The 64,447-nt window shown below is 38.8% G+C and overlaps 1 protein-coding gene across 1 annotated transcript; it reads left to right on the top strand.

The window, feature by feature from the left end:
* The first annotated feature begins 5,407 nt into the window (after positions 1 to 5,407).
* On the top strand, positions 5,408 to 58,014 carry itga1 (integrin, alpha 1). Its single transcript, XM_084104601.1, has 30 exons — positions 5,408 to 5,699; positions 23,567 to 23,687; positions 26,037 to 26,149; positions 28,541 to 28,632; positions 29,194 to 29,308; positions 33,067 to 33,188; positions 34,895 to 35,043; positions 35,424 to 35,574; positions 35,720 to 35,894; positions 36,284 to 36,357; positions 42,611 to 42,755; positions 44,337 to 44,479; positions 46,330 to 46,473; positions 47,124 to 47,384; positions 48,352 to 48,482; positions 49,119 to 49,282; positions 49,364 to 49,500; positions 50,958 to 51,068; positions 53,559 to 53,635; positions 54,012 to 54,138; positions 54,281 to 54,361; positions 54,437 to 54,513; positions 54,642 to 54,731; positions 54,905 to 55,013; positions 56,003 to 56,116; positions 56,198 to 56,302; positions 56,385 to 56,495; positions 56,600 to 56,695; positions 57,613 to 57,726; positions 57,847 to 58,014. Exons 1-30 carry the CDS (start codon positions 5,657 to 5,659, stop codon positions 57,907 to 57,909), a joined length of 3,555 nt encoding a protein of 1,184 aa, XP_083960727.1. The 5' UTR covers positions 5,408 to 5,656; the 3' UTR covers positions 57,910 to 58,014.
* Positions 58,015 to 64,447: the final 6,433 nt, after the last annotated feature.

Genomic DNA, 64,447 nt, shown 5'->3' with positions numbered 1-64,447 from the left:
GAGGAGCTCTTTGTCTGTTTTGGGGACTGTTTGTCTGTCCATGAGGAGTGTTGCATCCTCTTGGGCTTTAGCCAACGCTGCCTCTCTAACAGAAATCTGCAGAATGGTTGCTGGGCCACAATATCCGTCTTGTGTTGTCAGGTACGAGCAGGTAAGCTGCGAGCCTCCCTGAGGCAATAATGTGTGCTTTTTTTTTTTTTTTGTCAATTTGAGTTCCTTAGACTGGCGAATCCTGGACATATCTTACCTTCAGCACCCCGCGGCAGCTGAATTCAGTGGTCTCCGTAGTGTGCGAATTCCACTCGCCAATTCTAACTGGCCTTTTCTAAAGTATCAGAGGTGTTAGGGCTCCCAAGTACAACCCCTTGTGTCAGTCTTGACACAACACCTCTTTCCCTCCGTTAGAGAGCGGAGGTTACGATAGTAACCAAGACTATATCACTGTATGCAGACAATGCTCTTCTATATCTTAAAAATATAGAATTTTTTTTAGGAAAAAGATTAATTTGAATAAATGACTTACCTAACTCAACCCGAGCTAATGAGTCTTAGCCATTTTCAAGAATTGACTGAAGAAGCATATTTTTCGTCAACACTTGACCTATTAATACTAACACTCACTATTCTATATGTGTATATCTATTTTTTTAAAACTACGCTACGTGTACTGTGCTAGACTAACTGGCACTTGTCACAGCATTTGTATATTGTTGCCCTATTGTTGGTTTGTTTGCTTCTATTGTTCTCCTGATTTAAGTCGCCTTGGATAAAAGCATCTGCTAAATGATGATTAAATGTAAAATGTAAATGTATATATGTTTGTGCATGTGTTTTTTTTTATTTATTATTTACAGGATTAACACCGGTTCACCTTCACAGAATACTCCCCAATACTTCAACAATTATTTTTCAATTATTATTATTGCGCACAGAGACCCAGAGAGATGCGCAGTCAGGTCAGTGGTTTCCTTCCTGCAGGAGAGGTTGGAGGCCTGGCTGTCCACTTCCACCTTGAGGGCCCTATCTTGCACCCAGCGCAATTGACTTTGTACACCAACGCATGTATCATTCCTATTTTGCACCCGCGCACAGCAGACTTTTCCCCCCACAGACGCACACCGGTAAACTAGAGAATGAACTTGCGCTCCCGGGGGCGGTTCAGCGAAAAGAGGAGGCGTGTTTCGGCGCAAACGTTCCCTGATGCTATTTTGCAGGTTTAGAAAACAATTCCGCCACTGACCAGGAAAAACCTAGTCTAAATGCTAATTTAAGGGCGCATGCTTGGCCATAATCAATGTAGCATCTGCACAATGCGCATACACTTTGATTCTCTCATCTACACAGAAGCAGCAGTTTTCATTTTTTGCAAATCATACATTATTACAAGGAAAAATATTAACACACGAGGGAAATCATTGTTGTGTCCATGAAGATGTGAAAAAATAGGCATAAATCTAGCTTACACATTTACCCAAATTATTATATGCCTGTTTAACTGAAGCTAATTTGGGTGGGTTTCTCCCATCCCCATACAATGTCACTTCTCTGTCTTTTACGGCCCTGACGAGAACATCAGTCTCCTCGGCTGTGAACCACTCCAGGCGTGCGCCTGGCAAATCCGCCGTTTTAGTACCAATCCGCCATGGAACAAGCACGCCTGATCTTAAAGGGCATGTGAGATGTCGCTCTGATTGGTTTATCTCACGTTACGCCCAAACCACACCTATGAATAATGAAGCTACTTCAGACCAACCCATTTTAGATTTGCGTCGGGCGCAAGAGTCATTTATCCCGCCGGTATAATAGCAACAGCGCCCAAGACCCGCCCACAAAGTTACTTGCGTTTCGCGCTTGATACTTGCATTTCAGATCATTAAAATAGGACCCTGAAAGTGTATGTGGCCACCACAGTGGCACATCACGACACACTGGAAGGTTAAGTCTTTAGGGAACCATGACCTGATCATCAAGTTCCTCAGAGGAAAATAATAATAATAATTTTGTCTTGAAGTCATGATTTGTATTGATTTTTTAATAATAATAAATAATAATTAGTAATTGCATTTTCTTTACAAATCATTAGTTATGTTTTGATCTGAAATGCCCCATACTAATTATTATCTGACCTTTTGGCAAAATATTTGTCAGTCAAACCTGCCTCATTTCCTTCAGTCAGGGGGATTTGTTTGGGATATACATACCTATAATCTGCTTGTGGGATATGTCCTACATGCATAGGATGTGTAAGATCTCTTCTGTGACAGGCTGTGTCTGCTCCTTCAGAGGAGGCCTTCCAGACGGGCGTGGTGTAGGAAATTGATTAAAAAAAGACACAGACAAAAAAACAAAAAAACAAAAACAAAACGCTAATCAGTGTTTTCCTGAAACGTGATTATGGGAGAACAGAGGAAGCTGGAATAATGTAAACTGTCCTTTTATCCAGAGATTCTTGAGATTCAATGTATGTGACCGCTTGTCATCTGAAAATTGTATTATTGCAGGAAGATTTCTCCAGAATCCCCTTGGTGCTGCTTTAGTCTTTGATGAAATAAGTGTACATCTTTGGTGTATAACTAATGACTAGTAAGATTTGCTTTAATAGGCAGTGCTTGGTATCTAGCACTGATGGCATTGTAGCAATGTAAAAACAGCATTTCTGAGAACAGAAGTGACTTAGCAAGATTTTGAGAATAAGAAACAGACACAGCTGCAGCAGTGTTCACTAAACGCGTCGGGCCATTTAGTGAAGCTGACTGCTGTACCATATATATCTGACGACAGATGAAAGAAAACCGTAAATCTTCATTATGAGTCCTAATCATAAATACAGTGCATGCTCTAACTTCTAACTTCAGATTAGCGAATTTCCTTTCACTGTCATTCACAAAATCAGGAATCTTTGGCTGGGCGGCAGCATGCAAAGGGCGGTGAGGCACCAAGTATTCTGGTTGCTTCAGTGGCTGGCTCAATGGCTGTAGAGAAGTGCCTGTAAGAGCAGGAATGTTCATGGCAGGACCTGAAGCACTGTGCAGGGTTTGAGGCATTGACGCGACTGGAGGCATTGTAGTATAGTGCGGAACTGAAAAACTGAATGCAGGTGGAGGCGCGACAGGTTGTCATGGAGAAGGTGCCACTGTTGTATAGTTGTAAGGCACTCTGGGATGCTGGTAGGTTGGCGTGGGAGCTACTTGCTGAGGCTGCACCCGAGACTGAACGGCAGTTCCAGCATTGTCATAAGGGCAAAACTGTGTATTAAGCAGTAGTGGCACAGTCTCTGCTCTTGTAGCATGTTGGTGTTGGCGCACGGTGGCGGGTAACATACCAGACGAAATTGGTGAGTACAAAGGGAGTGAAGTGACTGGCTGTATTGGTACGAAGCCAGGGTTAAAGTGCTCTGCCTCTGCAGTAGGTGTGCTTACATTTATTTGTGTGGCACTCACATGTCATTGTCCTTTGGTATGTAACTCAATGTCATGTGACTGTGATGAATAGGAAGAATGACTTGATGGATGAGGTGAGTTTTCTGGAGGTGATCTCTTCGGTGGTGTGGCAGTCTTTACACTTTGCTCCTCCGCCTCGTCCCCTTCTTCCCTCAGGAATGATGTGATATGTTCCATAAGCTCCTGACGCCGAAGCTGTCGTTTTTTCACACTGCTTGGGTTTGCTCTGAAGTGCAGCCATATCAGCAGCCTCATCTCTTTCCTTCTCGGAGATAGACTTCATTAATTCCCTCATTGAACTCATACTTAATAAGTCTGTGGAGCTTGTGGCTGGATGCTCACCCTGGCTGGAGGCTGGTCGTGATTGACTGAGTCCGTACGTGCTGAGAACGCTGCACTACGTTATTTGCGTACAACACAACTTAAAACGTCACACACGTAGCCAACTTTTCGGCTTTCGAGCGCGCGTACAGTTTTAGTGAGGATCCTAAGCACAGTTTTATAAACGAGACCCCAGGTTAAACCATGCAGCTAGTGACCAATTTAGACCAGCTAATCACCAGCTTAAACCAGCTAATGACTAAACTGCCTAATGAGTAGTTTAGACCAGATGTTGACTGCCAGCTATCTGAACTGATGTTGAAAAGACATCAAATTGATGTCAAAATCAACGTCAAAAAACAGGTCAAATATGCAAATCAATGACGTCAAAACCAATCCATGACATTGATTTGATGTAAACTGAATGTCAAACATATTGACCTGCATATACATAAACCAATTTCAGTGTTGATATTAACTTTCTCTTTTTACCTAATTACCACTGGAAGACATTGCCTTTCAAACTGACCTTAAAATGATATGCAGTACCTTGATCAAGTCTTGACTAACTTTTGACGTCAAATTGATATCAAGGTGCCCCGCTGGGCTTGCTGCTACTTTAGTCTTTGATGAAGAGCTAGGTAATGAATATGAAGCACACTAGTGACAGAATAACTGTGTTGAGACAGAATGGCAGTGTTTGGTATCTAGCACTGATGGCATTGTTGCAACGTATGAACAGCATTTCTGAGTACAGACTAAGCAAGATTGCGAGAATAAGGAACAGACACAACAACAGCGTTTACTAAGGGTATGTTTAAACGACAACATTTTACTAAAAACTGAAAAAATATATTTGTGTTTTTAGCGTAAAGACGTTGTCAAAATTGTCAAAAAGATCGTCATTCACATGGATCCGCGAAAAAAAAAACGGTGTATTATTGATCCCAGGCAAGTGGTTGGCGATGTCACTTTGTAAAGAAACACAGAGCCTATAGACTGAACACGTAATAAACATGTGCATGACGTCACAGTTTTCACAAATTCACGTTTTTTTGTGGTTTACACGGAGACAATAACGGTTATCATTTTAAAACACATTCAATTTGAAAGACGCTTTCAAGTCTTTGCCTTTTCAGGCCCCAAAGACATCATTGACGTGTAAACAAATGACAAAAACGTATTAAAAGTTTTTTGTTTCTAGTTGAAAACAGAGTCATGTAAACGGCCCCTATTAACATAGACCGGCTAATAAACTGGCTAATGACCAGCGAATTATCAGGTTGGATCAGCTAATGACCAACTTAGACCAGCTAATGGCTAGTTCAGACTATCTAATGACTACTTTAGACCATCTTAAATCAGCTAATAACTAGTTTAGACCAGTTAATGTCCACCTCAGACCAGCTAATGACCAGTTTAGACCAGTCAGATATACACAGTTGTAACTATAATAATAAATATAAATCATTGTTTTTATTTTTATTTATTGATATTTTTGAATTGTGTATACGTTTGTAAAAATGCACATAGGCTAGCTATATAATATTACTAATGCCTAAAACTGTTTTCTTCTATACTAATTCAGCTACTTCTGAGTAAGGAAGAATCCTCCCCTCTAATGCCCAGCTAAACCCTCCCTCGACACTCACCGTCACCCATCATGCTCTCAAATACGCATTGCAAACTCAAACAAGAAGTTAAGACATAAGGTGTGATATCTGTAGACTTGCACTGAGACATTGGCTTTGCAGCAGAGGAAATGCCCTCTAGCTCACTCTGAGAGTAATTGAATCGAGTCTTTGCCTCCAGAGAGTCAGTCTGCTGCTCAGTTGAGTGTTTGCGCTTCCAAGGGAAGGAGCCTCGTATCCAGACTCTGACAGGGAACCGGGAAGATGCTTTCTGGAGTCTATCATTTCACGCTTGCGGCGCTTCTGGGTAAGTTTTTCTTTTATTGTGTCCTATTTGATGTGGTTACTGTTACATGAGTGGTATTGTGTGAAAAACCCGAGAGCGAAACTGTGCGCGTTATTTATTCGGTGCATCATTCCATATTCTGAGGACCATAGGCATACATCATCTATTATTGACGATCTGGTTTAAGCCTATATCGACTTTTCCCTAATACGGTCTGTTAAGATATTCTGAACATAATTCATTGTTATGTATTTTGTAGACGTATATAACGTTACTTAAGTGCTTATTTACGCGGCGTTTTTGCGCTTCACACCACGTCCATGCTTGTACAGTGTGTATAAAATATTTCCCTCACAATGCACTTTTAGTCTCACGTTTAAAGCAAGTGGACATATCTCTTGGTTAATGACATTTTGATATTGCTTTTCTATATTATTATCACCATTACACTGACATACTGCATTCTGAGTTACAGTGAATTTTAAAGGTGCACTCTGTATTTTTTTGCTAGTTAAAAAATGTGTAATCACTAAGAAATGAATATAATAAAAAAATAAATAAAAAAATAAAAAAAAATCTCACATAAAGACTCATCAGTCTTCTATAAAAAGCTGTTTTATTCTATAAAGCAGGTTTATGCCAGCTGCCCTGTTGGGATCACACCTGCTGTCTTGTGCAATTAAAGAAGTTATTAGTTATTATTTTATAACAACAACATTATTATGTTTAATTTATATGGCACTTTCAGCCAGAGTGTAAACAAACTTCATACATCCAAGTCAATAGGTGTCAGTATAAAGTCCATTCAACTATTGGAATGAATTAAAGCCATCTAAACAAAAAATAAAAACTTACCGAGGGGACCTTTTAATATAAATCAACATTTTGGCTGTTGTTCATGAAGCTTGCATATTGACAACTTTTAAATCACCTTTCCTGTAAAATGTAATTAATGTTATTAAATGGCAACTTTTTATGAGGAATAGTAGTCAATGTTCCCTCACTGTTTAACCAAATGAAGAGAGCTCCTCAGATGTGTCCTTGGGTTCAGTCTTAGGAATGCATGTGATGCAGGCGCATGACGTGCGTTAAGGAATTAAGTTGTGGATGCAGCTGCAGATAGAGGTTCACATTGACTCACATTAGGTGCATGCTCATCACACACTGTTGTTTCATTCATACACTTAACTCTAGTCAAGTCTCTATATTGGTTAGCACACTTGGTGGTCCCTACCTGTATAAACAACATTGAAAATGCTTAGATGGTACTGTGAAGCATTCAGTAATTCACCATGATACCTTTTGGTGGTCTTATGTTAGTATACTGTAGGTCTTGTCCTTCACCTGCGCTTAGATCCTGCTAGTTTACAGATCAGCACCCTTGTGGACAACAGGGAAAATCCATGTTCGGCTATGAGAGCGTCTCTTCCAGATCCCCAAAGACCCAGATGTGGTTATTGCTGTGGCGACATTTAATCCGTGTGAATTCCTAATGGAGATGAACGTGCAAGTGTTTTTGGTTTGAGACCAGAAAATTCATCTGTTTTCAGTCAGCAGTGTATATGGATGTGTGGGACATCAAAGACATACATATCACATACATGTCTAAAGGGTGTGGAACATGGTATAAAAAGCTGTATTGTGTATATAGATTGGGTAATTATGACCGCCGCTAGCGTAGCTAGCGAAAGCGGTCATATAGGGATTGTCAAAGTTTTTTTTTTTTTTTTTTTTTCGTCATCTACTGAATTTTTCGTCAACGATACCAGGGACACCGAAACACCGGGGAACATGAAATTTGGTGGGCATGTAGCCCCACTAGACTTTTACGGAAAAATTTCGTTTGGTCCCCGGGGGCCACTCCCCCCCCCCCGCGCTGGGCCCCCCCAAACCCAAAAAATGCAGTTTTTCCTAAATAACTACCTGAACTGTGGCACCGAGGATTAAGAAATTTTTATGGTATGTTGGTCTTAAGGGCCCACATCAACCTAGCCCATAATCACTCATTTGTGATTTGCGCCCCTCCCATAAAAAATGAAAATGCAATATTATTCTGCTTTAATCGCCCCTATCTTCAGTTGAGATGTTCAGAACTGCACCATATTTCATGTGTATGATTAACTTGACATCCTCTGGGGGTATGCTAAGTTTCGTAGAATTTCATCCATGGGGGGGTATAAAATAAATTCATTTATGTGCACATTTAGTGACTGTACACTCATCGGCCTGTAGATGGTGGTGTTGAGCGAAGGGTTGCTGGTTTAGGATGATACTGTCACACACACACATGCAGGAATACAAACAAACGCAAGCATGCACACACACTGACATCCACACGCACAGACACACACCCATACACACACATACAAATCCACATGCACAGACACACACACACAAACACATACGCGCACACACATGTACGCACGCATACATACACGCACAGACACACACACACACAGACACACACATACACACACACATACACACCCGCACAGACAGACATGCACATACTACTACTTTTTTTAGGTATATACATAAACACGCAATACAGCCAAATTGCTCCACGTCATTTATTTTTGTGGAAAGCCAGTGCAGGCCTGAGCGGCGGTCATATTTTGTTCCGCCATGCGGTACATCTAGTTTCTTTATAAATAATTTTTTCACAATATCTTTAGGTGTGGCTGTTAAGTCAGTGGAGATATATTTTATTATATTTGTTATAATTAGCTTGCTTACAGTACTGTTTTCTAAATTGGATAAGTACATAAAATTTAATAAACAAAAAACGTAAAATTTAAAAACAGTTTTTTGTTTGTATTTTTAGATCATGACTTTTCTGTAATATTATGTTGATAAATGGTGCATACAATGACTTAAAACTCCCTTAAAATTCTAAAATATATATATTTTTCTAATATTTATTACAATAGCCTACTGTGGATGTATATACCGCCTATATTTTACAACTAATGTTTGTATATTTTACTTATATTACTAATATTTACTATATTGTAGACTAATGCATACATTAAAGTTCATTTTGTGAATGCTGAGATTTTTTTCCATGGATTAGCGGTGTGTCCAGTTTATCTCCAGGCTTTGATAGGAATGCATTCCTTCTGCGTGCGCTTTATGTACAAAATGCCTGCACTGTCTCAGATAAATAATGAATTCATCGAATGCTTAAAGGACAAATCCAGTGAAAAATGAACCTAGGGGTAATTAACACATGGTTACCGAGTCGATCGTTCCCTGCGATGCGTTTTCATGAAAATCGAATGTATAGAGTTTTATCTTTAAAAACAGATTAGCTCATAACAGTAGTATATGGGGCACAGAGTAAGTAAAAGTAAATCGAAAAAAAAGTAAAACGCTGTTCGTGGCTCGATTAGTCGAGACTGTTTTCCAAGATGGCTCCTGCATGTAAACGCTTAATGTACTGTCTTTATAAAGTATCTTCTTATTAAACTGTCTGTACACTTACAAAGTTCTCAATGCTTCGGTTTGCATGTAGGGACCCTCATTATGCTACCGTGTTAGTGTGAGGCTATTTTGAGCCTTGTTAGTGGTATTAACTAGCGATTTACTTTTACTTACTCTGTGCCCCATATACTACTGCTATGAGCTAATCTGTTTTTATAGATAAAACTCTATACATTCGATTTTCATGAAAACGCATCGCAGGGAACGATCGACTCGGTAACCATGTGTTAATTACCCCTAGGTTCATTTTTCACTGGATTTGTCCTTTAACAGATTCATAACAACGGAACGGTTTGTTTATGAATTTAAAGACATAGTTCAACCCAATATGAAAATGTCATCATTTACTCACCCTCATTTCTTTCTTCCGTGTAACACAAAATAAGATATTTTGAAAAATGTGAAACTTTGTTTTGGACCCCATTGACTTTTACTGTAAGGACAAAAACATTTATAAAAATATATTATTTTATGTTTCGCAGAATAAAGAAATGAGGGCAGAATTTTATTATTTTTGGATCAACTATCCCTTAACACATCTTCAGCGCAGACTCATTAACCTCGTTTCACTTCATTGAGTGATTTGTTTTTTGGCCTGCGCATCTAAAATGACTAACTGTAGATTCATTTCAGCCTTTTTCATCTAATTTAATAATGTGCACCAAAAATAGAGTCATTAGGAGATGAATGGTCAAGTGTAGAGTGAGGCGGGCTGAAGTTAGCCATCTACCACTCCCCTCTCGCTGGCATTAAGAAGATCTCCACAGTTATAAATCTAGAGGACTTACTGGCAAGGGCTTCAAATCTCCCAGAAGACCTTGCTTTGAACTGTCTTCTTCCATACTTGGAAACATCGAAATGGCATTCCATTACATGCAGACAAGCCCCAGTCCCCTCAAAGGAAACACTCTGACTCATAATTATAGCAGAAGATGGTTGTCGACAGTGGACATGGTTCATACTGCACTGCTCCTAAGAGAAATAATATCCAGACCTGGCAAATTTGGAGTTGATGGTACCCAAAGAGGAGTTCATGAGCAGGTTGTTCATGGAAAATATCATAGTGGCATCAATAAAGTTTGGCAAACCGCTTAGTTTTTCTGAGAACTGGCACAGAATGGGCAGTTCAGTTTAAATGATTATAATATAATTACTGCTTTGGTGAGCCTCCAACTTAAACAACTATTCAAACAGCTACTGTGAAAACATTCACATTGAATATGATACATGACTACGCGATCTGGAACGTTTCTTATTGTTGAGATAAGGCTCGTTTTCTTGCTATTATGACATGATCACAGGAAGTATTCCGTGTTCCAGGGTATTTTAAACATTCTTGCTTGCTGGGAAAACTGCTCCTGTCATCTGCTTTGTGCCAGTAGGCTGTCAAGAGCTGGAAAAGTACTGCTTGGTTGTTTGGGCGAGTGAACCGGAGGCTGGCACATCTCTCTCTCTGCTGCTCCATTCCTCTGATCCATCAGATATGCCAGTGACTGAAGTTTCTAATCCCATCTGCACATACTTAGCTTCCAGAGCTTCAAAAACATCTCCAAATTTGATCTACAAGTGACTTTGAAAGGAAAATCATGTCTTTCGTTTCTAGTTGGTCAAAAAACAAATGCGCTTATAGAATGACATAAGGTTAGTTATCTTCAATTAGGGGTAGTTCACCAAAAAAAATACAAAGTCCTGAAACTCTAGATGGCACAGTGGGCTGATAGGTCCTTAACTCAATCTGTTTGCAATCACATCATTCTCTATAGGGCACAGCTGATTGGTTCCTGCTGTATCAGTAGCCAATGAGCTGTTCAACCTTTAAATGGTCAGCATTTGCTGTAGCAGTTGCAGCGCGCTTTCAGAAACCCTCCACCTTCCCCAGCTCCACCTGTATAGATCTGCTACTGGTAATTCATGTATACTATTGTTAAACAGCAGCAGCATGTCTTATTTGCTCACAACAGCATGCCATGTGTGTATTAGCAGTAGCAAGTCCCGTACTTGATCTGCAGCAGCAGCAATAACCAACAGCAGCAGCAGCGTAGCAGATCTATTCCACCAAGACCAAACACATCAGTACTGTCATATCCATTACCATGCCACACACTCCAAGAGTTGTCAAGACAGAAATAAAAATTCTGTCATAATTTACTCACCCTTATGTCGTTTCAAACCTGTATGACTTTCTTTCAAACAAATGTATTTTGAAGAATGTTGTATGTGATTTTGTCCATACAATGAAAGTCAATGGGGTCCAAAACAACACAGGACTCCATTGATGTTAATTGTAACACTTTATTTTGATGGTCCCTTTTGAACATTCTGTTGACTATAAGTAGCTTTGCAACTACATGTCAACTAACTTTCATTAGAGTATTAGTAGACTGTCTGCTTAATGTCTACTAACTCTTTATTGTGATGCTCCTCCAACAGACACTCTACTGACTATAAGTAACTTTGCAACTACATGTCAACTTATTCTAACCCTAACCCTACCAGTCTACGAATACTCTACTAACACTCTAATGAGAGTTAGTAGACATGTAGGTGTGACGCTACTTATAGTCAACAGAATGTGTTAAAGGGACCATCAAAATAAAGTGAAACCCTGGTTTTTTTTTTTTGGTTTTTTTTTTCAACAGAAGAAAGTCATAATGGTTTGGAACGACATGAACTGAACTTTTCTTATGAATAGTGCATCTGCTCAGTTTCTTATTTGAGAGTTTCTTACATGTTTGAAACACACAACTGGGATCTCAAACACTTACTTTAACTTCAAAAAAAGATACATAGGAAGTGACACTTCTGAGACCGGAAGACTATCATTGTTAGCATTTAAATCTGCTGAGATCTTTGCACGTCTTTGTAAGAATTACAGTTTGAAAGGAAACTCTGCAGTAGATCTCATTTTCCTGTTCTGCTTTCTGCTAGTGCAAAATTAATGCAATTGCTTAGAAACATTTTACTGAAATTCATATAGTTTCTCAAAACTGTAACCACAAAATCAAAAGTACAAAACTCAAATGTTTATGAAAAAAACTTAAAAATGATCATAAACATCATAAAATAACACTCATTACACACTGTCAGATTTATTAAAAAATAATATGACTATGGCCTCTTACTACTTTTACAGAGCAGCCTCAAGATATGATAAACCTGTCAACATAATACTACAGTAATCTACACAAATTATATTTATGCTAGTAAATTGAAGACTATCAAATTTTTTAAACAATTCTTTAAAATAGTTTTTTTTTTAAGCTTACATTACTGGGTAAATTAAGCATCATTTAATGAAAAGTAGCTTTGCAACTATCAGTTTGTAGTGCATGAACGTCACAACTTCCTGAATGTTACATTAATGTGATGAAAACTGTAAAAAAGCACATTTTTGAAACAAAATACTGTAAATTATATTTCTTAAATAGTATGAGACACAGTTTATATGACAAATATGCAATTACGTTTATTTTGAATCAGCATATTGTCTCTTGCCAGGAGACAAGTTGCTGTACTGCATCTCTCTTGTTTCTGTCATATTCTAGCTTTCCATAGAAAAGGTCAACTACAGTAGCACAGATCACATCAGACACAAATGTTTGGGTGTTACATACCAGGAAGGAGCCAGACAGTTAGAGGGTTGGGGGTGAGAAGTGAGAGGGATTTGTGATGTCAGATCTGTGATGCCGTTTCTTGTTCTTTTTAAAGCAGCATTCCTCAAAATGAGTTCTGTAGTAATGAAACATTACAGGGTAAACCCCTGTTCTCCCATTAAATGTTCAACATAACCAGACAGACATTTTGAAGCATCTTTAAAACATAACCCGAGGGACACAACCTGGTGACCTCACTCTCAAAGGCCATAAACCTCACAGCATAAAAATAATAAGAGGGAACTGATTCTATACAGGCGCTATTTCACCCATGTGTCGCTGTTTATGAGCTGGCTGGGAAACTGTGAACATCGTAGTATAGGAGTATCAGATTCAGGACAGTTGACAGAACTGTCAAATTCCATGTTGGGTGTTTTTGCTGTCACTACGACTTGCATTTTTTTATCATGTTTTCATGCAAATGTAAACTTTTGTTTTTCTGTTATGTTTTGAACACCACTATTTATTGATTGATTTTTGTTTTTTTCAATGTAAATAAGCAGTGAAACATAATTTAGCTGATATAGTGTGTGGGATTTCCCAGCGTCTCTTTCTGCAGGTTAGTTCGTTATGCCAGTAGGTGGCGACAAGTTACTATAAGTGAGTCATTGAATCATTCATTCAACCGATTCGTTAAAAACTCCTGATTCATGGTTGGCTGCATCCGAATGCTCATACATTACGTACTATAAAAAACAGTAATTAATAGAATTCATAAAACAGTTTGTGAAAAGTAAATGACCTATTACTTCCGGAGAAATTCTGAAGCGCGTATGATAGACACTTTACTATCCTATGAGGCCACGGGAGAAGAGTTGTGAAGTAGCAGTGAAGTAACGCAACTAATGTAGGTCAGATGACAGTGACAACATTCATACTACACACCTTTATACTATATAGAATATACTTTTTTAATGTTCATGAAGGAATTACTTTTATTAATTATTCAAAAGAAGTACATATTTGAAAGCAATGCCGTTTCGGACGCAGTTTTTAAGAATAAGTCATTGAATCATTCATTCAACCAGTTTGTTCAAAACCACTGATTCATTCTGTATTCATTCACTACTGTGTCACTCTTTCACTATAGCTGCTGTTTGGAATTGCTTTTGTTGGCAGACAAAGTAACTCTCAATATTGTGTCTAAAATCAAAATGTAAGTAACTCAATGTTAACTTCTTGTTTATTGAACTGATGAAAAAAGAGAAAAAGAGAATCCAGATACTTATTCCCTAATTCCCTAATAATTCACGTGTATTTCCCCTTTAAATAACATGAAAAAAATATTTGTTTATATATATATATATATATATATATATCTTTTTATATAACTATACGTAACTAATATAAAATATAGTGGGCTGTATTTAGGACGACAGTGCAAGAGAAAGCTAAACAATGTTCATCTTTATGAGCCTTTTTTATCTGTCATGTGATTGAACTTCACAGGGTGTTTGCGAAGAAAAGGCAAGAATGCCCCTATTATGATCACATTATCTGAAATATAAGTGCTAGAACAAATAGCATATCTCTTCTATACGCATAAAAGTAAATCTTTTAGCCTATTAATAATGTTGACGTGCTGCACGACAACACAGAGCTCTTGTTTTATCAAGCCTCTAAGGCGCACTAAATAGAAACATCATCATTTATCTTGCCATATCAATGGTTGTTGCTACTGTGTCTGTATAATGATATCTGAAATGTGTGCTTACCATATATTTGCATTTGCTGCCAGTCTATAAAATACTGCAGTTTTTTTTCCCCATCTCACCATAATATTTAGCTTGAACTTTGCCCTCAGAGACTTCATCCCCAAACTCACATGAATCAAGTACCATCCGGGACAACTAGGCAAGCTTTGAGTTGAACGGCCACTCCAGCTGTGAGACATAAGTCAGTCCATGTACATGATGTAGGACTGTTAATTTCAGCAGCATGTAAAACGGCAGTCTCAGGGAATGTTGGCATTCAGCACAGCTCCAGGAAGTGAACTGGATAATGTCTGCTGCAGTGAATCGAACTCCCCTCCAGCGGGACAGCAGAACAAGCTAACTGTTTCCAGAGCCGTGCTATAGCACATGTGACATTCTGTGATTAGCCACGGGGATGTTTCAATTTAATCTGATGCTGCAGATAGACAGACTAACCTTTTCCTTTTGGAAGGAGGGCAGCGCTATTTATTTGACCTAATTTGCAATAATTGCTAAAACATCTATTTTGTCGCTAATGTTGCTTTCTGATTGGAGGGGATCTCAGAATCTGAATATGTCAATGTCCTGGATAATCAAACACAGATTTTTTTTGTCTGGTCAGAAAATATATTTATTTATATAGTTGTTCAGTCTAGAAAAGAGGGTGCAGGGCAGGCTAATAGGCCCTTTACATGCCATCTGCACGAAATTACATCATTACCGCATGACACAAGCTGATTGGCCTCTGGTGATCCTGCAGCCAATGAGATTGCTTCCTCAACATTTAAATTGTCTGGTTCATTGTTTGCTGTAAGCTAGCGCTGCAGCACTCAGAAGTCCTCTGACACCTTCCACCTCCCCCAGCTCCACCTGTCTAGATCTGCTACGGGATTTACAGTATGGATGTCTATTTATGCAGCGGCAGCATATCTTACATGCTCACAGAAGTGTGTCTGTGTATCTATTAGCAGAAGCAAGTCCATATTTGTTTTGTAGCAGATATAATCCACCAAGAGCAAATACATTAACATTGCCATATACAATAACAAGCTAAAACTAGAAAAAAAAAGTTTGTTGAGACAAACTTTAAGTTGGCTTGAGAAAGCCGGACCAGAGAGTTTGAAGACGTTAAAAGTAGTTAGAAGTTTAAAGTAGTTAGGAGTTTTAAGTAGTTTGAAGTTTAAAGTAGTGTAAATTTTGATTGATAAATTAGTTAGAAAGAAAGAATAGTTAGAAAGAAAGAAAAAAGATTAGTTAGAAAGAAAAAGAAAGAAAGATTAGTTAGAAAGACATATTAGAAAGAAAGATTAGTTAGAAAGAAAGAAAAAAGATTAGTTAGAAAGAAAAAGATAATTTAAAAAGAAAGATTAGTTAGAAAGATAGATTAGAAAGAAAGATTAGTTAGAAAGAAAGAAAGAATGAAAGAAATAAAGAAAGATAGATTTAGTTAGAAAGAAAGAAAGAAAGAAAGGAAGGAAGGAAGGAAGGAAGGAAGGAAGGAAGGAAGGAAGGAAGGAAGGAAGGAAGGAAGGAAGGAAGAAAGAAAGAAAGAAAGAAAGAAAGAAAGAAAGAAAGAAAGAAAGAAAGAAAGAAAGAAAGAAAGAAAGAAAGAAAGAAAGAAAGAAAGAAAGAAAGAAAGAAAAAGAAAGATGGATTAGTTAAAAATAAAGAAAGATGGATTAGTTAGAAAGAAAGAAAGATGGATTAGTTAAAAAGAAAGAAGGAAAAATAGATTAGTTAGAATGAAAGAAGGATAGATGGATTAGTTAGAAAGAAAGAAAGATGGATTAGTTAGTTAAAAAGAAAGATTAGTTAATTAAAAAAGAAAGATAGATTAGTTAGAACGAAAGATGGATTAGTTAGAGAAATATAGATTAGATAGAAGGATAAATAGATAGATTAGTTAGAAAGATAGATTAGTTAGAAAGAAAGAATGAAAGAAAGATAGATTAGTTAGAAAGAAAGATAGATTAGATAGATAGATTAGTTAGAAAGAAATAAAGATGGATTAGTTAAAAAGAAAGAAAGATAGATTAGTTAGAAAGATAGATTAGTTAGAAAGTTAGAAAGAAAGAAAGAAAGAAAGAAATATTAGTTAGAAAGAAAGAAAGATGGATTAGTTAAAAAGAAAGAAAGATAGATTAGTTAGAAAGAAAGAAAGATAGATTAGTTAGAAAGAAAGATAGATTAGATAGATTAGTTAGAAATAAATAAAGATGGATTAGTTAAAAAGAAAGAAAGATAGATTAGTTAGAAAGTTAGAAAGAAAGAAAGAAAGAAAGAAATATTAGTTAGAAAGAAAGATGGATTAGTTAGAAAGAAAGAAAGATGGATTAGTTAGTTAAAAATAAAGAAAGATGGATTAGTTAGTTAAAAAGAAAGATTAGTTAATTAAAAAAGAAAGATAGATTAGTTAGAACGAAAGATGGATTAGTTAGAGAAATATAGATTAGATAGAAGGATAAATAGATAGATTAGTTAGAAAGATAGATTAGTTAGAAAGAAAGAATGAAAGAAAGATAGATTAGTTAGAATGATAGATAGATAGATAGATAGATAGATAGATAGATAGATAGATAGATAGATAGATAGATAGATAGATAGATAGATAGATAGAATGGTAGTTTAATTGAGTCTAGGGCTTCAGGGATTTTAGATTTGAGTTTTTGGCTTGTGCACTAATGGGACACCGTAGTCAATTTGAGCACTTTGCAATGAAAGTCAATGGGATTTTTATGATGTTTAATATTAATTTTTAAGAAAACTGAAAGTCAAATCAGTCTGAAAAGATATAGCACACCAAGTCAGAACAGTCTGAAGGTCTGACCCGAGTTTGGAGTTTGTAGAGTTAAAGCTCTAGGAGGAGATAGTGTCCCAAATTTCTGAGTAAGAAGAATAATAATAAGTTTAAATACAATATCAGTAAGTTGGCTTTCTCAGGCCAACTTAACTTTTCTGAAAGTTGTCAAGATTGAATAAACAAATGTAAATATATGTATTTATGCAAATATATTTTAAACTTAGCAATACATTTTATATTTGATACATTTTATATTAGCAATATATTTGGCCCATTATTTGTATATTATATATATATTGTCATATGGGATGTCATAACATCAATTGGTTACCTTAAATTGTTTCCTGACTGTATGTGATATTGATAGTAGTCTCTGGCCGTTATTTTTTTTTTGGTTGAGATGCAGGAAGTGACCCGCTTCGCCCCACGATGTGTATTTTTAGTCTCGAAACATTTCTGTGTGATGTTTGAGCAAGCCTGGGTTCCTGGCCCATCTGTGCTCCGTGTGGCTGGACTGTGTGTGGGAACCACAGTTTTCGGGGAGTGTCTGGGTGTGTTTGTGTGTGAGTGTTTGCACAGGGTGGGCGTTTGACAGAACATGATCAGGGGTCTCTCTCCCTGCTAGTGTGGAGGAGACTGGAATAAAAGCTTCTGTAATCAGCAGGGAGCATTATGTCATTCTGTGGGCGTACTTTTTCATGGCCAGTAAAACGCTGGTCCTCCAGAGGACACATCTGAAGGCAGAGTATTCAGGAACAGTATATTGGGCCTGTGTGGTGAATTCACTAAAGAGTTCTGCCACTTTCACATGCGACATTTCAGGCGTATTTACTAATCCCCCGCAATATGTTAAATATTTTATGTTATTCCACATTTCACCCAATGTTGTCCTTCAAACAATGCGCAAATAACAAAGATAGTAAATGTATACATGTAGGCATGCTTTACATTATGTGCAAAAAAAACACCCAATCATTTTTTCCAATCATAGTAACACATTCAAGGTGCATTGTGTAATATTTAGGAGGATCTGTTCACAGAAGTGCAATATCATATACATAACTATGTTTTCAGTGCGTATAAAGACCTTACTTAATTAACCGTTATGTTTTTATTACCTTAGAATGAGCCATTTCTATCTACATACACCACAGGTCCCCTTACATTGAAATGCGCCGACATGTTTCTACAGTAGCCCTAAATGGACAAACACGTTTCGTCACTATGTTGTTCTTCGGGCAAAGAAGCTAGCTAAAGTCAGCGAATAAAACACTGACACAATGATGAACAAGTAACAATAATTATCGCAATAACATCGTTTTAATGAATAATGAAGTAAACCTAATTTCTTAACTTATCTTTGTAAAGAAACCTCTTGCTTAACTGGCTACTCTCTGCTCTCTCAGACGACGACATCTTTCCTGTCGGCCACCGTAACTTCTGTTGGTTGCAATTCGCAACCTCACCACTAGATGCCGCTAAAAATTACACAGTGCACCTTTAATGTCATATGTTTATCTATTGAATGTACTTTTTTCGACTGTGCTTTAGTTGTTGATCTATCATCTAGCATGAACACCCTCAAACCATCCAGAATACCCTCGAAACCACATAGCAACACCCTAGCAACTCGCCCGAGTACCTCAGAAACCACATAGCAACACCCTATACCACACGGAATACCCTAGCAACCGCATATGACAATTTGTCTGAGAGACTTAAAACCTTAAAACTTAAAGCTTTTCAAATTGATTCAAACTTAAAACTACTTCACCAGGGGTTTGCAAACACACGTTTGGGAAACCCTAATTTAAACAAAATATACAATTAATCAATTAATTAGCACATTTGTAATAGCCAGATTTTGTTGACATACTATAATACATACTGGTTATAATATAAATAGTTATTAATGTCTTTTTATTCTATATTGTCGTTTTAGTGAACTTAATAAACCAAGGAAGTGTATCCTACATTGTGTGCATGTCAGTACTCCGATTCATTCAGATATATCAGCCCTTTTGGCCAGCAAAGAAAGCGACAAGGAGTGTGTGCATGAGGACACATTTACTTGATTATCTTGAGATCTGCTTTGTCATGAAAGAGCATGTGTGAGCCAAACAAGGCCTCGACCCAGGCCTCGTTTCTCAATCACACGGCTCTCCTGCTGCCAAATGGGCTGATTTAAAAGTCTTAACAGATAAATCCAACACATTGCCAGCATTGGATGACTACATTTTACAGCATTATACAATTAATCACATTTTGGCACTAAACATATGACACATGATCAAACCTGAAGGGGTAAGACAGCACCATTTAACGTGCTTTGACCTTGTCTGCAATATAAGCTTGGAGCTGTACCACTTTAAAGAGCTTGTAGCGATCCAAAATGTGTTCCCAGTTTTCTTGTCACATCTCCACGGATACCAAGGCTTGCACCATAAACATTTGGGCGTGATGATAATATTGTGATGATGTCACTATGATGTCATTGTGAAGTGTCATTAGTAATAATAGTTTGGCAAAGTTTTCAGAAATGAAAGCATAAAAGGTCATGCATGCTTTCTGAAAACGTTGGAAGAATAGAAAGATCAAAACATGCCTATGATTCTTTAGTATTGTCTGCATATTGTTTTTGTCCATTTGTGGATGTGTGCAGGCTACCTTTTTTTTTTTTTTTTCACACTTTAGCCCCGCATGTAAAGGATGTCCTGTTAAATAGAAATGCAAATGAAACATTTAGCAGATGCTCAGTTGTGACTTGAAGGAAGTGCTTTTGATTTGATACATATCAAGACAAAAAAAGATGCATACACAGAAGAGTTGCTTTCTGTATTGAATATGAATAATAAAAAAGACTGTGTACTAAAAATAATGGCAGGAAATGTGTTTCTGTTGAGTTGTCCTTACAAGCTGCACGCAGAAACATACAATGCAGCCAATGTAATCAAAAGCAAATTTAAATATATACCCAAATTAATTGGAATTGATATTGTGACAGTTTTTCTGAGATGTTTAATATTCAGTTCATTCTTGTAATATTCAGTCTGTGGTTTGGAGGGATTCTGAAATTCTTTCTAAAGAAGCCATATTATGCCCTTTTACAAAGTCTTGATTTAGTTTTTGGGGTCTAGTAGAATAGGTTTTCATGCTTGAATGTTAAAAAACACTTGATTTTTCACATATTTGACTTTGTTGCAGCACCTCTCTTCCCAGTCTGGCAGTAATGCTCTGTTTAGTTCCTTTCTCTATGAAGCCCCTCCTATTGAAAAGCTCAATGTGCTCTGATTGGTCGGCTGGACCAGTGTGTTGTGATTGGTCAAACACTTTGCATATTTGGGAAATGTCCCACCCCTTAACCATAACTGCGAGTTTCAATACACTACTAACTAACTCAACCACGCCCCGTTTTTATTTATATTTTGCTGATGCCTTGGGTGGGAATTATTTAAATGAGGAATATTGTGATTTTCATTCCTGGAAGAAAACTCCAGACTACAATGGAGGCGTTTCAGGGATTTCAGAAACAATGTACACTTACATTTGTGCTTTGTAACTTTGCAGACCTTTTTCATTTCTTTTCAAAGTGCAACATTACACACTAAAGAAAGTTGAAAATGTATAAAAATGCATAAGTCCTCTTTAAGAGTGAGACGGCTGAATCTTGACTGCAAATATTGATGTTGTAGAGCCGTGATCCATGCGTCTGGGCATCTCTTCTCCATTTGTGATCAATGCAAAGGGCCTCTTTGGCTGGTGGCCATCTTGAATCACTTAATTGACTTAGTATTTTCTCTATACTGTAGCGGGTTGAAATCAATCAACTCTATTGAGAGAATGGATTAAACTTTTCCATTCACCATTATCATGAATCCAGCAAAAATTACTGAAATCTAATGCAAGAGTGTTTTTAAGGGTGTATTCCCAAGGTTTCAGAGATTTGTGTGTGTCGTTGTGTTTGCATAAGCGCTGTGTGTGTATGATTTGTAGCGCGTTTGCAAAGCACTAGCTCACTGTGTGCTGCGAGCGCGTCCTGCATTAAACCTCAGCACAAAGTCTTGCCTTTTCCTTTCGTTACACATTGCAAACACCCACTTCATTAAGAGAGAGGTCTATATTCTCCTGGTTTAGAGGATGGTGTGTTCATCTGTGAGGAGATAGACGTAGTCGAGGAGGAAACCAGCTGTCCGGTTGCCTTTGGCTCTCTATGTCTTTGTTTACAGAGTCAGTGGATTGCAGAGGAAATTCATTCTGTTTATCTAACTTGCAAATCCGACCCAAAACAAAACAGCTGCCCCTCAGGATAAGAAAGGCCCATGTGCTGGCACATATCTTCTTCTTCTTCCTGTTCTGCTGCTTCTTCTTCAGTTTCGTCTCTGTCTGTCTTCTTCTTCTGTCTCTTTGTCATACTTTTGTTGCTCTTCTTGCTTTTCCAAAAACATGCTTGAGGACATTTGTTGTTTATCTAACTTGTGAATGTTCTTCTTCAGGTTCTTCATTGTGTTTTTCTTTAGATTTTCCATTGAGGCTTTTGCAGCTTCTTCTTTTTTCATCATCATCAACATCATCTTCCAAATTCTTTTTCTTCTTAATTCAACTTCTTCCTCTTATTATTCTTTGTAGGCTATTCATCATCTTTTTCATGTTTCATTGTCTTCATCTACTTCAGCTTCCTCTTTGCCTTCTTCACCGTCATCTTTCTGTTCTTCTTTTACCAAACACATTGATTAGTGTGCAAAAGAAATTTGTTCTGTTGCACATTTTCTTCAGATTCTTCAGTGTTTTTTATGTTCTCCTTGTGTATCTTATTTGTCATTATCTTTTCCAGATTCTTCTTGGCCTACTTGAGCTTCAACAGCTTCTTTTAAGAGTTCCTTTTCAAATTCTTCTTCATTCTTTTCGTTTTACATCTTTTTTATCGGCTTTTATCAGCTTTGTCTTCATATTCAGATTGTTCTTAGTCTTCAGCTTCATCATGTTCATCAGCTCTGTGTTAGTCTTCTACACCTTCATATTCTTTAGTATCTTCATGTTTATCTTCAGCTTTAATAAAACACATTAGGTCTAGATTGCAGAGGAAATCCATTCTGCTTATCTAACTTGCAAATCTCACTAAAAACAAAGCGGCAGTTCCTCAGGCCAAGAAAGAGTCAGCGCGTCTCAAATGAACATGTTTCTTCTTTAACAGCTTATTTTTATTCTACTTGCTTTTCCAGAAACACTCTGGTTTTGTCTTGCTCATCATATGTATAAATGGTCTTTGGTCTGGTTTTTCAGATGTTCACCCATCATGCACATCCTCCTCAGAAGTAAGACTCAATGGAAACCGGGTTTGGAGGCATAGCTGGAAATCTTAATTCCTGTTGAGTGGACATTCACATGAAGCGTGCCCACGGACATACACTGCCTCTCTGTTCCCTCACTGAGTCATGCATTAGCAGTGAGCCCAAAGTACCAAAGCCCTACATATTATTCAACATTCATTAGCTCAGAACATGACTGTTATCAACAACAGACATTAGGGAATACGTACAACTGGCTTTCTGTCTCTTCGTGTTCTCACCCAGATCCAGGAACCTACTCAACACCACAGTGATTTGTTAATCTTCACAATTCCTTTCCAAATCCAGGAATTGAATAAATCATGACAGGAATTTCATGTCACACAACATGTGAAAAGGCTCTCTGTGGCCTCTGCACAATGAAGCATTTAAACACTATATTTAGCTCTCCTTTTATATACAGTACTAAAAGACAGATTTTGGTTGTCTTCATGAAGAGGACATTGTCCAAGAGGTCAGGACGGCCACGCCACATTGCTCTGTGAAATTCCTCTGCCTACTGTGCGTGTATTGCTCCCTGTAGAATTCGCATGTTTCATTCCCACACAAGTGGGACCATTTTCTCTCTCTCTAAACAAAAAAAGGGAAATGGAAAGTTTTTGTGTTTATTTATTGATGTAAATTATTATTCATAATAAATATTTAGCAATTAATAAACAGCTGAATAATTGCATTCACTTACTGTGTTCCATTCGTCTTGTTTTGGCAATGGAACAAATTTGGAACTGGAGACTTCCGAACAGAGATTACGTTAGTTATCAAATAAACACTATCATTATTAGGGCCTTTATCTGCTCATTGGAAATACTTCTTTAAATGGACAAACTCGTCTTTAGTCTGTAGAAGATAAAGTGAGATACATTACTGTATGTTATATGTTGTCTTGTATGTTTATTGTGTCTTTTCTTGATAGTTCTCCTGCCGTGGTTGTCATGTTTCAACGTGGACGAGAAGAACAGGATGTCATTCAGTGGACCAGTGGAGGACTTGTTCGGATACACCATCCAACAATTCGAGAACAGTGAGGGAAAGTGGTAAGCTACATATTATTTCTATAAATGCTTACACCATGTCTACACCGGACGTGACTGTTGATGTGTCGCATTGTGCCGCGCTGCAACAGCTAGAAGCTGTCTACATTTATCCTTCCTATGAGAAGTATCGCGAGTGCTTGAAATACATCAATAATTGTATGATGCATCAATGTCAGGGATTTGTAGTGTCGCACTGACCCGCATCCAATGTAGACAATATCACTGATTATAATGGGTCTAATGTCTTTTGTGGCACCGCTCATGTCTGGTGTAGACACATTCTTCGGTTTGCTATTTATTTTGGAATTTATATAAATTGAATATATTTTTAAGAACTTTTTGATATGAAAGTTTGAGAATCTCCCCTTGATGTAAGTAAGCAGTTTATTCACCATTCAAAATCGAACTGACAGCAGTGTCATTGTATGTATTTTATTTACATACTGAATTATGATTGGTCTTTGATGCCTCTGTTTACCATTGTGCACACTCAACTAAAACAATACACGTGTAAGCGTCATGACGTTTTGATGCAGAATTTCATTTAAATCATATTAAAAATATACTCTGAACAATTCCATAATAATGCTAGAATTGTCATGGTAGACCTCTGAGCACCTCTGATGTAGTCTGCTTTTGTAATGGCTCTTGTTTTTTTCTAATAAAGACATCAAGCTAATGCACTCAGGCCTGCTAACTCCATTAAGCATATAAATAAATGGAAAGGATTCCCTATTGTAGGAAATAGTTCCACTCAGGAAAACCTTAGTGAATTCAGACATCTGTAGCCCCTTAAAAATTGGTCCAGGTTTTAGCTCTGCTTGTAAAGGTTAACTTTCTACCTCCAGAGAAACACCTCAGCTGGTGTGAAAACCCCAGGACAGCTTTACATAAACCTCTCACAGGTGGCCTTGACTGAGGTGGAAATCTTGCCAGTAATCTGTTCAGGGTCGTTAGATTATTTGACAGAATTGATTTGGATAGACTTTTACAGAATACAAGGAGTTTTAAATAACAGCAAAGTTGAAACAGCAAAATTTGATTAATGGAAAGCTTGAAAACCATCCATCCATCCATCCATCCATCCATCCATCCATCCATCCACCCATCCATCCATCCATCCATCCATCCATCCCATCCTCTTGCTGCTCTTTTCCATACATTGAGCAAGAATGACGAAGCTCAGTTGTTGAACTCCGAAAGTGGTCAAAAAACATTGAATTACCCTAGAAGTGGCATCAACAACATCATGTAAAATCACTGGTTCTTGAATGTCTTGTGGCCACATGGATTCATGCATCACATTTTAGAGTTTTTTCTGCGAATGTGACTTAAATTCCAGTTTGTTTCCCACACAAAGCTGTCATATGACATCAGAAGACTTGGAATAGTTGTGTGGATAAACTCCATAGTGCTTTTTTGGTGCCATTGTGTCTTTTTTTTCTTTTCTTTTTTTACTTTACAGCCTCTGTCCCCATTCACTTTCATTGTATGGAAAAGAGCAGACAGGACATTATGCAACATTTCTCCCTGTGCGTTCTACGGACACAAACCACCACATAACTTTTTTTTCTCTCGTAATTGCGAGCTTATATCTCACAATTCGGACTTTATAACTTGAAATAGCAAATTTCTCTCTCAGAATTCAGAAAAAAAAGTCAAAATTGTTAGATAAAATGTCGCAATTACCTTTTTAATTTTTTATTCCATGGCGGCAACAAGCTTCCAATGATTTGGAATAACATAAAGGATATTAAAAAATAACAAGACTATAAGGTGACTGTTGTAACCAGTGAAGATTGTGTTTACCACTGCTGTGTCAAGGCCCATTTGTGCACAGGAATGTTAATGACTTGACTTGTTTACATGCTTACACAAGGATGTCTACTTTTAGCACTGTTGTCAAAAACCACCATTAGAAATCTGAGGAACACACCGAATGTTCTTAATTCAGCTAAGTGCACTCAGATGTACCACAGAACATAATGAAACGTAAACAGCCTTACGTTATCTCACGGTAAAGCACATAAATCACAGTGGGGTTCAAGGGTAAACCATCACATATCCGTCAATATCGTAGTCAAACTCTCTCTAACTCTTATTGTGACGAAAAAAGAAACTCTTTGCTCCCCGTCGTACTGACATTTCACATATGTTCCATTTGAAAGTAATATTTAAAAATAAGCATGCGCATATTTATGTTATGCTTTTCTTTCCCACTGGAAAACTGGCGAATCAATCAACTGCACTTTGGCTCAGCGGGCTTTCACTTTCTCACAAATCCCAAATGTTTTTTGTGGTCAGGGATTAATGACCCTATTCTCTACTTCCTGCTCTTTTTTTCTGAAGGGTTCTGATTGGTTCTCCTCTTCACGGACAGCCGGCTAACCGGTCCGGGGATGTCTACAGGTGCCCCGTGGGACAAAACAAAAGCACTGGATGTGAAAAATTCAGTTTGTCAGGTGAGAGGTGTCCTTCCTGTAAGCGGTAATGCCATTGTGTTTTTCCATGGACTATTTTTGTTCATTACTGTGTACTCTCTGTCTGTATTCACTGTGTTTATACAAGAAAAACATGTTACAGGGTAACAGACATTACCTCAGTTGCCCTGAAATTGTCATAGTTTCTAAACTGGCACTTTGACTGTCTCAGACATTACTGCATGACTCAAGGGTACTAGTGGAAGAGAAGTATGCCATGCGCCAACATGGCACTTTGGTTCATGAGTTTATATCAGGGTGTACAAAATCCTCCAGATTTGAAAAACAGGTTGTGAAATCATCTTCCCTTTTCTTCAATTTCCAAAATAACACCCCCAGGGAGGGAAAAGGGTGCCCACTTCCTCAGTGCATTTCCTAAAGTCAACATGAAACACTGTTTATTTTCAAAATGCACGTACTTGGTCTTATTCCACATCATTCATCATTACATCTTTTTGATCAATCCTTTAAATTTAGTCTATTTATTTGTCATATTGATTCGTTTTAGTCAGTTTTACTTTTTATTAACAGTACGAACGGCCACTTTTTAACAATCCAGATTTTTTTTTTTTATTGCAGTTTCCACAAGATTAATAAGCATCACAACTTTCAACATTTATAATAAGAAATGTTTCTTGCGCATCAAATCATCATATTAGACTGATTTCTGAAGGGTCATGTGACACTGAAGACTCGGGTAATGATGCTGAAAATTCAGCTTTGATCACAGGAATAAATCAGTATGTATACGGTTAATTTTAAATTATAATAATATTTCACAATATTAATGTTGTTAGTGTATTGTTAATATCCATTAATGCAGCCGTGGTGAGTATAAGAGACTTCTTACAAAAACGTTTCAAAATCTTACCGACCCCAAACTATTGAACAGTACGTCACATGACAGAAGTACACTGGGTTGCAAATGAAATCTTATGTTGACAGTTTAGATACAAGTTGCTTTGTCCTTATTACCAGTCACCCAAAGTGCATTCCACATATTTAGTTGCTTGAGGAACGCAAAGGAATTAAGTCTCATCCTTCTAATTGATGAACTGGTATGATCATTTAATTTAGGAAGCCTTCACACACAGTTGAGTGAGTTTTATTGACTTGGCAGTGACTACCGTGAATACCATTTCATTGTATCCTTTAACAGATGTACTGAGAAAACTGCAAGAAAAGTTGAGAAAACAACTGAAATAACTACAGTTTCCCCTTTCTAGAGGCATTATTCTGAGAATAGAAGAGGAAAAAAAGAGTGCATATTGATGGCCAGAGAGACTTTGACCTTGACTCATGCGTCATTTACATTACATTTACATTTATTACATTTATTTAGCAGATGCTTTTATCTGAATCTTCTTACAAATGAGGAATGATACAATCCAAGCGATTCACTACAAGTGAAAATAACAAGCTAGTACAGAGGACCTGAACACATTTTCATTATTGAGTTAGTAAATAATAAAAAATAGTAAATGAGACTCAGTGTGCTCAACCCATTTTACTTCAGTAATGTGACATATTTCTGAGTAAAACAAATGTCTGACTGGAATTCATTTTAGCTGAAATATTTATAATAAAAAAAACATGCACCAATGAATCGAAAGATAGGTTAAATGTGGTCGTTTACACCGTCAGTTTTTGGGATTGACAACCGTATGTGCATACACAGGTGTGAGTCTCGAAATGTCTCGTTCACACAGCATCTTACAGTAGCGTCTTGAATACTGAATGTGCAATGGGAGTCAAGCACGTATTCTCTTAAGAGATGCTTATTTTAATAGAGCATTTTTGCATCACTGCACATTTTGATCGATGATATAATGTGTGTGTTGTTTGTAAGACTCATTAGCCTGTAGTGTTGCTCTGTTTGTGTGTTTGAATGCTAACCTCTGCCTGAATGTCTGACTCTCAGAGAAGGCCTAGACAGGAAGTGATCCAAAAAACATTTTAATGTCTAAACTGAACATAATTACACAATCTTTCACCAGATAACTCACTCTTGCATGTCGCCTTTCATCAGGGATCTACCTTAATATGAGACACTTCCAAGAGGAACTGATGTCAGAACTGATAGCACTTGAATCCCTCATTCATTTCACTTTTTTCTTTTCATGACAGAGCCTGTGGCTTACATTGTTTTCACATGATTTGTTTAAGCAGGAAAGGACAAAAACACTGCAAAAATGTGCTTTCCCCCCATTAAGCCCCACCTAAAGGACACCAGCAATGAATTTCGTTTTTTAAAAGGCAAATAGAAGGAAAAAAGCGTCCGATCTGCCTATGGGAAAATGCAGTGTTTTTGTCTAGATATTCTTTTCATAGGACTTAACTCTGAGAGTGCATATTTGTCTATTTTTCTTACAGAAAACACAACAATTCCGAACATAAATGAAGTCAAGGAAAACATGACTATGGGGACGACGCTGGTGGTTAACCCAGACGGCAGTGGGTTTCTGGTAGGGAACATGTGCAGATGTGTCTTGCACTGTTACTTTAGCCACTGCTTATTAATAGTGCCTGATCACAGACTTTTTAAATCATTACATAAGAAAAAACTTTATGGAAACACTCTTTTTTTTCTTCCAGTTAATGTTTATAATTATAGAACAGACAATGACATGCTGGCCGTATGTCTGCGTTTGGGTTTTTTTTATTACTGAACAAATTGTCTGCAATCTGTGATTGCAGTTCACAAAAAATACTGATTTTCTAGTGGTCAAACAATCCTAGAAAAATGGACTCAAACCTAATGGGATCAAACCGGAATCCTCTACGAATCAAATGTAATCTGATTGGGTAAACTGACATTCTGAACAAAAACAATGGAAAAGTAGGAATTTCATTTTATCCTGTAGGATCTTTTTTTAACCCTTGAGGATTGGGTCCCAATTATGATAAACATTCCAGGAGTCTTCTTTTAGGATTTTTGGATGAAGTATATAACGGAACTCTGTATGAGTAGTTAAGAAATAGACATATCTCTCTCTCTCTCTCTCTCGCTCTCTCCCTCTGGACAGGCCTGTGGTCCCCAGTATGGCTACATGTGTGGAAAGCAGCAGTACATCACTGGGATCTGCACGAACGTCAGTTCCTCCTTCAAAGTCCTCAACTCCATCGCTCCAACTGTACAAGGTACGACACACACGTGTTGTGAGTGTACATTAGCGCATTCCAGGCATATAAACCACAGCCGGTCCCCCTTGCCTCGCATGTCCATGTTAGGACAGAGTTTAGGAGAGCTGACATCTACCAACGTAACATGGAGCCAGTGACTCATTATAAACACACACATACATACTGTATAAAGTATCATAGCAACTTCTAGCTCATCTCAAATTTCATTCTCAATTTGATTCTGAGGCAAATTTAAAAATTAAAATGCTCTGGTTAGCATTTAGACATGCAGGCTAAACCTTTATTTGCATGGTATAGATATATGTGCCATTCTACTGAATTGGTTCAAAGTCAGAGTTGGAAACGTCTTGAAAATGTTTTGTCTTTTTCCACAAATTTTGTATGTATGCAAACTGTATAATATCCAAGGTACACATTTCTAGAAATTGTTTTATCATTATTGTATTTTCAGAAAGTTTTGGAATATTTTTCCACTCCCCAAATTTGTCACTACCGAAACACAATAATACATAATTTTATAAGAAGGCTTATATTGACCTATTAATATTTTGTTTACATCTACCTTCTAAATATATTTTTTGCTATTTAAAAAAAAAAATGTACAGGTAAATCAATAACAATTACAATTTTAACAATATTTCAAGTGTAATTTATAAGATTTGTTGTATTTTGAATCCAATCTTTCTTTGTAAAAGGCATCAAGTTAATCATTCTGATTTCAAAGTTAAGGATTCATTAGTGTGAATTTACATTGAACCAAACACTATAATATCATCTTAGTTGATAATTCACTATACTTTATTTTAGAAAAAACATGGATGTTTCGGTCGTGACGGCACATTTTCAGTAATGACAGTAATGCTTTGATAGCGACCACATCACATTACAGAATTTTAACGTGCATACTAAAACACTACTAAAACATACTAAGATACTAATGATTTGCATAACTGTACTAACATTTTGTTTATTTCCTCCAAATAAATGATTATGTGTTCCCTCTTGTCACTACCAAAATAATGATGACATGTTTCGGTCATGACTGTTTCGGTAGTGACAATTTAAGATACTTTTGAGCCTTACTCAAAGATGCTAATCAGCACATGATTAACTAGCACAGTTCTGAACAGTTGTACACACACAAAAACTCAACTTTGTTGAATAACACTCAAAAAAACATGATGTCACAACTGAAACTTCACCAAGTTTCGGTAGTGACTGTTTCGGTAGTGACAATTTTAGATACTTTTCAGCCTAGATCAAAGATGATAACCAGCATATGGTTACCTAGCACAGTTCTGAAAAGTTGTACATACATAAAACTAAATTTTATGGCATAACACCCAAAAAAGGTTGCTTAATTGCAGAAAAAAAGGTGTTTGGTAGCAGCCGCGGCGCTACCATTGGGCCCGGGTGGGCCTGGGCCCACCCATTTTAGGTCCGTGCCCACCCATTTTCTACTATGGTTTTGTACGTTTCTTCATTCAGATCTATTTGCGATCCATTCCATTCTAAACAAACAACGCAGTTTACATGCTTCGTCCTTGTTACATTATTCATTAAGATAATATTAAATGCACGCATAATTATCAGTGAACTTGATAAATTTTGCAGATATGTTTTACATGCATGCACAAACAAATGCCTTTCAACTTAGTGTGCAAAATTCAGAATAAAATGAATGTGCAGCAATTTGTACAAATAGAGAGTCTGTAGGCCTACTATATGTGTTGTAGCCATTAAATAAGCTCATTTAGTTTCATATTTGTTAAAATATTATAATGTTATTTTTTTATTTATGTTGATTATGAAAAGTTAACCTCACAAGTAAGATAGGATGCGCAATATCGAGAGACATGGCGGGTCAGACATGATTTTGACCACTTAATTAAGTTTTGTTTTGTAGAAAGCATTTTTTTAAGTGAATTTCGTTTTGTATAAATTGTATCTTAATTTTAATAAAAAATTTTATCAACCAATTGCCTGGACTTAAATATAGCAGATATAGCAGACAACATAATCATGGAGGCGCCCGCGCGGTCACTTGCATTGCTTGTGAACAGGAGCGCTCATCCTAACTTAACGAAACTCAGCATATGCCTCACAGACATGAAATATATCTTAAGAAAGCTTGAAATGTCTTTTTAACAATTTAAAACGAAAAGAAATAGGCTACTCTCTGGTTATGTAATCCATGATGTGCATTTCTCTCTATAGGCGCGTTCACTACGGAGATGGCGATCGTCAACTTCATCTTTACAGCTATTGTTGCTGTTAATAAACTAAAAATAATAGGCCTATAATTTTATTAAACAATAAATTAAATGAAACTGTAATTGTATTAAAAAAAGCTATAAAAAATTCCTGTTTAATTTTTTTTAAAACCTATGCTAATTACGCATTAAATTCAGGTAGGCTACTGAGTCCTCACTGTCCTCAGTGCCGCAGAAAAGAGCTTTTTTAACTGGCCCATCCAGTTTTCTGGGGGCCCACCTACAATCAAAATCCTGGCGCCGCTAGTGTTTGGTAGTGACGTTCCTTAAAGTTACACACAGATTTTCTGACTTTTGAACACATTTACCTTAAAATGATGATACCTATCTATAATGAAAGAGAGGCTATGAGAGAGAGGCACACAGGAATATTTCCTGATCAATAATGTAGGGGTGTGGTTCAAATCAGTCTCAGCCAATGGACTAAAACACACACTGTTTCGGTATTGACATGACAAAATTCGGGACAAGAAGTTTCATGATTTAAAAATAAAATGTAAAATAAATGGGTTTTTTTGTTTTTTTTAACTTCACTTTTTAAAAGAAATTGGAAAACATTTCAATATCATTTTCACAAGCTGAAATTTAGGGGTTAGGGTTCGGGACAGCTAGCCTGGCTCCGCCCTCCTGCGTACTTCCGCTCAATTTTATTTCCCTTCAGTACTACGTCTGGGATTGTGGTGTATTCTTTGGTTTTCTCCGATCATTTTTTGGCGGTCCAATCAGCGAACAGAGGGAGTGGCTGAGAACAATGACGTTAAGGTCGTGCACTAGTTTGAGTTGTAGGGTTACGTCACGACCAAAGGTTAGCAATTGGTTATGGCAGATCCAGAGTGACTCTGGGCAGATCCAATAGTTTTAAACTTCAACAGAGAACCCGCCTTCAAGGAAGTTAACGCTTGTCAATGGAGAGAGACCAGACTTTCTGTACAAATGAAATGTACGAGAGTCTGGTAGAACCAGGCTACGGGACAGCCACATCCCAATTGAAAGTACCCAATAAATGATGATTTTATATATGTTAAGCTTAATGATATTTTAAATATTATTGTAAACATCTAAGATTTGAATACTTAAATTCTTTTTAAATGTGTTTTTTGGTTGTTGGACAGCAGTTTCCAATTCTGTAGAATGGTCCATATACAGACTATATTGAGTTTCTGATGAAAGGTCACATATAAGCTGTGCTTAATCATCACTTTCACAACGAGGTCACTGTCACATCCAATTTCATTGCTCAATATGTTTTATAATTTTTTTTTTAATGTAAGTGTGCTAGTGTGCTATGTAATGTATTTATGTAAACCCACCAGTGGCTGATGGCCTTCAGCTGCCTCTCTGTAATTCAAACGAAAGCAATGTGATATTTATTTCTCTTTCTCACTGGTGTAATTGTAATGAAGAGAACCTTCATTACAATTACACCAGTAAACCAGTACATTACGTTTGTTTGCGTACATTACGTTTGTTTGCTTGTTTCAGAGTGCAAGCAGGATATGGACATTGTCATAGTGTTGGACGGTTCCAACAGCATCTACCCCTGGCATCCCATCACTGACTTCCTGAAAAAATTCCTCCAGAGCATTGAAATCGGACCAGCCCGGGTGAGATTTTTTGGATTATAGTGCTTTGTCGAACAACCTTGTAGTCTTGCTTTGAAATACCTTTGAAATCACACCAGTTTAAAATAAAATATCCACTTACTGCGTCAATGGATGTTTAACACAGTAACAAAGTATTTTACTTTCCAAACACGTCATCAGAGTATTTCTATTTTGGGAAACTTTCACTTTACTTCCTTCCAAAGCATAATATACATACTTTTTTTGTCTCTACTACATTTCATAAAAACAAATTGTTCCACATTATTTCGAGCTGAAGAGATTGCAACGCAACAGAGATGACCGATTCGTGAACGAGTCATCAAGTCATGTATTATCATGGTTTCAGAGACATGGCTCTCAAAAGTGTGGGAGAAAAAATTATTTTACAAAAGAAAACTTGTAAATTGAAATTTTTTCAACATTAATCTGTCTATTAACTGTTAACTATCTATTAACTATCAACATTAAACTGTCTATTTTATATTTCTGTTTAGTTGTATTTTTTATAAATTTTAGTACTTCCAATTAAAGGGTTAGTTCACCAAAAAATGAAATTTCTGTCATTAATTACTCACCCTCATGTCAGTGAACAGTGTCGGCCAATAATGAGCCGGCGTTCTGATGTAGAACCAGGAAGCACTGCACTGTGTTTACTATGCGAACAGCATAAGAGACTGACACGGAAGAGAACAAATTATTGAATAAAGTCGTTATTTTGGGGGTTTTTTGCACACAAATTGTATTCTCGTCACTTTATAACATTTAAGGTTAAACCACTGGAGTCACATGGACTATTTTAACGATGTCTTCACTACCTTTTTGGGCCTTTTAAGTGGTAATAACGTAGCTGTCTATGGCTGGTTCAGAAACCTCTCGGATTTCATCAAAAATATCTTCATTTGTGTTTCTAAGATGAACAATGGTCTTACAGGTTTGAATCAACACAAGGGTGAGAAATTAATGACAGAAATTTCATTTATATATATATACAGTATATATATATATATATACACTGTATATATATATATATATATATATATATATATATATATATATATATATATATATATATATTCTATTTCAGCTTTTCAGCTTTATTTCAATTAACAAAAACAATTTTTTAATAGTTTAGTTTTAGTTAACAATAACACTGTTTTGGAAAGACATCTATACATAATGTCATCATTCTTGGGTGAACTCTGCCTTTAGATGAGATTTTAAATGACTGGATTTGTTTTCCAAAGAGTGTACTTGTTGAAAACCAAAGCCATTTATTTTTGTCAAAGTTGTGTTCCTCTACTGTCATCTTATACTAACATCATTACAAGGAGTATTACATAAAGACTTTCCATGGAGAAGCTACTGGGTGGTTTGATTCTAGGGAAATAAAGGCTTTCTTGAGCACGCCGCTGGAAAATACGGCCCCGGAACGCTGAGCTGGGGAAGACCACATATTCCATGGCTAAATAAATGGCCAGAGTTTTTTTTTTTTTTGAGAGGATGACATCACATTTGATTCAGCACAGACAGACATTTAGCAGAGAGTATCTGGGGGCCACCCAAACTGTCTATGTTTGGTAACACCACCTGAACTTTATGTGTGTGTGTGTGTGTGTGTGTGTGTGTGTGTGTGTGTGTGTGTGTGTGTGTGTGTGTGTGTGTGTGTGTGTGTGTGTGTGTTTTTGTCCGGGCTTTTGCTTCTCCAGGTGGGCATCGTGTCGTACGGGGATGATGTCGGCCATGTCTTCAATCTCAGCCAGTTCAGTAACACCGAAGACCTTGTTACTGAAGCTGGCAAAATACCTCAAAAAACCGGCCAAAAAACCATGACCGCTCTCGGCATTGATATAGCAAGGTGCTGCGCTTAACGTTCAGTCCCAAAGTCTGATGCCACAGTGAAAATATGATTCAAAATCTACTTTTAAAGTTGGACGTTAGCTAAAAATGTAAAGTTTTATAATAAACTGTGTGCTGAATAACAAAAGGGGAACTAAGAAATACAAATTCATGTTTAATACAAGTTGTTACGCTGATAATATAATTTGTAATGAAAACAGTTGTATTAAATCATGTTAATTAAAAGCAATTTTCACTGGTTAGTCTCAGACTTTTGGACCCTGATGTATTTCAGAAGAATCATCTAATAATAATAATAATTTTTAAAGTGTCTATTCAGACAAATGAAGCCATAAACATTGTGCAGAATCTTGACCTGATGTTGTTTGTTTTCTAAAGGAAAGAGGCCTTTACAGCGGAGAGAGGAGCAAGACCAGGGGTCAAAAAAGTCATGGTGATCGTGACAGATGGGGAGTCACATGACCACTACGACTTGAAACGTGTCATTAATGAGTGTGAAAGTGATGGTATTGAGAGGTTTGCCATTGCTGTAAGTACATTCATCCATGTATAATAATAAAAAACAAATAACAAATACTGTGCTGCATGAATTCAGTGGTTTCAGTAGGAAAAAATAGAACCAATAGACTGTTAGTAGACTTTTTAATGTGGCACATGTCATTTTTCTTTAATAGGTCCTTGGCGACTATAATCGGCAGAATAAATCCACTGAAGAGGTGATGAAGTTTATTGACGAAATTGAATCCCTTGCTAGCGAGCTCAGAAGCGATCATTTCTTCAATGTGTCTGATGAACTTGCTTTAGTGACCATCGTCGATGCCTTAGGAAGCAAGATCTTTGCCTTGGAGGGTAATGTACCTAATGCATCATGATAAAATTTCGGTAAATCCGGTAAAAAAAAAAAAACCCTAGACTGGACCCGAGTCATATTTAACAGTGGCAGGTTGCATAAACTGCTAAGACTAGTCTTAAAGTTTAGTCATCTATTTTTTTTCTTCAAGACTGGTTAATCTTTTTAAAGTCAGTTTCATAAAAATGATTCTGTTTTGAATCTGAAAAGTAAGAATGCTTATCCCTAACTAACTGCTAGTTTTTTCCCCAAAAAATAATCAAATTCTAGTAATATAGTCTAATTATAAAAATGAAAATGTTTTTTTGTAATGCTAAATGTTGTAGAACCACAACTTTCTTTATTATATATGTGTAAAAAATGTAAAAATGGCCTTTATATCTAACAGCCACATCTGGGAAGCACACCTCCTCCTTTGAGATGGAAATGTCTCAGTCTGGATTCAGCGCTCACACGTCTAAAGTAAGTGTTCAAACAGTCTGCTCTCGTGAGTCTGGTGATATAGATCAGATTACATCAGATGCAGTTGTCTTATTTACCTCATTCTGACATCCTGCTGCTGGAGTCTCACGCGTAGCGACAGAGGAAACACGCACACGGCTCAGTGTTTAGCTATGAATCAGAAAGGGAAGAGCTCTCTGAGTGTGTCAGTGTGTCACATCCTTTCTCAATTTTACTGAGACGACAGTGTTACTTTAGTAAGACATTTTCAAATGCATTACTGGGAAATCTCTAAACACATTGGGCCTCAGTCATAAAATGCGAACGGAACACATTTTGTGTAAATTGTTTGTACAAACATTTTCATATACTGTAAATGATCTCATCCAGTGTTGCATATATAGAATGGTAAAGGTTAAAGGTTAAAAATGCAAAAATGGAGGTTGGGGTAAGGCAATTACAATGTGAATGGGGCAAAATGTTTGAGGTTTTAAAAGCAGAAATGTGAAGCTGATCATTTTATTCTGAATTCTTCAGTTTAAACGTCTGTATTATTTGAGCTGTAAAGCTGTTTAAATCATAATTTTTACAGTCGTTTTAGGCAATGCATTGTCATGGATTTTAATATTTATGAATTGGCTTCATTCACTTCCATTGCAAGTGTCTCATTGTAACCCAGATTTAGTGATGTTCTGTGACTTTCTGTCATTTACTCACCCTCATGTCGTTCCAAACCCATAAGACTTTCATCATTCTCAAATCAAGATATTTTTAATAAAATCTGAGAGATTTCTATCTCTCCATTGAAAGTCTATTCCAACAAAACGCCTCGGTTACGACTGTAACCTCGGTTCCCTGAAGAGGGAACGAGCGTTGCGTCGAGTTTGACGCTATGGGAACGCTTTGCGTGATGACGTCTTGAAGCACATGTAAAATCAGTCCAATGGTGTGGCGGAACGTCAGAGGCGGGTGACGTCACGTACCAGGAAGCTATAAAAGCCGGCCCGAAACAGAAAACGAAAGCTTCGTAAAGTCTGAAGTCGTGTTGACAGGCATGAAGGAGATATGGCAAGGTGACGCAACGCTCGTTCCCTCTTCAGGGAACCGAGGTTACAGTCGTAACCGAGGCGTTCCCTTTCAAGGGAACTCGCGTTGCGTCGAGTTTGACGCTATGGGAACGTCTATACCAACGCCTCCATAGCTACAAATGTCTGTCCTGTGTGAAATCTGGTGAGCAGCACTAGGAAGACAAAACATGAGACCCTGGAGCAGAGTCTAGATCCAGAGAGTAGAACCTGACGAAAGTGTGCGGTGAGGACCAGCCTGCCGCATCACAAACGTCCTGTAACGAAACTCCTGATATAAGGGCCTTAGAGGCCGCCATACTCCTCGTAGAGTGCGACCGGACAGCCAAAGGAGAAGGCTGTCCAGCCGCCTCATAAGCAAGTGAGATAGTCTCAACCACCCACTGCTCATCCTTTGCTTAGACACTGGACCTCCCTTATTAGGGGAGCAAATGTCACTTTTACGCCACAGGGCAGCTCTGTGGACATACGCGTCTAACGCCCGAACAGGGCAAAGCAAATTATTAGCCTCCTGGTCCGATTTCGAAAGGGAGGAGGACCTCCAAGTGCCACGAGGGAAACGAGATACCAAAGGGGTCTTTCCCCACAGACATTCCACCCAAAGGAATGTGGTAAGCACCTATGGCCGCCACATAAACCTTTAAGGTGGAGGGGTCAGACCTGCAGTGAACCAGTCCTGCAGGAACTCCAGAACTGTACCAATTGGGCAGTTGACTGGATCCAACCGACGGTCACTACATGAAGAGGTGAATACTCTCCAGTTCAGGGCATAAAGTTTCCTCGTGGAGGGAGCTCTGGACTGTAGAATGGTCTCAACAACCTCAGTTGAGAGACCTGACTCTATGAGCTGGGCCCCCTCAGAGGCCAAGCCCACAGGTTCCACAGTTCTGGGCGGGGGTGAAATATCGAGCCCTCCGCCTGGGACAGAAGGTCCCTCCTGACGGGTAGCTCCAGAGGAGGCCCGTCGAGGAGCGACACAAGATCGGGAAACCATACTCTGCCCGGCCAGCGCGGGGCTATAAGAAGCAGGCAAACCCGGTCCCTGCGAACTCTCTCCAGAACTCCCGGGAGCAGAGCAACTGGGGGAAAAGCGTACAGACGTAGCCTCGGCCACGTCTGCACCATAGCATCCAGTCCAAAGGAGCTGGATGCGTGAGGGAGAACCAAAGTGGACAGTGAGACGTCTCTCGAGACGCAAACAGACCCACTTATAATTTCCATATCAGCTCCACCACCTCGGGGGTGGAGCCACCATTCCCCGGGCCTCGGCCCCTGTCTCGACAGAGTGTCTGCTCCTATATTCTGGACCCCGGGGATGTAGGCTGCCTTGAGTGACAGCAACTTCCCCTGGGACCACAAGAGGATATGGCGTGCCAGCGCAAACCCCCTTGATATAGGCGACTACCGACGTGTTGTCCGTATGTACTACACATGGTGTCCCCTGAGACCTGTGATAAAGCTCCTCAGAGCCCGGAAGACAGCTAACATCTCTAGGCTATAGAATGCCAGGAACGATGATGGTCTTCCCACAGACCTTGAGATGAGCGACCCACAGGATCGCTCCCCAACCCGTGAGGGAAGCATCCGTCGTTAGCAGTTTGCGACGACAAGGAGCTCCCAGCACTGGGCCCTGGGACAGGAACCAAGGTTTCTTCCACATAACCAAGGCACGTAGGCATCACCGCGTGACCTTGATTGTGCGAAATGGGTTGCCCCTCGGGGAAAAACCCTCTGGTCCTGAGCCACCACTGCAGGGGCCTCATGTGCAGCAGTCCAAAAGGTATCCCGTTGGAAGCTGCTGCCATGAGACCCAACAGTCTCTGGAACTGTTTGACAGTGAGTAGCTGGCCTAGCTTTACACTTCTCACAGCTGCCAGGATCGAAGCGTGGCGATGACAGGCGCGCCTGCATCGACACTGAATCCCAAACCACGCCTAAAAAAGTGGTCCTCTAAAATAGAGAAGCACACTCTTCTTGGCGTTCAGCCGTAACCCCAACTCTTTCATATGGGCGAGAACAACATCTCGATGTTGAACCGCCATCTAATGCGACTGAGCTAAAATCAACCAATCGTCGATGTAGTTCGTGATGCGAATACCCCGGAGGCGCAGAGGCGCCAGAGCTGCATCCACGCATTTGGTGAAAGTGCGGGGTGATAAAGCCAGGCCGAATGGAAGAACTCGATATTGGTATGCTTTGCCCCCGAAAGCAAACCTCAGGAACTTCCAATGACACGGACGGATGGAAATATGCGTCCTTGAGGTCTATCGTGACAAACCAGTCCTCGGACTAATCTGTGGCACGATTGTCTCAATGTTAACATTTCGAACTTGAGCTGCATGACAACTCGAAGACCTAAAATGGGACGCAATCCCCCGTCCTACTTTGGAACTATGAAGTACCGGCTGTAAAACCCGGTTTCCCTGTTGGAGGGAGGTACATATTCTATGGCCCCTTTCTCTAACAGAGTGTTTACTTCCTGTTCCATAACCAGAACCTGCTCGGGGCCCACCATTGTGGGCAGGACCCCCATAAACCGCGGTGGGCGTTACTAGAATTGTATCTAATACCCTTTTTCCACGGTCTGCAGGACCCAACGAGAAACATTTGACAGTAGCTTCCACGCTGTCAAAGATTCTACTAGAGGTACCAGTCTCTCGAGACTGGTTTCTGGATTTTGTTGCTGTTGAGTAGTCGGTTCGTCGCCCTGTAACGGCGCACCGGCAGGGAACGACCAAACAGACTGCTCTAGCACCCTCCTCAGAGGGGGCGGGCATCCCGAGGCCACTACGTTTCCGGGTGGACCTTGAGATATGTGCTCGCCGGAGACCGCTGCGCCCTGTAACACCGGAGGCGGCAGGGTTGGCAGAACGGTCCCCTGAGGGCACCGAAGAGAGACGGCACCGTATTTTTCTCCTGCTGTTGAGCAGTCGGTTCGTCGCCCTGTAACGGCGCACCGGCAGGGAACGACCAAACAGACTGCTCTAGCACCCTCCTCAGAGGGGGCGGGCATCCCGAGGCCACTACGTTTCCGGGTGGACCTTGAGATATGTGCTCGCCGGAGACCGCTGCGCCCTGTAACGCCGGAGGCGGCAGGGTTGGCAGAACGGTCCCCTGAGGGCACCGAAGAGAGACGGGCACCGTGAAAAGAGGTGTTAACCGCTCTGCTTCGGGGGGACTACCCTCATTTGTCCTGAGCCCTCAGACATCAGGACTTTTTCCCAGCAGCCTTCTTGGCGGTAATAACGGTCCGCAGATCCGTTTTACCCCTCGAAGACTGCTGGGTTTGAGAGCGCCCTCCGTGTCCCCGAGATTTTTGTGGGGGAGCACGGGAGGAAACGCTCTGTTTCTGAGTGGCGCGGTGCACAACGCTCTTTTTAGAGGAGTGAGGCTGCTCCCGCTCAGCAGCCTCATAGAAAGAACGGCGGGGGAGAAGTTTCTGAAGTGCAGCTGCCTGTTTTGAAGCTTCTTGTGACTTCGCTACAGCACTATTAACTGCGTCTCCAAATAACCCTTGCGTAGATACTGGTGCATCTAAAAGAACATGTTTTTCTTTGTCCTTTATGTCACTTAAGTTAAGCCACAGATGCCTCTCAGTGGCCACCAGGGCTGCCATAGAGCGGCCGATGGATTTAGCCGTCTCCTTGGTGGCCCTGAGAGACAAATCCGTGGCTCTACGCAGTTCAGACACCGTATCAGCACTAATACCCCCGCCCTCCTCAAAATCACCCAATAACTCAGCCTGGTAAGCCTGCATTATGGACATTGTATGTAAACACGCTGCAGCTTGACCGGCGGCGGCATAAGCTTTATGAACCAGGGAAGAAGTAACTTTTACTGGCTTGGATGGAAGTGCAGGAGCCTTCAGAGAAAATGCCGTTGCTGGAGAGAGATAGCTCGCGAGCGTCTCTTCCACCTTCGGCATCTCCCCATAACCATGCTCTTTATAATTGTGAATGGATGAATAGTGTGATGTTTGTGCAGTATACACTCGATATGACACTGGTTTCGCCCACGATCTCGACACCTCGGTGTGGAGATCGGGGAAAAACGGCAGGCTCCTGCGCTGGGGCTGCGCACGAGATGGCAGGAAGCGTTCGTCGAGCTTACTTTTCGAACGAACGTCCTGCCTATCTTCTGGCCACTCAATAGACAGTCTGTCAACAGCTCTAGTAATGACATCGAGCAGTTCCTCAAACGCATGAGACTGAGGTGGCGAATCCTCAGACTCAGCTACAATACTCACAACATCCAACTCCTCAGAGCTGGATAGTTGCAGTACTGGTACCTCTATCGGGGGGGAAGAAACCGCAGCGCGTGCTTCCACACCCTGATAAGAGGCACTGGATCTATCAGACGGATGCTGAGATAAGGCAGAGCCCGTCTCAACATCCACTGATAAATCCATCTGTGAACCCCAGGTCTGAGATCGACGCCGTGCCTCGGCAGCGGCGGGACCCGAGCCCTGGGGAGCGTGGTCGGGATTGAACCGAGCCAAGCGGGATCGGAGCGTACGCAATGGAAGCGCACAGCAATGCACACAGTCACCACCCTCGAGTGCTGACTGGGCATGCTCCTCTCCCAAACAAACAACACAAAGAGTGTGTGTGTCACCTCCCGTTAAATAACGCGGGCAGGGATGGACACACACTCTAAACTGCTGCTCGCTCGCCATACTGAATATATATATATATGATATAGACAGACAACACCAAATATACAGACAGATTTCACACAGAGCGCAACTGAAGACTCAGAAAGCTTTCGTTTTCTGTTTCGGGCCGGCTTTTATAGCTTCCTGGTACGTGACGTCACCCGCCTCTGACGTTCCGCCACACCATTGGACTGATTTTACATGTGCTTCAAGACGTCATCACGCAAAGCGTTCCCATAGCGTCAAACTCGACGCAACGCGAGTTCCCTTGAAAGGGAACTTTGATGCTTCAAAAAGTTAATAAAGACATTGTAAAAGATATCCATTTGAATGGAGTGGTTTAATCCAAGTCTTTTGAAGAGGCATGATTGATTTATATGATGAACACATTTAATTTAGGCTTTTATTCACATATAAACTTTGATCAACACGCATATGTAGAGCTGATCAAATATCGTAAGCTGAAGCTCAAACGTGCTTGCTTGACTTACATATTGATCTTGTCATATTCCTGTAATATATGTCTTTCTGACAGGCAGGTGTCATGCTGGGAGCCGTGGGTGCTTTCGACTGGAATGGGACTGTAGTGATGCAAGTTGGGAACAAGTTTATCGTTCCAGAAAAAAACACCTTCCACGACCCTGAGGTGCAGAGGTACGAAGGCTTGACGGGATACGTAGGTAAGAAATCAACATTTAACCAGTTCTTTTGGGTCTTTTGCCACTTTTATTGATAGTAAGAGTAGAGAGTGGAGAGAAAAGGATTGTTTGAGATTGTGTCCCATCCCTGGAAACAACAGCTTAGACTTGGCTTTGTCACAGCATTGGTAACTAGCTACACTTCTGAACTTCATGCCTAGTTAAAGGTCCCGTTCTTCGTGATCCCATGTTTCAAACTTTAGTTAGTGTGTAATGTTGTTGTTAGAGTATAAATAATATCTGTAAAATTATAAAGCTCAAAGTTCAATGCCAAGCAAGATATTTTATTTAACAGAAGTCGCCTACAGCGAACGGCCCGTTTGGACTACATCCCTCTACTTCCTTCTTTAATGACGTCAGTAGAACCGTTTTTTGACTAACCTCCGCCCACAGGAATGCTCCCTCAACTCTACCGAAATTCGTCTATGTACTTGCACACTTCTTATAACTTACTGTGTTTACTCAGCTCTTACGGTGATTTTCTGAAGTAAAACTGACGCTTCATCTTTTGTGTGATGTACAATAAACTTTATTAAACTCATCAGTATATGTTTGATCATCATTCGAACCTGGTCCGAAACAGCAGACTTGTAGGCTATTAATAAATAATGGATACATACAAGCAGATGACAAATACGTTATAATAATACTAAACTATACCTGTTTCATCTCTATACAGCACTCTGACTCTGTAGGCATTATTGTCCGACTCGAAATGAACACCGTTACTGAGAGTTTCTGATATTATCATCATTCCGTGAGATGAAATTGTCCTGAGAGACTGAGCGTGAGCTCGTGAGGCTCCGCCCCCCTGGGTCGACCAGCAGCAGCTTATTTGCATTTAAAGGGCACACACTAAAACAGCGCGTTTTTCTGAGCCCCAAAAAATGACAATTTAAACATGCTGTAAAAAATGATCTGTTGGGTATTTTGAGCTGAAACTTCACATACACACTCTGGGGACATCAGAGACTTATTTTACATCTTGTGAAAAGGGGCATAATACGGGACCTTTAAGGCATGTTAAGTGTTAGGCCAAGGCCATGAATGATTATACTTCTTGGGTACCAATAGTCAACAATAAAAATGCTTTATGTGCATATCAGGGATTTTAAATGCTTCATAATATTCATCTCAGAGAGGCAGGGAAGCTTATTATAGAAGACAGCATTGTGGAAGTAGTCTAAACACATTGTCACAATCTTCTGCCATCTCATAAACACTCACACGGTAAGTGCAAATGCTCACACTCTCTGCACATCCCCTTTTAAGGATGTCGCTCCAGAGTGAAACAATGAAATGACTCTGCCTGATAAACGTGTTTGGAGAACGAGCTGCGTGGAAGCGCCGTTTCGCAAATGCAGATTTGAGGAAAAAGATTTACAATCAGTCAAGTTGGTTTATTCTAACATTACTCCCAACGATGTCTGTGTCTTCGGTTATAAAACCGTTCATGATTTCAGCCCCAGCTGTTTCATATTAAGCATGCAGACTGCTGTAAATTGTTTTAGAGATTGGGTTAGTTATGTGGTAGTAAAGGTTGCCGTGTGGTTTTGCTTGCAGGTTATGATGTGCAGTCAGCGTACACACCCAATGGTGTGTTGTACATCACAGGAGCACCACGGTTTAACCACAGCGGGCGTGTCATGGTGTACCGCTTCGACGGAGAAAATTTCACTATAACACAGACGCTGAATGGAGAGCAGGTAAATATTCATAATCACAGTCTCAATCAATTTTGGGTGGATCTCTCAAAAATAGATGACATTTCACCCCTAAATCAAAAAGAAATAAAGAAATTAAATGTTATAAATAAATAAATGCAAAATTAAATTTAAAACCCCAACATCAAAATAAAATAGACATTTAAAAAATAAACATTAGAAGAAAATAATTTAAAACACGTTCTTATAATCTGGAGGTGAAGTAAAATAGCACAGTAGTTGCTGTTTACAAAAGGAGTGTGGATTCCTAAAGAGGAGTACTCAAAGAACATCAGCCTGTTTACCTTAGCATCATCTCCTTGCTAAGTGTTGAAGAGAAGATTTTCGAGCGACTAGGCGACTTCTTCCTCAAGAATGGATATATTGACACTTCAGTGTAGAAAGGTGGCATTTCGGGGGTACCTTACAGGTGTGGTCACACAACTACTGAGAGAAGCTAAGCAGAACGGGGGGATCTGGTGTGTGGCATGCAGTGTTGGGAAAGTTCACTTTCTACATGAACTAGTTCAAAGTTCAGTTCATAAATTTTAAAATGAACTAGTTCAGTTCATAGTTCATACTCAAAATTTTGAACTAAGTTCACAGTTCCAAAAATGAACTAGTTCATACTTCTTTTTTTTCAATGTTGCTGCGAGATATTATTTTTCAAAATGATTGCCACAGCCTATATAGAACCACAGACAATTATTTTATCAGTTTTAACACTGAAGCTATGCGTCAGATTTTTCCCACCCTCACCGACCTTGTCATAAAACTCGTTTAAATGTTCATACGACGCCTCCTTGCTGCTTTTTGTTTTGATTTGTAACGTGTCATCAGTCGTTCATGAACGATCCATTCACTAAGTCCGTCTGTCACGTGACAAATGAACGAAAGACTCGGAAGGTAAAGTTATTTATGTTCCCTGTAAACGATTTTTGACTGCATTATAATGATTTCTTAATTCAGAATATGATCAAGATTGCGTAGGTGGATGTGTTCTGGGAATTTGCCAGTTAATAGTGACATTTAAAGCCCTTTAAATGAACGAAATGACTCGAAAAAAGATTTGTTCATTTTGATGAACGAGATCGAACAAAAGAGTCACTGGTGGCTGGTTGCCAGATTGGGTGTTTTTTCCGCTACATATTAAGGCCGGTTTACGCTGTGTTTTAGCCGGGTTTTCGCCTGGAAGACTAGAAATCTGGCACTCTAATTGAACGAAGTTAAACTGAGAGAGTGTGGCGTTCACAGACACCAGAATGAACGAGTTCACAGTAACGTTCATCAGGCAGTAATACAGTACGTTCAGTTCACGTTTGCCCAAAATATGAATGAGTTCATGAACTATCGTTCAATGAACGCGTTCAGGCACAACACTGGTGGCATGCAACTCTGCTCAACTGTCAAATAATTGGGTAGCATTTGCCTTAGCAGTGCAGCGCGCTTTCAGAAACCCTCCACCTTCCCCAGCTCCACCTGTACAGATCTGCTACGGGTAATTCATGTACGCTATATTGTACAGCAACAGCATGTCTTACTTGCTCACATCAGTGTGTTGTGTATGTATTGGCAGTAGCAAGTCCCATATTTGCTCTGCAGCAACAGCAATAACCAACAGCACAGCAGCAATAAAAGCAGCAGCAGCGAAGCAGATCTATTTCGCCAAGACCGAATATATCAACATTGTCATACCCATTACCATGCCAATACACTCTGAGAGTTGTCACGACAGAAATATATATATGCTATAAAGTATATTAAAGTTTCATATTGTGATTCATCTTTTTGCGTTTAAATTGCAGTTTCATTCTCAATGGTATTTTTTTTTTTTTCTGTCATGCTTTTCTTAGATCGGCTCGTATTTCGGCAGCGTCCTCCAGACGCATGACATTGACCGTGACAATTACACTGACATCCTTCTGGTTGGAGCTCCCATGTATATGGGTCCAGAGAGAGACGAACAAGGTCAAGTCTACGTCTACAAACTCAATGAGGTGTGTGTGTCTTTAATCTGTGATATGCCTCATTCCACATACTGAAAACATGTGTAGGGGAGTGTAGTACCTTCATTCCAGCCTGGGAGCATGTGATAGCAGTAAATTTGGATCTGTCTTCAGGGAGTGTGTGTTGCGTTGGTGTTCAGCCTGAAATAAGTGGTCCCAGAGCAGGGGAAGGGTTGGAATGAGAGCTTGGCATCATGGGAATGGAAATCGAATGAAACTGTAATATCTCCAGCAAAATACCAGCCTCTGTGGAGCACCTGCTCTCAAGAGCTTCCAAATAATGATGTAAATGGAGCAATTTCTATCGGTTTTGCCCGTTGGTCAGTGTTTCTTTGTGAAGCATTTTAGTGTTACACGGCAGCACTGTATAGAGCCCACATATTATTTGTTTTGTCTTGTTTTTTCTCCAAATCACTGAATTTACAGACTTCTTGTTTATTTGCATATTGAATTGCCATTTGTCTTTTCTTTCCTGTTTAACTCCATCTGTTTAATCATCTTTAGAACAATTTTATATTTTCTTGAAATTTCCATTGGAACCTACATTTCTTTTTACCTATATCTTCAGCCACGGGACTGTAGGCCACACTGAGAGCTGCAGTATCTCAGGCATTTACTCTGTGTCTGGTTGTTACCCTCAGGATGGGCTGTTTGAGCATGAGATGACGCTGAAGCCGGTCAATCAGACCTGTTGTACTGCTAACTCTCGGAGCAACTGTAAAATCTTCAGCAAGAACGAGCCCTGCGGCTCACGCTTCGGCACTGCAATCGCTGCCGTTCCTGACCTCAACCTGGACGGCTTTAATGACATAGTGATCGGATCGCCTTTGGAGAACGACCACAGAGGGGCGGTATATATTTACCACGGTTCAAAGAAATCAATAAAGGAGAAGTATGTTCAGGTAAGGAATCTTGACAGCATATCATCAAGTGGTCTTTAACATTTTGGTGGTAAGAAAGACAGACCCCCTGTATAAACATATTGCTTTTTAACATGTGTACAGTAACATTAATATTTAATGTTTACATTGTATTTGTGATAAATTGCAGAGCTATTTAAATATTAATTATTGATGTACAGAGTCACTTGTATATCCTTTCACCCATTCTTCAAACTACTTGTATCATGTGGGGTGGCAGGGATGCTGGAGCCTATATACTTGTACATTATATTTTAACTTTACTTGATAAGGTTGGGCAATGAAACGTAGCTAAACTGAGCTTTTTTTTTTTTTTACTTTAGCTGAGCTACAAGTTTAATTTATATGAATGTAAATGTTTATATTAATATAATAAATATTGTATTCTTGGTTAATTCATACAATGCAATATTTATTGTATTAAAATAAAATGTATTAATAAAATATTGTATTTCTGTTTCATTCATATAATGAAGTAATTATTATATACATTTATATAAACTTTAATAATAAAATAAATATTGTGTTTGTTAGTAAGGTGCAGACAGACAGATGATGATCAGGAATAAAGTTAAAATGCAGAGTTTAATAATAATTCAACTGGTAAAACATACATAGAAGCAAACGCAAATGTAGACCGGCAAATGAGAACTGAAACAGAGTAACTTATTTACAGATGGTAATGGCGTGAACACAGCTGAAACAAATGACAAATATTTGGAAACCATGACTACAAACAAGGAGCAGGAACTATACAAAGGAAGACAGGAACTAATGAATACTAACTAAAATCCTAGAAAGTCAAACTAAGAACAAACATAACTATCCCTGACCGTGTTATTGTTAAATGCCATCTTTATATTAATATAAGCTTTATTAATAAAATGAATGTTAGTTTTTAATTTAATTTAAATTAATAAAGATGGTATTTGTGTTTGTTTGTGTCTAGCGAATTGCTGCTGGAGGAGATGGAGAGAGCATGAAGTTCTTTGGCCAATCAATTCACGGCATCATGGATTTGAATGGTGATGGCATCATTGACGTCACTATCGGAGGAATAGGAGGGGCCGCACTATATTGGTGAGTGTGTTTGACTTTAAGTGTCATATTTATGTGAGTGAATCTATTCTGTAGTGCAACATTTTAAATTCCCACTAATGTCTGGATCTAAAAAAGCCATGGGTATGAAACATGAACTCGCTACCCTCTGTCTTCCTGGTTCCCACCCACAGCAGCTGTCTCAAATCTGGACCTGAGCCTAAACATCCCACATTGTAGAGTCTTGTCCGTCAGGGGTTATGTCCCTCCACTACGACCCGTTTCTGTTGGGCTCCGAATCTGTGTGAGAGTGCCTCCAAGCACGAAATAAACTCTTGGCAGCGTTTCCTTTCTTAGATCCCTCTGTAGAGATCACAGATTCCAGAGTGGCCACAAAATGACCCCAAATGCTGAGACTCTACGACTGTAGAGCAAAGCCATGGAGTCTAGTGACCTCTGCCATTTTCACTCCCCAAGCTGCACCTCCCAGCCTTTTAGGAGCTCTCCATTTGCCTGTAATTGACCACATATGATATTTTTGGAGACCATCTGAAGCGTTTATTTGGACTGAAATCAGTCTATGATCTACGAACCAGCTGTTGTTGTATGGAATGAAATGACACACCTAGTAATGCTGCTCCATTCACACAAACATCTTGTTGAATTTGTTTAATCCAGGTCTCGGGATGTTGCAGAGCTTCATGCCGATATGACCTTCGACCCAAGCAAGATCAATCTGCAGCAGACCTGTCAGGTCCACGGGAGGACCACAGTATGTGTGAAGACCAATGTGTGTTTCAGATATCGAATGAAGTCTGACAAAGACACAATCACAGGAACTCGTGAGTCACTGATGCTCTTTCTTTAGGTTTTGTCAATCAAGTCTTTAATGTTCTGTGTTTTTAAATGCCATTTCCCTCCAGTCATCAGGTACAATTTAACGCTGGACTCGCTGAGAACGATTGCCAGAGGACGGTTTAACGAAACGGAGGACAGGAGATTGCAGAAGAACGAGTTGATCGTTAACAAGCTTTGCAGAGAGCACATCTTCTACACGTCGGCAAGTAAATCAGTTTTTAAAGGAGTTTCACGCACTGTATTCTGTCCCTCACAGCCTCATTTTCATTCCTGTCAAAACTTAAATATGGCGCTACCCTGACTGAGGTCTGTTAGGGCTGCACAAACTTCTGTCTTGTAATTTTTTGCTTATCTTTGTGTACATTATATGGTGTTTGTGTGCATGTATTTTTATAAAGAAGCGGCGCTACTAACTTAACTACAATTTTCAGAAGCACGACGGTTGGGCTGCTCGATTATGGCAAAAACCATTAGGGTAAAATCGAAATAAAAAAGATTTTTTTTTGGTTTTCATCGCACTGCTCTACATGATAGTAACTTAATAGTGTAGCTTTTCCAGTAACAAGTTACTTTTTCAAACAAGTAACAATGTAGCGCATAAAAAAGTCAAGCAAATAAGGCGATAATCAAAATAGATGTTTATAGATGTAGATGTAAAGATGTAAAAGATGTTTATAGTTATGTTAGTTGTTTATTTATTTCAAATGATATTAATGCATACAATTACTTGAATAGACATCTTCTGTGATGAATTTTTGAATTTTGATATTTTTCAGGGGTGTGAAGTGAAAAATGTCAGGTTGGTACAACCGTCCTGATGTCATAATGAAGAAAAAATACCTCATTATCACAATCTTTAATTATTATTATTATTATTATTTATTTTTGGCATAATCTTTAATTATTATTTCTTTGAAAAGAAAAAGCATTGAATAATTGTTACTAAAATATTATAAACTTTGTCCGTCATGCGGTGCTACCAATGGAAAAAAACACAAAACAGGAAATGATATCATTGGTCAATAAGCCTCTTACGGTACCAGATAATTCGACATTTTCAGAGTATAAGACGTATTAAATATGTTCAAATGTCGTCTTGAATGTATTGTGTTTTGCTTTGAATAAACGTATCTGCCAAATCTATAAATGCAAAGCAGTGGTAGCTTGCGACGCAGACTGTACACTCCCTCCCTGTGTGCAGACTGGTTTCTTATAAAACCAGCCCCCGTTCTTCTCTGAAACCATTAACTGTGTATCTGTTTGCCTCTGATCTAGCTTATGTTACGTTTAACGTCTCTCAGTAGATAAAGAGCATAAAACTAAGCGTTTGAAAGTAGAGGACTTGAGTTTAATAAAAGCCAGAGGTTCTCTGATCAAAGGCCCCAGCCACCGTTGAGAGACTACAGCACGTCCGCTTCAGTGCATACTTGTCCTCTGAGCGCTAGAGGAAGTATGCTATACGAAAAGAGGCGACGCCCCCTTGTGTTAATGATGGACGACTGCAATACTGCATGATCAATATCAGAATATGACCTACAAACCAATAATACAGAGTTGATAATAGGCTGCTAGCAACAGAATGAATTTGATACCATTTCTGAGTTGTCTTACTGACGTTAAGCTGAAAAAATGTGCAACATCCTTTATTATCCCCCACAGGATAAACTGGATTTCAGAGACCCCATTATGGTCACGCTGGAATTCGGTTTAGTGGATGAAGACAAGGGTCCAGTCCTAGATGGGGAATTACCGACGTCACTCAACAAGACTGTAAGATCTCATTCTCATTCCTTTTGCCGAATCTGATCTGAGGTTTATACGTGTAGGTCATAGAGTGTAACATTCACTACTCCAGTAACCGCTCCACTTATAACGCTCATTAAAAGAAGGAGTAAATGTGGGTGGCAGCTGTAAGTTAGTCTAATGAAGTCTCTCTAATTTTACAAGCGCTGAGAGATTTTCTCCATGTTTGCTCTCTCACACGCAGTTATAATGAGATTTTGATTATCAGAAACAGGGATGGGCTGGCAAAGGGAATGCCAAGACTTTTCCAAATGGCCAAATGTATTTGATGACTTGATTATAAAAACATACTGTACATTTTTTTGTTTGTGTGTGAAGTATAATCATTCATATTTGTATGAATCTGCACAATTTAAAAGTGAGATTTGTACTTTTCGACTACTTTTACATTAGATGCTGTTGATGTTTTTTGTTGTAATTTAGTTGCTCTAGCTTTTTTTATAAGAAAAATGTCCAGTGTGATATTATAAAGACAATGTTGTTTACACATTAAATATATATATTTTTTTTTTGTATATAATGTATATAAGATTCATTTAGAAATCACAAATGAAAACCCAACACACTGCTTTATTTGCTCCCATGAAACTTTAATAAATTGAAATGTTTCGACCAAATAAGGACTATGTTTGGCTTTAAACATTGCAAGTCTTGTGGGAGCAGATACAGCAGCGTGCCTGTTGTTTTAAATTTCTTTGATTCTGACTTTTTTTTTTTACCAATTTTGGATGTGCATATAATAGTGATGCGAGATACTAAGCTTTTCAAAGCTTTGAATCAATTGAACCAATTGCTTTGCAAAATGATTCACTGTTTCAAAGAGCTTAAAATGCCACAAGCTGGTGAACCCTGCTGAACTCAAGCTTAAACATGCATAAAAACACCTTCTACAAACCAATAGCAAATGTTTGATTCAAGGTGTAATCTATTAAATGCAATTAACAAATCATCCATTAGGCTACCATTAAATATGAAGTGTCTTCGTAATACAGGTATGTCTTATTTTATTACATTTCTAGGACTTGTTTTGTTTGTTTTATAGAGAGATTGGTTAATCTGACCAATAACTAACTCTTCCTTTTATTATACAAATGTGTCATTAAATGTCTACAAATTTATAAAATTGATCAGAGATCAGGAAAAGGTCATATAGACACTGGCTCATGTGTTCACAGAGATTGCCATTGAAATTTAGAAACTTTTCGAAGCAGTTATGACCTAAAGAAGCCTTGTTTAATGAAATCACATGACTTCAGGTGTGTTTGACTTGAAGCGGCACTGCGCAGACCGATCGGTGTATGACATCAAAGTACAGCGAGAGCAGACGGCTCTGTATAGCTGCGTTTCCACCGCGGGAACTTTCCCCAGGATCTAGGGACTTTGGGAATTTCCGGGTAAAAGTTTGCCCCTCATAAAGTCCCTGCTCACATGGTTGTACTTTTTCAAAGTCCAGGAACTTTCGGGGGTGGGACTTGGGCACTGAACATGCTGATTGGTTGAGTTCATGAAGCATTTTCAACCAAGTCTGTTGCGGTGCGTGCAGTAAGAGTTGCTTGCTATTCAAGTTTGATGGGCACTCTGAATCAATGGTTCAAAACAAATGATTCGCAAAGGTTTCAAAGCTTCACAAAGCGTGTTTCAAAAGCACTCATCACTAGTGTAGACTATACTACTTTGAATTGATGCATTTAGAAATAGTCCGAAAAAGGTTTTTTTATGCTAAATAAGATAATCATGATTAATCTCATAAATTCTGAGCAGTCTTTAGAAAGCAGAATGTATTATCAAATTTGGTGAATAAGTGATAAACTAAATATTTGATTGTTAAATATTTAAATACACATGATAACTTTGACAGCTTTAAATGTATTATAAATATATTTTGTGAAATTTTTCTCCAATTTGGAATGGAATCTCCTTGCGGTTCACTAGTTTAACCAGTTTAAAAACCATGCATTAGACAATACGGCAGGCGACATTTGTATTGTATGCATACAGTATAGTGGGGGATTAAACGTGTTGGGTTGTGATAGGTTGGAATAAGTCCTCTTTTTACTCCCAGTCCATCAGGAATGGGGTTTCTTATATAACTCAATGTTTTATTTTATTCTTAACTTTCGGTATCTCTCTGCACACACACTAATTCCCAAGCAGACAGCTTTGCCAGCTCACGAGATAAGATTATCAGGAGGAAGAGCCGCTTTTCCTGGAGACATCACTAGTGTTTGCCAGTGCTACTCCCTGAAGTTCTGTTGTTCTTGTCCTCCCTTCAGAACTCAGTCAAGAAAACAATTCCTGGCACAAATATTTGCGGGAAACTGTTTGTAATTAAATGGCATCGTTTGAAAGGAGTGTAAAACGAAATCTGGCAGGAAAATTAATTAGAAATGTTTTGGCAAACATTGTTTAGCAAACTTAAAGGGATGAAGATGTGTTTTTTATTTTCTTTCGCTCTAGATCGCATTAGTAGACTGTGGGAATGATGACAAGTGTGTTGCTGATCTACACCTTAAAGCCACTGCAAACATCTCAGGGTAAGGTATTAATAGTAACATTTAAAATGTGACCAGTCTTCATGTTATTTACCTAAAATGCCTTTCTGATTCTTCTGTCTTCAATATAATTATTGTTGTAGATTGACAATGCAGATAATTATGACAGGACTATGTAATTGTGGCTGTTTTATTCATATTGTAAAATGTTTTCTGGTGTATTCCAATGTATTTAGTCAATTCCTGTCGTCTGCTGCCCCCTTCTGTTGACTTTTGAAAGAATAAATATTCCCTGTTGAGTTGTCCTGTTATTTTCATCAGCCTCAGATTTGTCCACTAGGCATGAAACAGGATAACAGAAGCAAGAGCACTGGATGCAAACTGACTTTGTCTATCTCTTATTTCTGTATATTTATAGGCTTCTCATAAAAAGCAACCAAGAGAAGTTTCATGTCAACATCAACGTCCACAACAGTGGGGACAATGCTTATAATACCAGGGTTACACTGAGCCACACGGAAAATATCAACTATGTGAAAGTTGAGGTAAGTTAACTGTAATGGCATCATGTAAATAACACTTGGTTTTAGATACTGTAGATCAGTCAGTGCTGGCTAGTCTAACAAATCAGTGAATGTTCAAGTCATTTATTACATTTTAAATGGATTTTTTGTGTGTTTTTTGCAGCCTAAAGAGAAGGACTGTGAAACAAATAATACCAGAATAGTATGTGCAGTTGGATATCCTTTCCTTAAATCTGATAAAATGGTGAGATTTGCCTCTGCAATCAAATTAGCATTTTTATATTTCATTCTCTTTACACTGTTTATTTCAATCCAACAGGAAAGCTTCAAAATCCAATTTGAACCCAATCCCTCTCATATTCGTAAGGACATTGTGATTAATGTTACTGCAACAACGTAAGAATTACGTTCATGACTACTCCTTTGAAAGTTATCAATGAAATTTTCTTTTTACTGTGTTTGACTCACTTGATCAAATAGAGAATAAGGATATTTTGATGTATAGAATTCATTTTTCACCACAGTGATAGTGAGGTGTCAGACTCTGCGATGAAAGACTACTTTGTGAGTATTGTCATCCCTGTGAAGCATGAAGCCAACCTGCGATTCATTTCGTAAGTGCCTTATTTAAACCAACCAATCAGCTTTGCCAAAACCAAGAGTTGAACTCACCTGATGTTAACTCTAGATTTAACAAAAGCAGTTTGCACTATTTGTATGGGGTTTTTTATATTAAAAATCATATTTTGTGTACTGGTCAGATTGTCATTTCATGTTTTTACTGTAGTAACAAGTACATGAAGGAGGACCACATCATAATGAAAGGGAAGGAAACAATACCCAATTTTTTCAACCACACTAGTGTAATCGGAGACGAGGTGAAAATCAGCTACACGGTAAGACTCAACACCTCAACCTCGAGTTTGAATCACTTCCTTCAGGCCCTCGAGAGAGAGAGAGAGAGACTATCATGTGGTCAAGAGCAAAAAAAAAAAAAAAAAATGAGGAACTGTGAAGGAGAACTATGTCTATGTCATAGTAGTTAATATAAAACAGTGGCGTAAACTATGTCAGCAAGGAGTCATCTTGAAGTCAAATGGAGTCTGATGCCAATGTGAAATTGTCTTGTTTTGGGTGTGGACATGATCCAGATTCATTTAAACTGGTCTGAGTGTGAATGCTTCGTTGATCCAGAAATTTAGTTTTGACAAACCGATTTGGCTTAGTGCAATTATGAAATCACAAAGGCTGTGATTATAAAATCAGTAAAGCACGGCTCTGTGATCAGTAGTAAACGCTGCTCCTTCTGAAAGCACTGCGAGTTTGAGTCGCTTATAACGTGCATTTGAAAAAGCAACACGCGTCAAACATCTTTACAAACATGAGAAGCATTTATGAACCTATTGTCTAACAAAAGACAATATTTAATAAAAAATGTTGTACTTAACTCACTTCATCATGACAGTTGAGCATCCTTCTGTAAGATAATGTGGCTCCTTACACAGAATAAGGCACAGAACATATTATTTCATAGTATTCTATACAGTGCTAAAGGCTATGTCGATTAGCATTGAAGTATAAATATTCTTTATTATCATGAAAATACCCGAGAAGGCTTGTGGAATTCAGACAAACCATATATAGTCGTAGTCGTGTTTATCAGTCATGTTTAATCAATCAAAGCATTTCAATCTACTGTTTATTCAGCTACAGCAATAGTATGATGCCCACATTTGGAGTGACTGCGCGAGAGCGGCCTCTGGCTTTCAGATGGAGCATTTACTGCTGATCACAGATCTGTGCTGCACTGACAAGCTGCGCATGAAATTTAATTTCGATTAATCGTGCAGCCCTATTCTGACTGATTTCTGATTGTGTTGAACAGATTGAGAGAGAACCTGAAATGCCGAGTCCTCCACTGCTGCTCACGATAATGTTCCCCTATCAAACATTTGCAAAAAACTTTTTGCTGTACCTCACAGATCTCACGCACACAGCGGTAGGTGCTCAGATTCCTCAAGTGGCCCTATCTACATGACTGGCTCAGAAATATCTCAACTGCCTCATTTTGTTCTTATAGAACATCAGCTGTGATGCCAAAAAATGGATTAACCCTTTACTCATCAAGCCTGACAACCCTCATGCAGTGAATCCTAAAAAAGAGTCCTTGAGCATCTATCTTTTGGTGAGTAAGCATCGCTTTTCTTATGAATATGTGAATTGGAAATGGGTATCTGATCGCATTTCAATTTTTCTCTGTTTCCCAGAGTTGTAAAGAAGAAGTAAATCCCTGTGTGTCCTTTAGCTGCTCCATCCCTCCTGGAGACTTCAACCAGATCAACACCACTTTCAGAGTGTGGCGACCCACCTTCATCAAAGTACGCTCTTCCGCTTGATTGTTAACTTTCACGTTCTGCTATGTATGATCTGTCAGAATGCTGTAGTAATATACTTTGCCGTCTGAAAAATGTATCATTTATAGGGAGAATTTTCCAGCATTTATATGGGTGTCCATGCCATGCTGGAGAACAAGAACACGGACCTGTTTGTGTTAAATGATAACGTCAAGGCCAGAGAGGTATGAAAACAAGCTAGCCCTGGATTCTGCACTTATATCAATATAAGCAGCATTTTACATTAAATTCATGACCATTAAGATTAAAAATTGCATCAGGCTCAGTCTATATTTAAAAGTGCTGTAAGGGATTTTTTTTTGATACCGCACATAAACTGTTCCTGGGACCAGCCAATTACCTGATCCTTAAATGTCATGTGTATAATTCTTCTGGAATCACCCTAAAATTTTGTCATGACAATGCTGACAAACCCGTCACTACTCACTGTTCTGAGCTGTAGGCAGCAGGGAGGGAAAACTACTGCCATCGATTAGATCACTGTTATATTTCCAATAGTTTTTATTTGTTATACTTTATGCTTTTTTTTTTTTTAGCAAAAGACATCAAAAACACATTTTGCCCCGTTTATGAAACCCTTGGCACTCAATTCTCAGCATGTCGGTACAGGCATCAGAACCAGGTCTCCTCGCTGTAGATTGTTTGTGTGTGTGACTGAGGGATTCCTGACGCTGTTTTTACTCCTTTACAGATCTTATAAGCTCTTCACAAGTTCTTAGCTGGTCAAAATACCATCATATGTAGGCTATGCACATATAACGAGAGCATTAGCCCAGACCAAACGAACCAAGCTAACCAAACTACAAGTGTGAACACACCCTAGTCTCTAAAACAAATCAGACACTAATAAAAAATATATATATATGTAATAATATATGTATTTTGTCAGGTTGTATGGCTACTTTTAAAGGAGAAAGATTCATTTTGCCCACAAAATGTAGTCACATCTACCATCACTACCATTAGGGGCTAACTAGCTAAATTATCAAAATGGCTGAAATCTCTTACAGGACCTTTAAATTAGCAATTAGTACTCCATGTTAGCTTTTAAAATGTGACTAATGTTACATCTTTACTGCAGGTGAAGATTCAAGTCACCAAAGACATACAAAGCGGAATCCCACTATGGATTATTATCCTCAGTATTCTTATAGGACTTTTAATACTGGCACTTGTTATCTTCGCTTTATGGAAGGTAAGCATCACTATTTTGCTTATGTTAGCTCACCTCTGCACATCCAGTGCTGCACATCTTCAGTGTAAACATGCTATGGCTCAGTGATGTTGAATGTTGACTCTGTTTGTTCTCCTCCAGGCTGGATTCTTCAAGAGAAAATCAGTTAAAGACATGGAGGAAGATATGAAGGAGTCTGATTGAAGCCTGCGGTTCTGTAGCCTCCATCCCTCAGGTCAACACATACGACACCTCTATCCAAGGTCACCGAGATCACACAGCAGGACCATCTCTAGGAACATTCAGAAATATGAAGATCGGAGCCTGGGTTCACCAACGAGAACCCAGCACTTTGCTTGACACTTTGATTCATCTTCATGTGTTCACTGCAAAATTCGACTGAATGTGAACTCAAGTGAACCTCTGAGACGCCACAAGATTGGTGGACATTTTGCCAAACCATTAGAGTCAAGCTTTGAACAGCAAAGCATCAAAGGTTCATCTATATAGCCTGAACTCAACATCCCACCAGCCACGGACCCTCATCTGTAACCCCCCCACGGCATTCATCATCAGCATAGCAAGGCTCAGGAACCTGTCCTGGAAACGTCTAGAGTTATCTACAGTCCTGTAATCAGAACCATACACTCTTATTGGCAGCAGGTTTATATATGGAGGTCTATTCCAATAACTCACTTTTAGAGCTTGTTTCGATGAAGCGGTGTACAGTTTTCAGTTCAAAGCATTTGTTTTGATTAGTGTTATAGGCTATGAATATTGGCACATTCCTTTTTGTTCACGAAGCAACTTTTTGGCACTGATGTTTTTCACGCTTTTTGTCTTCAGGAATGAAGAGGAAAAGGCCTGTACTGTAAATGTAAAGCTTAAAGTGTATATAAAGTTATGTTTGCAATATCGCTTTAATAATGAAATAATGGCTTTATCAAAATAATTGCATTATCTGTGTTCAGTCTGATACCTGCCATGTTTTCTGAGGTAGAAGGTGTCTTGATGCCCGCAGTGTTTCTCAGGTATTCCAGATGGTTTGCAGACTCGCTGAATGTCTGGAATCATAAAATTGGACTGCCATCAATTATTTTTATTTTTTTTCATTTTGTTTTTGCCATATGTAAATATTAGAAAAACAATTACTTGACTAAATGTTAAAGCTAAAGTGTGTAATTTATGCACCACTAGCACCACCAAACTGAACAATGACTGTTTTCAAACAGGTTTTCCAAACGCTCTCCTATTGGACGACAGCCCCGCCTTAAACTCACACCATTGGTCGAGTACATTTTGCTGTTGTCGGGCTGGCTGGGAAGGTCCAGGAAACAGAGCAATGTTTTGAGATTGCCACTGAAACTGTGTTCATAAATTCCAAGGAAATTCACTGACTTACAGATGCCTGTTCATATTAAGCCAGAGTAGGAGAAATATTTTTACAAAAAATTACACATAAATACGTGTGTGTGTGTGTGTGTGTGTATGTATATATATATATATATATATACCGATCCCTAAGAGGAAATAGTCATAATAGAAACAGCACCACTTGACATATATAGTGCAGTTAAATTATGCAAAATGCAAAACATGAGACTGAATTACATATTGCAAAGGGTGAAATCAAACATAGTGTACATATGCATTGCACTGACTCTCTGAATGGAAAGAAGAAATCTTTCTTTGCTTTTTACATTTGTTAATTTTGCATTAAGCCATTGACTGTTTAAAAAAAAAAAATCAAGTATAGAAACCTCAAAACCCGTTATTTCCTTCCCATTTTCATTTTTCTTTTTAAAAACCATGTGAAACTTACATTGCAAGCTTTTCCTACTGTACGCATGTTGCCATTGTTTGGCATCAGTGAAAAGATATTTTGTTTTCAATATATTTTGTTTTTAATGCTCCCGTTTTTGCCACAAACATGAAAGTGCAGGATGCTAGATGTGGCAGAGATGCTGGAAATTTTGCTCGACCCTCAAGTGTGAATATTTATCACATTCAGCGAGAATGAGCAGTTTTCTCAACTCTGTTTTAGAATATGAGTACTAAAAATAATTAAATTATTTTTATTTAATTTAGTTAAATTAGTGGTTTAATTGAACACTTGTTCATTGGTAAAGATGGTTTTCTGTAGGAAGTCTCAGAACAAGGGCTTTCTTTCGTATTCATGTGGTACTGGCTTATGATCTGTAGTATACAGCTTATCATACAATTGTCATTTCAATTAAATTTTTTGTTCTTTTAGGTTGGCATGAAAAGAGTTATTGCTGTGTGGTTCAAAAGGTTGTTAACAGGCTCCATTTTATATTTGCCACTGAAACTTTAACATTAGCTGTCATATATGTATCATCTAGTCACATCTATGTTTTTTTCTTGTACATTGAATGAGATGCCAGCCATGATTCTATTGTATATAATATCACAATCTATTCATGTATTCATGTTTCAAACACATAAAAAGTGTTTAAATATAGGCTAAGTTGTTTAAAACATGCAGGATAATCGAGCCTCACTCTCAGATGGAGACCAGCGGTCTTGGGCACATGTGAGACACTCTGCTGTGAAGTTTCTATGTAATGCACTGGTTTGTCAAATTGTACATACTTTTCAGCACGGATTTAAAAAGCCTTGCACATGGGGGGGGGGGGGGAATAAATGCTTATTTTGTAATTTAGACACTTCAAGAGACATATTTGTGTGTTTTTATTTACTGAAATACATTGTAGAAAAGTTGCTCGCGAAGATGACATCACGAGTCCATGTCGTTCGTCCTCCATATTGGATTGAACAGAAAGCGAAACTAAATTTTCACAGGTCACAAATTTGGTCCGAACTTCACGAAACTGGACGTACATGATCCTTGGACCAAGCCTCACAAAAGTTTCTAGAAGGATTTTTGATTTTCGGAAGCGTTTGCCCGTCACAGTCAAACGAAATTGGCAGCGTAGTCTCCAAACAGGAAGTCGTCCATATCTCAGGAACTCTGTCACGTATCGAAACCAAACTTAGCACATGAACTCGGGACTCCAATGTGAGGATGCACAAGATCTGGGATTTTTTTTTTTTTTAGGCTAATTGACAAACCCATTTACCTAGCTGCCAAGTCTTAATTCTGCATGAATTGTGCATTTCCAGTTCTCAAAACAGTTAATAACAAAAAAAAAAAACTTTATACAAAATACATCATGCTCTTCTTCGCTAACCGAACAATTTATTGTCTGTGGCTGTGTTTGTGCACGCGGGAAATATGCTGCGCATAACAATAGAAAACTAGAAAAATGCATTTCCGGAGGAACTGCGTAGTGTGCTTGCTCGGGTGCGGTTCACTAACGTTAGCAAGTAGTGGATAAGGGTGCGTTGAAGTTTGCTTGATCTGAGAATTTCAACAAAAGTACTTTTTTCAAGATTGTGCAAAAAAGGTGAAAAGTTATGTGCATTAAGAGAGACATGTCTGCAATGTAGACTAGTATCAATGGCATTGTTTATGTGGCTTGGTTGTTGGTTTTGAAATAATTGGTTATGAATATACAGCAGAGATTGGGAGTGTTTTGGGTGATGAAATAGTATTGAAAAGAAGTTGACAGTCTTCATTTACTGTATCCAATAAGCCAATACAAAACTCACCCAGCTCTTCTGTGGTTGAGTGTTCCCTTTGATTAGGAACAAATTTACTATCTCAAATTATGGTCTACCGTAATTAGCGATGCTTTGATTGCTGCTGTCAAGATGGTTGTCATCACCTACACAGAAACGCTGATTTTTATAGCCTACGTCAGTCCTCATATTGTAATTAAGTGAAAAACGCTATCAGTTTCACTATTAGCTTACTCTAGCGATGCAATCGCAACAACATGGATAACGCTGTTTGGCCTTGCCTAACTTTATATGACATATGCACCATATGCTAGAGTTACACATCCCTCTGCCATTTCAGGGCTTGAATTTCAGTGCGGGAATGTGGGGATTGCGCATAATTTAAACCATTCCCGCAAGGTTAGCTTTTATAGTGCGACAAATTCCCGCACAAATATATTCGCTTCATCTCAGAACAAATGATTAAAAAATAAATTCACAGATGCGAGAAAAAAGTGTCAAACTGTCTTTTATTTTCGAATTTAATTCCTCAATCAGCGCTGGACCGGCATTTTCTGTCTTCCGCTGAGCCCTGGCCGTAGACAGATCATGTTTCACGCTGTCAATGCAGTGGTCTGCGTTGCGCTGATCTTATTCACACTATCGAGTGTAGGTGCAGCATTCTAAGGCCGGTGACACACTGGATGCGTGGCGTGAGCGTCTCAGCTGCGTGGCGTGTCCGTTTTTATTTCGGCTTCCATGTTAACAGGTTAGAGCTTGCACACTGCCTGCGTGACACGCGCGTCTCAGGCGCGGCTCGAGCCGCGCGGAAAACGCGTGCATGCTAGAAATAGAACCGACGCCTATTTTTCACGCGACACGCAAGCGTCTTGGAAGCGTTTCCAAGCAAAATTGAATAGGAAAAGATGTTTATATGACATTTTGACACTAATACATATTAATAAATGTCATTTTGATGTTTGAAAGTGTCTAGGGTTTGATATAAATGCAAATATAAATGCAATTTAAAAAAATATTATCGATTTTCAAGTACTGCACCTGTCAATACAGAACGAAATATTCTATAGCCTAGGCTATATTACCGTCAACACTGCCGACGTTGTCTTTGCTGCTATATATTTATGTTTAACATGAAGTGTATAGGCCTTCCACAACTCTCTCCCCATATGTCAAATATATCTCCAATGAGGCTTATTATCGAGATAGAATTGTGTCTTTATTACATGCGAGAAAATAAATGATCTGAGAGAAAAAGTTATCACACTGATAGCAAAAAAGCATTTCATGAGAGAAAAAAAAATATTTGAGAGAAAAAGTTCATACCAATAGCAAAAAATAATAATATTTGAGACTAAAAAAAGTTTTGAAAATATTTTCTCATAGAAAATAAACAAATATAAATTTGAATTTTTTTTAAATTATTTCTGAGAAAAAAAAAAAATCTCAAATATATATATTTTGCTATCAGTGTGAAAACATTTTCTCAAAAAAAAAGAAATGTGTTTCTCTCAAAACGCTTTTCTTTGCTCTCGATGCAATTTCTTGCTCTTGTGTCAGATTTTGCTTTCACTGTGAAAATTGTGTCATGGGCGGGGCCACGTTCCTATTGGCCAGTCGGGTGAGCATTGTCTTGTCTTGGGAGTCGAACTGAATCATTATAGGCTACTATTGTTCGGTTCACCGGCATAGATGCCGCCTCTGCCTTAGTTGAGCACAGACACTCCAATATTTGGGTAAGATATAAGATAACACACTGGCAGTTGAAATCAGCTCCGATACGGCTACAAAACGACCGAAAGTCATTCATTTCCTATGGAGATTCGGAACAAGTGCGGTGCGAAAAAAATCGTGTCCGTTGGTCATCCGGATGCGTTCAAAAAATTTTACTCTTGCGAAAGGCTACGGACGGTTCCTATCCGACAATTCTAGTGGAAGTTAGCGTTGCTATAGTCTCGCGTAGCCAGACCTTCAGACTGACGGCTGAAGGTCTGGAATTCATAGCAGCTTTCTTTGGCCAAGGCCCGCCCATAAGGCCGTTTGACCGACATGTCAAACAACCAATTACAGTTCGTTTCGTTCAGTGTCACGTTTCGTTGCGTGGAAATGTCCCCACAACAACAGATCGGCGTGCAACCATAGACTGCAACAAGTCAGTCAGCATAGAAAATCAAAGAAGGAGAAGAAAACAAGCAGTAAGTCATTGATCTGTTTGTGCACGTATAACAACAATTGCGTCTGCATTACCACATCTGATCAAAACACCGAGTAAATCAGTAGGAAACGCAATTACACGTCTGCGCTTTGTTTCCAGGCGGACCGAAAATAAACGCGACACTCGCGCCCCCCGGAAATCCGATAAAATTCAACCAATCAGATGACGACTTCGACATTCCTGAAGTGTTTCCAGTTAAGTGTACCATATGCATCAGACGTTTAGCCAACGTTCCGTGGGCGTGACGTCTGAGGCTGAGACTAGCGTTGCTATGGTACTGATAAACAAACCTGAATTCTTAACTTTTAATAAAATACGGTTTCGTAGCCGTATCGGAGCTGATTTCAACTGCCAGTGTGAAGGCGGCGTGAAGGCGGCGTTAGATGATCACGGACGTATCGCCTGCGATAATTAATACGATATTGCTTAGCTTGTCAGTGAACTACGGCTCTGTGTTAAATGCCGCTTCATCTGAAAGCAGGCGATGGCGATTTACTACTAATCAAGGAACCGGCTTTACTGACGAGATGCGCATAACAATGTCATCCGATATATTTCCCAGGCCCAGCCCTATAGTTCATCATATACAACCTCCTGTACAGTTTTACTCGGACTCAGAATAAACTATTTTGTTTTAAGGTCAATATGATACATTTCCTGTTTGAACCTATAACTTAACTATAACCTAAAATTATTGTTATTAATGTGTTTAGAATCTGTATCTCTCACTATAGGTAGGCTATAGAGCACTATCAGTGCCTGAACGCGTTCATGAACTCGTTCATATTTTGGGTGAACATGAAGTATAGCCTCTGTATTACTGCCTGATGAACGTACTGTGAACTCGTTCATTCTGGTGTCTGTGAACGTCACTCTCTCTCAGCTTAACTTCGTTCAACAGAGTGCCAGATTTCTATAGAGCTTTCC

This window comes from Abramis brama (assembly GCF_963993115.1).
Source record: "Abramis brama genome assembly, chromosome: 25".
Taxonomy (NCBI): Eukaryota; Metazoa; Chordata; class Actinopteri; order Cypriniformes; family Leuciscidae; genus Abramis; species Abramis brama.
Note: the sequence above shows the minus strand (reverse complement) of the source record. Positions and strands in the feature narration are given on the sequence as shown.

Bases quoted from the DNA above. Each gene is read 5' to 3' on its own strand.
- itga1 (XM_084104601.1), top strand. From the start codon at position 5,657: ATGCTTTCTGGAGTCTATCATTTCACGCTTGCGGCGCTTCTGG. The intron at 48,483-49,118 runs GTGAGTGTGTTT...TGTTTAATCCAG, and splicing joins GGAGGGGCCGCACTATATTG to GTCTCGGGATGTTGCAGAGC. The intron at 49,283-49,363 runs GTGAGTCACTGA...ATTTCCCTCCAG, and splicing joins AGACACAATCACAGGAACTC to TCATCAGGTACAATTTAACG.